Source organism: Heloderma suspectum, chromosome 6, assembly GCF_057233095.1.
Source record: "Heloderma suspectum isolate Gila_16-S chromosome 6, 16-S_ref, whole genome shotgun sequence".
Classification (NCBI taxonomy): Eukaryota; Metazoa; Chordata; class Lepidosauria; order Squamata; family Helodermatidae; genus Heloderma; species Heloderma suspectum.
Window position 1 is genome coordinate 87546990 of NC_139463.1, and position 72089 is coordinate 87619078.

Genomic DNA, 72089 nt, shown 5'->3' on the forward strand with positions numbered 1-72089 from the left:
AGATTTGAGACCCCTTGCTCAATCTGTAACCTGACCGATTGACATTTGTGCTGCACCTCCCTCAGATGGTATTGACTGGCTCCCCTCCCATCACAGGCCCACCCACCCTGATGCAAAGCCCGAGTTAGCTTGGCACCCTTCTGTTCAACCTGTTGTGATGTGTGCCTATTTACATAGATGCATGCAGATTACACACACATCAACTGAACCTAGAGATGCAGAATCTTTTGACATGGAACTCTGGGTGCAAAGGAAAACCTGATACACCAAAAGCCAAGGAAGTCGGAGACCACAAACAAAGTTCTTGAAAGCCATTATTTGAAAGAAGAACTGAAGTGAATCACTGGATGAAGTTCATTCACCAGGGGAATTGGAATCATAAATTCAAAAGACATTAAAATGGAGACAGCGAGGGCATCATCTTATCAAGAGAGGCACCAGCCTCTGACCTCAGAGGCTACTGACGAGCCTACGCAGGACAGCCGCAGCACAGGATAGAGAGTCTAGCGTCTAGCTGCAGCTTCAGGGAGGAGAACAGAGGGGGACTGGAGACCCAATAGGAAACTGTTCAAAATAGCTTCTGCGGTCTCCTCCCCTCCCTGTGTCCAGAAATTTTCCTATTTTCACCCTCAACGTGCTCCATTTACAAGCATAGTGAGGGCAGCGGGTTGGAAAGAACTGTGCTGGCTATGAGGGGGCAAGGAAGGGGGCAGGGAGTGCCATTTCTGGGAACTGAGGTTGGACATCCTTATTTCTCAGAAACAAACAAACAAATTGTGCCGGCTATGGGGGGGCAGGGTAAGGGGTGGGGAGTGCAGTTGCTGGGGTTGGGCGACCTTGTTTCCCAGGAACCAAAAAAAAAAATCCTATGGCTGCCTAGATAATGTCTAGTGGCATGGGACTGCCACTTTTAAAAGAAGACAAGAATTTAAATTTCAGTGATATACCTAGATACATCAATATACAGAAAGTGAGTGAGTGAGTGAGTGAGTGTATGTGTGTGTGTGCGTGTGTGTGTGTGTGTGTGTGTGTGTGAGAGAGAGAGAGAGAGAGAGAGAGAAGGTCAACTCTACCATTACCCAGAGTCATGCACTTGCCTCAGGCATCAGATTTTGGGAATCAGGGAGGACACCAACATGGTAGTTGTTTAGTTTGTCATTCTTGTATTTTTAAGGTCCACGATGAGGAGGGGGGATAGCAGGATTTTCTGCCTTGTGTGCCAGAGTAGCCTGGCTTTACTTGCGTGGGTGAGGAGTGCGAGTTGTTGATCCTCCCAAGGCAACCAATTTTCTGGGGCCAGCCCTGATGTCTGACTGAGAAGAGGAGTAGTGTTGGGAGTGGGACCTTGAAGATAATTTCATATTGACATATTAAATTTAAGCACTGAGCATTAAACAGCATTGAGTATATGAATTGTATCCTCAGCTCCTGTCCATCTTGATTTGTTACACAGAATGAGGAGGGGGGTGGTTGGCTGGGTCCAGGAGGATGTAAATTACTCTTTGAGAGAGGGCTGGTGGTACCAGCCTTCTTAAAAACGGCACTAATCAGGCTGTTCCTGCAAAATACCCTAAGCTTGACCCAGAAGTGGAGAACTAGGAATTTCCCTGTCCCTGGCCACCCTCTGGGATGACCTTTGCTGAGAGAAAGATGGGAGTGCAACCGTGTTGGTTCTGTTGGACCCCACAGTGGCTTCTGATACCATTGACCATGGTATCCTTCTGGATCAGCTCTCTGGGTTGGGGAACTGGGGCACTGATTTACAGTAGTTCCATTGCTACTTGGATGGTCAGTTACAGAAAATGAAATCAGAAGACAAAAGTGAAATCTTGCACATCCAGAACACAGTTCCACAGCTAGGGCTCATTGTGCCAAAGTCCCCATTAGAACAAACCATTGCTGAACCATCCAGCAACATCAGAGCAGACCTTCAGCTTCACAGCGAGGCACATAGGTTCCTGCCAGAAAGGCATTCCAGTCTAGGAAAAATAATAATAGTTTTTCGTATGTGTTGTTGTCTATTTTGTCCATATGGTTTTATGTAAATGTTTTTTTAAACTTTGACTATTGTATTTTAATGTTTTAACTTTTGTACACCACCAAGAGAGCTTTGGCTATGGGGCAGTATAGAAATATAATAAATAATTATTTGTAATTCCACGTCTCTAACCCTTTGAAAAATATTACCGGGCAGTTTTCTCAGCCTGTTCCTCAAAGAAAGGATCTTAAACATGTTTTACGGCATATGAAATTAGGAGATGTTCCTAGATGTAAAGCTGCTTAGTCTGGCCCTCCAAAGAAAACATGCTACACATGTTTACATAGGTCCCACAAAGTCTGAGGGGATTTCCTAGTAAATATGCTTAGGATTTCAATCCAGGTCTAACAGTCTGTCACATGCTTATGAGATTTGATCTTTCATATCACACAGTCCCCTTTCCGCACAGATATGCAGAGCTTCTGTTTTGAAAGGGAGATAATGGCCTAAATCCAATTGCTACTCTCAGCTAGAGTAGACACACTGAACCAGTGGGAACTTGGTAAGTCCACACTTCTCTAAGTTGCATTGCTTCAACGGGTCTCCTCTGGTGGGGACTGGGAATTGGATCAGTGATCTGAACTGCTTGCTATGGACTCATCTCAGTATCGTGCTGGTACCGCTGTGTAGATGTCAGCAGAAGAGTAGCCATTCATATGACCAGGTGTGTTTTGACAATGGCGGGAACAGTGTAAAAATCCCACTGCTCTAGGATGTAGTGTGTGGGAAAATATCCAACAATTTCTGTTGTCATTGCTACATATGCGTAAGAAATGCAGTCCTGCCGTGTTTCCATACTGTTACAGTTGAATGCAATGTTGGAGAGTAGCTAGCTAGATAACAGTCTGAACTGAGGTAACTTGCAAACAGAAGAGTCGGATTTCTTTGAACAGAGAATGATCAACACAAGAAGCTTCAATGGGCTATGGATAATGTTGAGAGGGACCCCCACTAGTCAAGGCTTACCAGCAACAGCAGAATCCTAGCCATATCTACTCAGAAGTCCCATTAAGTTCTATGGGGTTTGTTGTTGTTGTTCAGTCATTAAGTCATGTCCAACTCTTCATGACCCCATGGACCATAGCCCGCCAGGCCTTCCTGTCTTCCGCTCTCTCCCGGAGTGTGCTCAAGTTCATATTCATTGCATCGGTGATGCAATCTAGCCATCTCATCCTCTGCCATCGCCTTCTCCTTTTGCCTTCAATCTTTCCAGCATCAGAGTCTTTTCCAGGAAGTTTTCTTTTCGCATTAGGTGGCCAAAATATTTGAGCTTCAGCTTCAGTATCTGTCCTTCCAATGAGCACTCAGGGTTGATTTCCCTTAGGATGGACTGATTTGACCTCCTTGCAGTCCAGGGGAGTCGTAACAGTCTTCTCCAGCACCACAGTTCGAAAGCATCAATTCTTCAGGGCTCAGCCTTTCTTATAGTCCAGCTCTCACAGCCATACATTACTACTAGGGAAACCATAGATTTGATTATACGAACCTTGTTGGCAAGGTGATGTCTCTGCTTCTTACTATGCTGTCTAGCTGTGCTATAGCTTTCCTCCCAAGGAGCAAGCGTCTTTTAATTTCATGGCTACAGTCACCGTCTGCGGTAGGGATATACGAAAGTTCTGCCATGGATCTCGGGGAGGCCGAATGCCAGCGCATTCGGCCGCTGAACTCGGTGGCGGAACGGCCCGCCACCCCCCCCGCCACCCCCCCGGGTCGGGACTTACCTGGGGCAGATCTTTGTGGCGGCGGCGGCTCCAGTGGCAGCTGCGGCGGTGGTTCGGCGGCGGCTGCGGCGGCCAGTCTTCTGACCGGCTGCCGCCGCCACCATTTCCAAGTTTAAAAAAAAAAAAAAAAAAATGTGATAGGCTACGTAAAGATTTACATTGCCAATCATGGCTAAATTTTAAAAAAACACCATGATAGGGTACATAAATGTTTAAGTAGCCCATCACGGCTGATTAAAACACACACACACACACACACACACATGCATAAGCAAATGGTGGCGCCCATGAGCACCGCCATTTGCGTTCCTTATTTTGGCACATCTTAGTCTACGTAAACATTCACGTAGACTAAGACGGCAAAAATAAGGGGAACACAAATAGCGTAGATGCTACGCTATTTGCGTTCCCCTTATTTTCGCCGTCTTAGTCTACGTACATGTTTACGTAGACTAAGACATGCCAAAATAAGGAATGCAAAATAAGGAACGCATTTGCGTATGCGCATTTGTTTTTTTTTAATCGGCTGTGATAGGCTATGTAAACATTTACGCACTATGTAAACATTTATGCACTTTTTTTTTCCCCCCAAAGTCACCCGTGATAGGCTACGTGACGATTAATGTAGCCTATCACGGCTGACTTTGGAAATCTAGCCATGATAGGCTATGTTAATCGTTACGTAGCCTATCACGGGGTTTTGTGTTTTTTTAACTTTATTTTGTAATGGTGGCGGCGGCAGCCGGTCGGAAGACCGGCCGCTGCCCCTGCCCCCGCCGAATCGCTGCCGAACCACCACCGGGACCCACCCGCCGAGAGGGACATTCGCAGGAGGTAAGTCCCATCCCGGGGGGGGGGTGGCAGGGGGGTGGCGGAGAATTTCACCGCCAATTTCAGGGGGCCGAATGCGTTGGGATTCGGCCTCACCGAGATTCGTAGAGAAATTCTCAGAAATTCTCCGCCATCCCTACAGTGACCAGGGGCTCCCCGGGGCTGAGATTAAGGGGGCCCGGTCTGTCCTATTCAAGACTTTCGGCCTCAGCCATTCTAAGAAAGGGGGCTTCTTCGTACATTCTTGTAGACCCCTGCATTTGCCAGTTCGGTTGCTAACCAACCTGTCTTCTCCCTTGCCCGTTCTGGCAGCTTTGGTTCTCTCCTTTGTTCCATTTGGGCATTCATGCTACCAATGTCTATCTTGTCTACACTGGGTGCACTGGTTCCTTTCTAAGACTCCTCTTTTTCTGCCAGATCCTCTCTCATTCCCTCGTCTACGTCCTTTTGGTCCTCTGTCTCTTCCTCGTCTTTCACCACGTTGCTCCACTAATGCTGCAGCGAGCAATTTTGCCTTTTTGGCCATTCTTCTCTCTTTCTTTTTCTTTTTTTCCTGATCCCTATTCACATATACCTTCTGAGTCACTTTCAATAATTTCGTCAAATTCTTCTCTGCAGAGCCGTCGAGCTTCTGTAGTTTTTTCTGAATATCTGAATAGCTTTGAGCTACAAAGGTCTGATCTGCCTGTATTGCAGATCATGTTTTAAACTTTCTATATAAAACTCTCCACTCCATGCACCAGCCTTGTCTCTTCACATGTCTTCTCTGCAAGTTAAACTCACTTACTTAAACCTTTCTGCCCTACACTAGTCTCAATGACGCACATTTGGGATATCTTTTTCTCTTTCTCTATCTGTCTGCTACTTTCTCTATTTTTCTGTCTTTTTCTATTTGTCTCTGTCTTTCTCTACTTGTCTCTGTCTTTGCCCCTGTCAACTATTGGGAACCACACTCAGTATCATTTGGAGTTGCAGCTAACAGTAAAAACATCTGCAAATATCACATATATTTTATGATATTTAAGAAATCATAAAATACACACAACAACCTTTTTTTGCAATTTAACACAATGAATGGAAAACACTTTTTGCATGGTAAGGCATGATGGAGCAGATCCAGCAATCATACTGCTCTTCTGGCTGCATGCTCAGGGCCCATCAAAATCAAGGGACGGGCATACCCACACACGCAAAGAGTTCTAGGTCATCATTTTTGCATCGGCAACTCTATGCTGCATGAGTTCTGGCAGAAGGAAATCCAAAAGTTATAGATCAAACTCAGCCTGCTGTACACTGAGCTGACTACAAATACAGACACACAGTCTACAGCAATGAGAGTTCAAGTTTATGAAAAGCCTCACAGCACTGTCTATGGCAAGTCTTTGACAATTCAAAATTATAGTCCATGTGCACAGTGTCTCTAAAAAGCCCAGACGATGATGAAGCCAAACAGAGAAGGCTTTGGGCAATGAAGACGAGATGTTTCCAGCAAAGGCTCCCCACCTCTGCATTAGTTCAAAAAGGGGAAAATGTGGCCTTACACAATATAGCATATTGGATTCATAGAATCATAGAATAGTAGGGATGGAAGGGACCTATAAGACCATCGAATCCAAGTCAAAGCATCCCTGACAAATGGCTGTCCAGCCTCATCTTGAAGGCCTCCAGTATGGGAGAGCCCACCACCTCCCCTAGTAATTGGTTCCATTGTCATATTGCTCTTACAGTCAGGTAGGGGTGGACGAAAGTCACTTACCTGTCGTCGAAGCTTGTTCGCGGTGGGGGGGGCGCTTCGCTGCTCCCCCCGCGAAGTTCAGGCCAGGGGGGGAGGCTTCCCGCCTCGCCCGGCCGAAATTCAAGCCGGGGGGGAGGCTTCCCGCCTCGCCCGGCCGAAATTCAGGCCAGGGAGGAGGCTTCCCGCCTCGCCCGGCCGCGAACTCCAAAGTTTTTTTTTTTTAAAAAAAAACGTCCCCGTGATAGGCTACATGACGATTAATGTAGCCTATCACGGCTAGATCTGCAAAGTCAGCCGTGATAGGCTACGTTAATCGTCACGTAGCCTATCATGGCTGACTTAAAAAAAAAAAAAAAGCGCGTACGCTAATAGCGGCCCCCATAGGGAGCCGCCATTCGCGTTCCTTATTTGGTCGCTGTAGTCTACGTAAAGATTTATGTAGACTACGGCGAAAATAAGGGCAATGCAAATAGTGTAAAAAAATTTTTTTTTTTAAGTCACCCGTGATAGGCTATGTGATGATTTACGTAGCCTATCACGGCTGACTTTGCAAATCTAGCCATGATAGGCTACGTTAATCATCACGTAGCCTATCACGGGGGCGTTTTTGTTTTTTTTTCTTTCATTGGAATGGCGGCGGCGGCAGCCGGTCGAAAGACCGGCTGCCGCTCCCGCCCCGCACGAACACCCGCCGAACCGCCGGCCGGACCCGCCGCCGGAAGGGACATTCGGCAAAGGTAAGTCCCGTCCTGGGGGGGGGGGTGCGGGGTGCGGGGGGGGTGCGGAGAATTTCTCCCCGAAACGTGTTCGGTGGGCCGAACACGTTGGCGCTCGGCCCCCCGAAGTTTCGGGGAGAAATTCTCCGCCATCCCTACAGTCAGGAAGTTTTTCCTGATGTTCAGCCGGAATCTGGCTTCCTGTAACTTGAGCCCATTATTCCGTGTACTGTACTCTGAGATGATCAAGAAGAGATCCTGGCCTTCCTCTCTGTGACAACCTTTCAAGTACTTGAAGAGAGCTATCCTATCTCCCCTCATTCTTCTCTTCTCAAGGCTAAATGTGCCCAGTTCTTTCAGTCTCTCTTCATAGGGCTTTGTTTCCAGTCCCCTGATCATCTTCGTTGCCCTCCTCTGAACCCTCTCCAGTTTGTCTGCTGCATCCCTCTTAAAGTGTGGTGCCCAGAACTGGACACAGTACACCAGGTGAGGCCTAACCAGTGCTGAGTAGAGGGGAACTAGTACTTCATGGGATTTGGAGGCGATACTTCTATTAATGCAGACCAAAATAGGATTTGCCTTTTTTGCATCCACATCACATTGTTGGCTCATATACACCTTGTGATCTTCATCAATTCCAAGATCCTTCTCACTTGTAGTATTGTTGAGCCCAGTATCCCCCATTCTTGGTAGTAATGCACCAAACAATAACCAGAAATGGAGCAATCCTTTGGAAAAGCAATAGCAGTAGTAGTTGTGGATTTCTCAGGTTACTTGGAATGGTTTATCTCTTGCAGAAATCCCAATACAGCCCTGCAGTGTAGACATTCCTTAAAATTATCAGCATATGTCATATACAAGGTTTTCCATGGTTATTCTTCTTTTAGAGGCATCAAGATAACCCTTGGGGATTAGTGAGGAGGACAGTTAGAGACATGCTGATAATTACGGAGGAGAAAACCCGCTTTCCACATGCCACCATCATTGCAGCACCAAAGATAACAAAACACAGAAGCATCAGCAAGTGGCAGGTGACCAGGTCCGTCCAGCCTTTCTTTGCTCAGAGTGAGAGGCACCAGCTTCCTGCTCAGATTAGTTTGATGTTCCAGACACAGATAAAATTGCACGTATCATTTTGTATACCCACTTGTTTGACTACAGGCTCACATCTTGGTGAATTGTGTATGCTACTGTGAAATAGTCTACAGTTTTATTAACCTCATCCCATCTTAAACAACTCTTTAAACCATTCTAGGCCAGTGAGGAGAGAGCCAGATCATGGATTCCCTCTGCCTGGGTAGATTAGCCTGGATGTCCCCCTGTAAAATGGCCCCAAGGCTCTGTAATGGCCCCAGGCTTGTAACCAAGTCACCAGGAGCTTTGAGGGGCCTAGAGATCCATAATGCCTTCTTCCTTGGTTCATTATTAGTGCAGTTCTCTTGCTAGTGGGCCTCTTGGCTGATAAGATGAATCAGTGGTCGATATTGTCACCGCAACACATTCCATGCTAATGAACTCCAAACTGTTGCTCTTACCAGGGCCTAGGATGCATCTGAGAAGAGAGGCTGTGTTTGTGCTAAGCTACAGGTGTCTGTAGAAGAAGAAGAAGAAATGTAGAAAAAGAAGAAGAAATTGGAGAAGGAAATGGCAACCCACTCCAGTATTCTTGACAAGAAAACCCCATGGAACGTATCACAAGGTTAAAAGAGATGATGCTGGAAGATGAGCCCCTCAGGTCGGAAGGTGTCCAATATACTACTGGGGAAGAGCAGAGGGTATTTCCAAGTAGCGCCAGAAAGAGTGAAGCAGCTGGGCTGAAGCCGAAAGGACACTCAGCTGTGGATGTGTCTGGTGGTGAAAAGAAAATCTGATGCTGTAAAGAACAATATTGTTTAGGAACCTGGAATGTCAGATCAATGAATCAAGGTAAGCTGGAGGTGGTCAAACATGAGATGGCAAGACTGAACATCGACATCTTGGGAATCAGCAAACTCAAATGGACAGGCATGGGCGAATTTAATTCAGGTGACCATCATATCTACTATTGTGGGCAAGAATCCCTTAGAAGGAATGGGGTGGCACTCATAGTCAAGAAAAGGGTGGGAAAAGCAGTACTGGGGTACAATCTCAAAAACGATAGAATGACCTCAGTACGAATCCAAAGCAAACCATTCAACATCACAGTAATTCAAGTCTATGCCCCAACCACTGATGCCGAAGAAGCTGAGGTTGATCGGTTCTATGAAGACCTACAACACCTTCTAGAACTAACACCAAAAAAGCTGTATTCTTCATCATAGGGGATTGGAATGCTAAAGTAGGAAGTCAAGAAATCACTGGGATAACAGGCAAGCATGGCCTTGGTGTACAAAATGAAGCAGGACAAAAGCTAATAGAGTTTTGCCAACAGAACATGCTGATCATAGCAAACACTCTTTTCCAACAGCACAAGAGATGACTCTACACATGGACATTACCAGATGGTCAATATCGAAATCAGATTGATTATGTCCTTTGCAGCCAAAGATGGAGAAGCTCTATACAGTCAGTCAAAACAAGGCCTGGACCTGACTGTGGCTCAGATCATGAGCTGCTTCTTGCAAAATTTCAGCTTAAATTGAAAAATGTAGGGAAAACCACTAAACAATTCAGGTATGACCTAAATCATATCCCTTATGAATATACAGTGGAGGTGAGGAATAGATTCAAGGGATTAGACCTGATAGACAGAATGCCTGAGGAACTATGGATGGAGGTCTGTAACATTGTTCAGGAGGCAGCAACAAAATCCATCCCAAAGAAAAAGAAATGCAAGAAACCCACGTGGCTGTCTGATGAGGCTTTACAACTAGCTGACGAAAGAAGAGAAGCAAAAAGCAAGGGAGAAAGGGGAAGATATATCCAACTGAATGCAGAGTTCCAGAGAATAGCAAGAAGTAACAAGAAGGCCTTCTTAAATGAACAATGCAAAGAAATCGAGGAAAACAACAGAATGGGAAAGACTAGAGATCTCTTCAAGAAAATTGGAGATCTCAAGGGAATGTTTTGTGCAAAGACAGGCATGATAAAGGACAATGAAGGGAGGGACCTAACAGAAGCAGATGAGATTAAGAAGAGGTGGAAAGAATACACAGAAGAACTATACAGGAAAGATCTGAATGTCCCTGATAGCCATGATAGTGCGGTCACTGAACTTGAGCCGGACATCCTCGAGAGTGGAGTCAAGTGGGCCTTAGGAAGCATTAGTAACAACAAAGCTAGCGGAGATGACAGTATTCCAGCAGAGCTATTAATAATCCTAAAAGATGATGCTGTTAAAGTGCTGCACTCAATATGCCAACAAATTTGGAACACTCTACAGTGGCCACAAGACTGGAAAAGGTCAGTTCACATTCCAATTCCAAAGAAGGGCAATGCCAAAGAGTGTTCAAACTACTGCACAATTGCGCTCATTTCACATGCCAGCAAGGTGATGCTCAAAATCCTACCAGCTTGGCTTCAGCAGTATGTGAACTGAACTTTTCACCGGCCTCTCTTCAAATGTATGAGACAGTCCTGACAGAGATCTCTGAAGGCCTTTTAAAGAATTGTAAGTATACATGTACCATTTTATTTATTTATTTATTTATTTATTTATTTTATTTATTTCATTTCTATACCACCCAATAGCCGAAGCTCTCTGGGCGGTTCACAAAAACTAAAACCAAACAACACACAATAAAACAATTTAAAATATATAGAACATTAAAACCACAATATAACAATACAACCACAATAAAACCTAGCAGCAGTACAGGAGTTTAAACTACAGATTTAAAACAGCAAAGATAAAAATTTAGAAAGCTAAAATGCCTGGGAAAATAAAAAGGTCTTCACCTGGTGCCGAAAGGAGTACAATGTAGGCGCCAGGCGAACCTCACTAGGGAGCTCATTCCAGAGCCGGGGAGCCACAACAGAAAAAGCCCTCCTCCTAGTAGCCACCCACCTCACTTCCTTTGGCAGGGGCTCACGGAGAAGGGCCTCTAATGATGACCTTAAGGTCCGGGCTGGCACATATGGGAGGAGGCGATCCTTCAGGTAACCTGGCCCCAAGCCGTTAAGGGCTATGAATGTTAACACCAGCACTTTGAATCGGGCCCGGAAATGGACTCGCAGCCAGTGCAGCTGGAAAAGTACTGGCGTAATATGAGCTCGCAGGCCAGTCCCTGTTAACAATCTTGCTGCCCTATTTTGGACCAGCTGAAGTTTCCGGACCGTTTTCAAAGGCAGCCCCACGTATAATGCATTGCAGTAATCCAGATGAGAAGTTATCAGAGCATGGATAACTGCAGCTAGGCTATCTCTGTCCAGATAAGGGCGTAGTTGGTATACCAGCCTAAGCTGATAAAAAGTGCTCCGTGCCACTGAGTTCACCTGTGCCTCAAGTGACAGTTCTGAATCCAAGAACACCCCCAAACTACGAACCTGATGCTTTCGGGGGAGTGCAACCCCCTTCAGAACAGGTTGAATATCACCTAGCCGGGCAGACGAACCACCCTCTAACAGTACCTCCATCTTGTCTGGATTGAGTTTCAGTTTATTAGCCCTCATCCATTCCATTACCATGCCCAGGCACTGATTCAGAACAGCCACTGCCTCACCTGGTTTTGATGAAAAAGAGTGGTAGAGCTGGGTGTCATCCGTATATTGATGGCACCTCAGCCCACACCTCCGGATAACCTCCCCCAGTGGTTTCATGTAGATGTTAAACAGGATGGGGGATAAAATAGAGCCCTATGGAACCCCATGGCACAATTGCCATGACACAGAGCAATAATCCCCCAGCACCACCTTCTGGAATCGGCCATCCAAGTAGGAGCGGAACCACTGTAGTGCAGTGCCTCCAACTCCCAACCCAGACAACCTATCCAGAAGGATACCACGGTCGATGGTATCGAAAGCCGCTGAGAGGTCCAGGAGAATCAACAGGGTCGCACTGCCGCTGTCCCTCTCCCGGCAGAGGTCATCCCACAGGGCAACCAAGGCAGTTTCCATTCCAAAACCAGGCCTGAAGCCCGATTGAAATGGATCTAGATAATCCGTTTCATTCAAGAGTGCCTGGAGCTGTCCTACAACCACCCGCTCAAGCACCTTGCCTAGGAAGGGGATGTTGGCCACTGGCCTATAATTGTTAACATCCTCTGGGTCCAGGTTAGGCTTTTTCAGGAGTGGTCTACTTACTGCCTCTTTTAAAGCAGCAGGCACCGCTCCCTCTCTCAAGGAGGAATTTACAACCTCCTGGACCCAGCCAGACATCCCCTCCTTGTTTGATTTAATAAGCCATGAAGGGCAAGGGTCAAGCACACAAGTGGTCGATCGGACTTGGCCAAGCACCTTGTCCGCATCCTCAGGCCTCAGTAACTGAAACTCATCCAATAAAACTGGACCAGACGGTGCTCTGAACGCCTCTACCAATGGAACTGCATTAATGGTGGTGTCCAATTCATGATGAATCTGAGCGACTTTATCCTCAAAGTGCCACGCAAACTTGTCACAGCGTGCTACCGAGGGTTCCACCATCTCTCTCCCTGGCCCAGAATGTAACAGGCCGCGAACCACTCGGAAAAGCTCCGCTGGCCGACACTGAGAAGATGCAATGCTGGTGGAAAAGAACTGTCTCTTTGCCACCCTCACCGCCACAGACTAGGCTCGATAGTGGGCTCTTACCTGTGTTCGGTCAGACTCAGCATGACTTTTCCTCCACTTGCGTTCTAGCCATCTCCCCTCTTGCTTCATTGCCCTCAGCTCAGGTGTATACCAAGGAGCTGGCCGGGCTCTGCTCAGAGGGAGAGGGCGCTTGGGTGCGATCGTGTCAACCGCCCGAGTCATCTCTGCATTCCACAGAGCGACCTGGGCTTCGACAGGAGCACCAGCCATACCAGCAGGAAAATCCCCCAGAGCCCTCTGGAATCCATCGGAATCCATTAATCTCCGGGGGGGGGGACCATTTTAATAGGTCCCCCACCCTTGCAGAGGGGAAAGGCCGCCAGAAGTCTAAACCTCAGCAGGAAGTGATCTGACCATGACAAAGGAACATATGTTAATTCCTCCACTTTCAGATCACCATCCACCTGCCCAGTCGAGAAAACCAGATCAACCTTGTGTCCTTTTATATGCGTTGGGCCGATGACATGTTGGGACAGCCCCATGGTTGTCATGGCGGCCATGAAGTCCTGAGCCACCCCGGATACAGCAGCCTCGGCATGGAAGTTGAGATTCCCCAGGACCATCATCCTGGGTGTCCTCAACTCCAAGTCCGAGACCACCTCCGTCAGCTCAGGCAGGGAGTCTGATGGGCAGCGGGGTGGGCGGTACACCAACAGAATCCCTAATCTGTCCTGGGTACCCAACACAAGGTACAAACACTCAAGATCTGCACTCGAATCAGCAGGAAGCCTGGAGAGGGAGATTGAATTCCTATAGACCACGGCAACCCCCCCTCCCTGACCCTCAAGTCGGTGTTGGTGCTGCACCGAGTACCCAGGAGGGCACAGCTGGGAGAGAGTGACCCCTCCCAGTTCCCCCACCCAGGTCTCATTAATACATGCCAGGTCAGCCCCCTCATCCACAATCAAATCATGGATGAGGGAGGTCTTATTTTGGGCTGACCTGGCATTCAGCAGCAGCACCACCAGACCCGAGGGCAGACTGGTAAGGCTGCCAGGAACCATCAGGTTGGGGAAAGAACCAAAAGAGGGGACAGCTGTAAGGTGTCTAGCCCCTCTTCTCCTCAGCTGGCCTGTTAATCCCGCAACGCCATACCTCCCCCTGCCCGTGACCACAGTTATGGTGGCACCTCCCCCACCCCCTGAGTTGCCCAATAGTCCTCCCAGGCACATATTAAAATATTAAGATATAAAATACACAACAGTTTAAAAGAATATAAAAGAGATAAAAGAGAACAGCAGCTAAGAAGGAGCAGATAGTCCACGTTTGCCCCTTCCCCTGGTCTTTAAAGCTGCTGCCCTCTGCTGCTGCTGCTATTTGCTGCTGGTATTGTGGCTGCTGGTGTCTCTGGAGAGGCAGGTGGGTAGATCTTCAGGTCCGACACGACTCCAAGTGCGATGCTAAGTGCGCACTTAGCGTCGCACTTGGAGCGACGCCAAGGTGCTGCCTCTGGCAGCCCCGCCTTAAGTACCTGTGGCGGGGGCAGAAGCAGGCTCAGGCTCAGGATCCACCTGGTGCAGCTGCTGGCTGGTCCTCCTTCCCCAGGCTCCTTCCGAGCAGCCTCTGGCAGCCCCGCCTTAAGTACCTGTGGGTGGGGGCAGAAGCACGCTCAGGCTCAGGATCCACCTGGTGCAGCTGCTGGCTGGTCCTCCTTCCCCAGGCTCCTTCCCCAGGCTTCCAAAGCGTTAATTCTACGTTATTCTGAAGAATGCACTTGCAAGGCTAGAACTTCAAATTTGGGAAGTATGAGAAACTGGTTTCAGCTCGTTTTTGATCAGGATTTGCCCAGTTTGCAACTTCGGGTCAAACATGGACTCAGATGCAATCTGTGGTCAAAGTCCACACACTTGCGATCTTACAAAGTGATTCACAGAAGAAGAAAGAAGTGCTTGACAGCATGTGTACATTTGAAAATTCCACATGAAAAAATGTATACTGTTGAAAAATGCACACATATACACTTTAATCAGTGGGAGAAGAAGTCATACATTTCAAAGACACACAGAACTGATGCACACATTTGGAAAAATATGCAGAAAAATAAGCATGGATTTTCACATGAAAAACAAACAAAAACAAAGCTTACAATCTGATATTGTCTCGAGTCAGAACAAGCTTCGAGGTGGAATTCAGACTTCAGAGAACTTCAGCAAGATGAAGTTTTTTCCGATTTACACATCCCTATTTCAAACACAACATTCTCCCTTAGGTATAGAAAAAGGCAAGCCTGGAGTCCATGGCGGAATTCTCTGACATCCCTATGAGAGACAGATGTATTCTAGGGAGACAGTGAAGGCCTTGAAACATCACAATAACATGGTTCAAAGATCTGACCCTTATTAGACAGCTCTGCCCACATATATCTTCTGTATATATTATTTATTATATTCATGTCCTGGTTTTCTTCTATGGAGCTCAAGGTGGCCTACAGGGTTCTCCCATCCCCATCTTACCTTCACAATGGCCCTGTGAGGTAGGTTAGGCCAAGAAAGCTGACCAACCTAGGCATGGACAAATCAGTCAAATTTGATACTTCTTGGGTTTTTTTCAGTTTTTCTACATTAAGCCTGTTTCATCACATTTCCACACAAAATTTCATATGTACTTCCATGCACATTTATCTCTATGTGTTCATCCTTATATCTTTTCCAAATACATGAAAGTTTGTATACACTTTTCTTAGTATACACACTTTTTACAAAGTGATTTCCCCTAATATAATGTATATTTGGGCGCACTTTCCCCTGCTGTACTCATTTTGCTCTCTTTCCCCATATTATACACAGTCTTGCATGCATCTTTCCTTTGGCGATTGTACCACAAAATTCGGAAAAGTGTGAATATCACTATATTGACGTGTTCTGGTTCCTGAATAGGTATGGGAAGTGCAAATTTGGGAGATGCTCATTTAAATGCAAAACCAACAAATTTCTCACCTATCCCTTGACCAGCACAAGGTCATCCAGTAAGCAAAATTGCTGAGGGGGGACTCCCCAGACCTAGTCTGACACTCCAATCCAGGAGTGGGTAGGGATGTACGAAAGTCACTTACCATTTCACGGATCTGTCTTGTGGTGGGGGGGAGGCGCTCCGTCCCTCCCCCCAGAATCCTCGATGGGGGGGAGGCACTCTGTCCCTCCCCCCAGAGTCCTGCCCGGCCGGCTCTGCTCCGCGGAATCCGCAGAGCTGCCGGCTGGCTCCGCCCGCAGCCGGACATCTGGCTGCTGTGCAGCAGGGACGCAAATGGCGGTGGCCGTAGCCACAGCCGTTTGCATCCCTGTACTTAACCATGATAGGCTATGTAAATATTTATGTAGCCTATCATGGCAAAGTAAAAAAAAATGCATACGCAAATGGCGGCGGCTACGGTGCCATTTGCGTTTGCTATTTTTTGCCATTCTAGCCTACATAAATATTTACCTAGGCTAGAATGGCGAAAAATAGCAAACGCAAATAGTGGCCGCCATAGCCCCTGCCATTTGCGTATGCTGCGCCCTGCCGTGGCCAGCAAGGAGACCAGGCGCTGCCGCTGCCGCACCTGCCGCCGCCCCACTGCACCCACCGCCCTGCCGCAGCACCTGCTGCACCCATCGCCCCGCCGCTGCCCCGCCGCCGCCCAGCTGCCCCCGCCGCTGCACCTGCTGCCGCCCCTGCCACCCTGCCGCCGCTGCCCTGCCACCCCCGCCGCCCTGCTGCAGCACCCGCTGCTGCACCCATCACCCCCGCCGCCCCACCCCTGCCACCCCTCCACCACCCCTGCTGCTGCTGCCCCACTGCCCCCACTGCACCAACCACTGCCCCACCGCCGAATCTGCTGCCCCACCGCTCCCGCCCCTGCTGCTGCCACCTCCGCTGCCCCCACCGCTGCACCCGCCGTACCTGCTGCCCCGCCCCAGCTGCCCCCGCAGCCGCACCTGCCACCACTGCCCCGCCACCCCCGCTGTCAAATCCGCCACCGCCACCGCCCCGTCGCCCCACTGCTGCCCCTACTGCCCCTGCTGCACCTGCTGCCACCACACCCGCTGCCGTCCCAGGATTCTGCAGGGGGGCGGGGGCAGGAGGCTGTTCGGCCATGGATTCCGGGGGGGGCGGATTCTACAGAATCCGGCCTCACTGGAATTTGTGGCGGAATTCTCCGCCATCCCTAGGAGTGGGCAACTTTGGGTAGCCTGGGGGCCAATTTCCAGCCCTTGGGCACTGCCCACACCAGGGGGCCACAGTCCTGCCACCACTGCCTCTGCAAATTGCAATACACATTACCTGGAAAAGTCACACTGACTGAACTCAGTGGGGCTTCTTTATTAATTGCACTGCTGCACTTTCTCTACTCCAGGTAGGGGTGGACGAAAGTCACTTACCTTTCCTCGCAGCTTGTTCGTGGTGGGGGGGAGCGCTTCGCTGCTCCCCCCACAAAGTTCAGGCCGGGGGGGAGGCTTCCCGCCTCGCCTGGCCGAAATTCAGGCCGGGGAGGAGGCGCCTCACCTCGCCCGGCCGCGAACGCGGAAGTAAAAAAAAAAACGCCCCCTGATAGGCTACGTGACGATTCACGTAGTCTATCACGGCTAGATCTGCAAAGTCAGCCGTGATAGGCTACGTGAATCGTCACGTAGCCTATCACGGGTGACTTAAAAAAAAAAAAGTGCGTACGCGAATGGCGGCCCCCATAGGGAGCTGCCATTCGCGTTCCTTATTTAGTTGCTGTAGTCTACGTAAATGTTTACGTAGACTACGGCGAAAATAAGGGCAACGCAAATAGCGTTGCCCTTATTTTCGCCGTAGTCTACGTAAACATTTACGTAGACTACAGCCACCAAATAAGGAACAGGAATGGCGGCTCCCTATGGGGGCCACCATTATCCGTACACACTTTTTTTTTTTAAGTCACCCGTGATAGGCTACGTGATGATTGACGTAGCCTATCTCGGCTGACTTTGCAAATCTAGCCATGATAGGCTACGTGAATCGTCACGTAGCCTATCAGGGGACATTTTTTTTTTCTTTTATTGCAATGGCGGGGGCGGCAGCCAGTTGAAAGACCGGCTGCCACTCCTGCCCCGCTCGAACACCTGATGAACCGCCAGCCGGACCCGCCGCCGGGAGGGACATTCAGGGAAGGTAAGTCCCGTCCCGGGGGGGGTGCGGGGGGCGGGTGTGTGTGGAGGATTTCTCCCCGAAACTTGTTCGGGGGGCCGAACACGTTGGCGCTCGGCCCCCCGAAGTTTCGGGGAGAAATTCTCCGCCATCCCTAACTCCAAGTAATTTTATAAACCTCCCCCATTATTTGCCTTTCTTCTAAATTAAATAGCCCAAACATTGAAGCCTTCTATAGGGGAGGTTTTCTAGATCCCTGATAATTTTGGCAGCCCTTTTCCCCAGGAGGATAAGATGAAGCAAACTTTTTTAAAAAATGCAATTAGCCTTGCCTGATCATATTCTGCTTATGGTCATTTGATGTTGTTGTTGTTGTTGTTCAGTCGTTCAGTCGTGTCCGACTCTTCGTGACCCCATGGACCATAGCACGCCAGGCCTTCCTGTCCTGCGCTCTCTCCCGGAGTGTGCTCAAGTTCATATTCATTGCATCCGTGATGCTATCTAGCCATCTCATCCTCTGCCGTCCCCTTCTCCTTTTGCCTTCAGTCTTTCCCAGCATCAGGGTCTTTTCCAGGGAGTTTTCTCAGACAGCCACTTGGCTTTCTTGCATTTCTTTTTCTTTGGGATGGATTGAGTTGCTGCCTTCTGAACAATGTTATGGACCTCCGTCCATAGTTCCTCAGGCACTCTGTCTATCAGGTCTAATCCCTGAAATCTATTCCTTACCTCCACTGTATATGCATGAGGGATATGATTTAGGTCATACCAGAATGGTTTAGTGGTTTTCCCTACGTTCTTCAATTTAAGCTGAAATTTTGTGATAAGAAGCTCATGATCTGAGCCACAGTCAGCTCCAGGTCTTGTTTTGACTGACTGTATAGAGCTTCTCCATCTTTGGCTGCAAAGGACATAATCAATCTGATTTTGATATTGACCATATTTGTAAGATAGGAATGTGTAAATAAACTAGTTATGTGAAACTGAAGTGTCCAGGTTCATGAAAGGGAGGGAGGGAGGGAGGAGATGTGGGGGAGAGAAATGGATGAAAATGTTGACAGGTAAACTGACAATCAAAGAATGAAAAAGCCCCCCATACTGGCACATGTTAAGGAACTTGGCGATATTGCCATGTTGAATGCTGGATACATAAAATTACTGGACAGGGTTAGTGTCCCCACTAAGTGATGTCAGTGTCATACCTCCTCTGGAGGATTTCTCGTTAGAGGATGACCTGGAGTTCCTTGAGCTGAACATCACAGAAGAGCTGCCCATGTTAAGGGTCCTTGAGGCAGATCAGGGGGAACCTGGGCACTTTGGGCACTCATCCCAATATGTAGTTATCCTTCTTTTGGAATGTGAGGCAGATGCCTAGTGGCCACCTAGCTCCAGGGAGTGCAGGTGCTTAAAGGTTCAAGCCTGGCCAACTGCCAGAGGCAGAAGTGCCCACCTGATGATGACGGACTCCTCATGAGTAAAGATATACTTGTGAGCAAGGATCTGTTAATGATTAGGCCATTCCTCAGCCAAATTTTATGGCCTGCAGGCAGCTGTGCTCTAGGTAAGGCTCTGGCTTAAAAGTCTTTAGTTGTAGGCACAGAGAACTGGAACAATAACTGAGCACTGTCTTTCTGCCTGGTATTTTCCTTATAACATAGTGCTTGTCTGGAAATTCCTGTGTTTGAGCTCATGCTATGCTGAATATTTGGATTCTTCCTTTTGGGGCCATTTGGGGTGGGGGTGAAATGAAAACTCTGGGGAAAGAGGCTTAGTAGGTGACAATTTTGAATGACTTTCTCCTTCTCCAGGTGTTCCTAGGCTGCAGAACAAGAGCAATTGAGCTTTTAGAGCAAGCAAGATAGAAGTTTTTCTAAAGCTCCGGAAGTCCTATTTGTTCTTCTTTGCAATAGCCTGGGACTCTTTGCAGAGAAGCTTCTGCAGCCTGGGAGTTTGTCCCGAATGCCTACAGGAGAGGGTGAGGTTATTTGGTCCCAAAGGAGTTCAGGAAGTGCTGCCAGGCTGGAGAAGCCTGTTTCTAAAAGCCTTGTGCTGGAGGCATTTTTCAAGGAAAGAAAGAAAGAAAGAAAGGATCCTTCAGCCATTTCCTGAACTTGAAAAAGGCATGTGGAAACCCAGTCCCCCTCCCCAAGGAGAAAATTCTCACCCTCCTTGTGAAATAGGCAGAAAAAATAATGCCTCTTTTACAGGGAGAGAAAAAAGTCCTGAAAGTAGGGGGCAGGATTCAGCACAGCTCTAGTTTGAACTTGGTACAGCATGCTGATCTGGTCTTTGGTATTGACTGTGACTAATTCCTGGGAGAGGTGTCCTTGCACTGTCCTAAGCAAGACAGTTGACTGGAATATTGAAAATAAACCTGGAGTGATTCCTCTGTAATAAATAAAGATCTCATTCAGGAAGCAGAGCACAGAAAATAACTGAAAAGCCTAAATGCATCCTGCACACAACTTTTCCCATTTTCTGATGCTTAATTGCTGATGCCTGGTTATTTTGGCCTAAGCATACAGATGTAATAAAGGGAGGAGGGAGAGAAATCCTTACATGGCTTCTTTGAGGCTAATCTGAGAGGGTTGTTCTCTGAAAGCAGAAGAAAGATGAAGGAAAAAGACTTGAGAAGCTATCACTCCAATGGAAACATTTCCCAGCTGATAGAATTCATGGGAAATCAGGACAGGATCACTTATGCTGCAGATCATGGATCAGGTCTTAATGTTGTTGCAGATAGAACATGTCTTGCAAGCAATATAATGGAGCAACACCAATGGCACCATCCATTGGAGGATGAAGCTTCCTTTCCACGCACACATTCTTCTGTTTCCTTCAACAGCATTTACTTCTGTTGAATGTCAGCTCATGATGTTGATAAGTTGTTTCTAGCTTGTCTCCTCATCCAGCTGATGTCTGCAACAGAGTCTGTCTTTTCCCTTTTCAGTTGTTTGCACTTATTACGTGTTGCACCTCAAGATTCCTTTGTGGCTGTTTGGGACTTTGCTGAACCTGCACGCTGAGGTTACTTTTCATGGAAGATCCAGAAGTGGAGCACTCTTTGGAGAAATCGGTGGGCTTGAGGTGCTGATTGCTGAAGTTAGTCACAATTCATTCACTTTCATACAAATCACAGGACAATAAATCAGCTGGAGCGAACATGCACTCCATCAGAGTGACAGAACCCTGTCTGCTCCTGCCCTTGTGCAATGTTTCTAGCACTACAGAAGGCACTTATATGACTATTTTTTAGTCTTCATTACTTATTTTTCTCTTTGGATTATTTTTCTAGATATCCCTATGGGACTTGGCTGGCAGAAAAATTACTCAAGGACATGCTGATAATTACAGGGGAGCAAAATAGCTCCCTATGCACTGAAACTGCAAGCACAGCAGAACACCTGGAGAAAGTGGCTGTTTTCACCAGAGACCTTACCAGGAGGACTCAAAACATTTTTCCTTGAAATGAGCAGCATGGCAAACCCACGTTTCCATGGCTAGAGCCAAAGTAGGATCAGCCTGCTATAATTAGTTTGACACAGAGTTCATGTGGGCCAAATGGCTCACAGAGGGGTTGGTGAGAATAACTGAGACCATATTTGAATACAGAAATGGGAACCACATTGGAACCACAGCCTGGAGTCTCAATGTTGATCTCTTTCTTCATGGCAGGGGTGGGCAACTTGTCAGCCAAAATAGCTGGAGGGCCACAACTCCCCTCAGCCCTCACCAGCATAGTCGATGATGAGGGATGGTGGGAGTTGCAGTCCAACAACATCTGGGAGGGGGGCACAAGTTGCCAAGCCAGAACTTATGGAGATTAGGGTTAATACATAACATCCCCCTCTCCTTTCTCCATACATTGGTGCCTACAAGGTAATAATGAAGATCAAGTGCATTTGAGAATCAGAATTATGTGGGGGTTGGAGGTGCATTGGCGGTTGGCATTACGTCTCCCTGACCTCCAGTAGTCTAATTTGGCATTTGGACTGTGTCTTGTTGACATGCCACCAGCTGTTGCATCTCCCACATGGCAAGTTGTTCAGCATTCTTTGTCCCAAAGTGGGTAAATATATGGCCCTATTCTCATCCTTACATCGCAGGATAGGGAATCAGGATCATATCTCTTGGCCCTGCTCTAGACTGCCATAGGCTAAAGAGAAGGTGTGCATATGGCTCTACATTGGTGTAGTCACTGTACATGTAATCAGAAACCTGTGGATGGTTGTTATCACTTAAGGAAACCACATAATTGAAGAATAACCATTTCTCAGAAAGCATTGGTTTTAGTTCATTTTTTGTTATTGTTGTTGGCATTTTAGACATATTATCTTCTTTAGTGGATCCATGAAGAGAGAGTAACTATGCTGGTTAATCCAAGGGATGTTTACTTAGAAATACAAGCTGTTGCACTCACTAGGACTTTGGACTAGATTGACTGTACATCTGTCAAAAGGATGCATCCTGTTCAATCATAGGGTAGGACCATTGTCTTATCTACAAGAAAAGACAATGGTCCTACTCTATGATTGGACAGGATGCATCCTTTTGACAGATGTACAGTCAATCTAGTTATCTTAACTTGGCCTAATTACTTACAAAATCAGAAAAAAGGAAAGTGATTCTCGTAATTTTTAATTCTTGGATTCCTTTAGTTTTTTCTCATTAGTTGCTCCCTGTTGTTCAGATCAGCCCTCTGCATGAGGATGTAGCATTTCGGGAGAAAGATGCAAACCAGTAAGCCAGCACTGGAGGTTAAAATAGAGAAAATTTCCACAGCCACCATGTATTTCCCTTTGGTGCTCAGGTAGGCTGGGACAAAGGAGAGCCAAACACTGCAGAAGACCAACATGCTGAAGGTGATGAACTTGGCCTCGTTGAAACTGTCAGGCAACTTCCTGGCTAAGAAAGCTACTGTGAAGCTGGCAATAGACAGAAAGAACATGTAGCCCAGGACACAGTAGAACATGGTGACAGAACCTTCATCACATCCTGCTACAATTTCCCCAGTCAGTGAATGCCTGTCCATATCTGGGAATGGAGGAAAAGTACTCAGCCAAATCATGCAAAGTCCTGTTTGAATTAAGGAGCAGGAAATGACTATCAAATTGGCCACCTTTTTCCCTACCCATTTCCTCATTGTGGATCCTGGTTTGGTAGCCATGAATGCCAGAACCACCATGATGGTCTTTGCCAAAAGAGAAGAAAGCGCAAGTGAGAAGATGATGCCAAAAGCTGTTTGCTGGAGAAGGCAAGTCAATGCTTTGGGCTTTCCAATGAACAGCAAAGAGCAGAGGAAGCAAAGAAGGAGAGAGATGAGGAGGATGTAGGTGAGACTCCGGTTGTTGGCTTTGACTATGGGAGTGTCGTGGTGCTTCACAAAGGTTCCAAGTACCAAAGCTGTGATCAGGGCAAGACCAAGAGCAGAGAAAGCTAAAGTGATCCCCAAAGGTTCTTCATAGGAGAGGAAGCTTATAACCTTGGGAATACATTGGATCTGCTCTAAGTTTGAATAATGGTCTTCTGAACATTCAGTGCAAAAATCCATATCTGGAAAGAAAAGAGAGATAGAGAGGTTATGAAATCTACAAGAGCAGAGAAAGCTAAAGTGATCCCCAAAGGTTCTTCATAGGAGAGGTAACTTATAACTTTGGGAATACATTGAATCTGCTCTAAGTTTGAATATTGGTCTTCTGAACATTCAATGCAGAAATCCATATCTGGAAAGAAAAGAGAGATAGAGAGGTTATGAAATCTATGATAGCAGAGGCCTTGATGCAACAATGTAGCATGGTTCAAACATCATTTCCTTATTAGTCAGCAATGCCCAAATACATAGGCCTTAGTTCATATGTGCAAAGAAAAAATAAAATAAAGGATGCTTCAGATATGAAAGAGAAGGCAGTGCGTCGTGGTATAGCATGGTAATGCATGAACAGTAAGGCAAGAAATCTGTGTTTTAAAATCTCACTTGAGCAGTACAAAATCACCCAGAAGTCCTTCTCTCTCTCTCTCTCTCTCTCTCTCTCACTCACACACACACACACACACACACACACTCACACGCCCAACCAGTGAGAATTTCCATGGGCGCAATCAACCTCAGCCTAAGCCCTGCCACTCCATGAGGTAGACTAGCAAAGATTGTCTCCTGCTCCAGCCAGGCTGCCGACATCAGTCTATCACCTGTGTGCATGCCTCTTTTGCTTCTGCCCGTCCATGCCCTCTTCACACCCTTACCCTTTTCTGGGAGTAGTAATAGCCACAACTTATTATGTAGACGCTGAGCTCCCACTCAACTCCAGAGTGCCAGATACAGCAGCAAACCACTGTTTAAAATCCTTTGATGACACCAAAATGAGCAGGAATATGGTCACAACCAGGGACTAAGCTGCAAAGTGGCAGTGGCGTCATAAGCTGAGTTGGTCAGCTGTGTGTGTGTGTGTTCATTTTACTACTGCACCCAATCTGCGAACTGAGGCAGGCAGATTACTGAGTCCGATTGTAGGGCTGGCCTTCGGGGCTGTGATTACCTGAGTTTGATTTCTTTTGGAAGGTAGTCCCTTTGAGGCTTATGGCATGTTGTAATATTTGAGTTTATTTACAAGAAGACATGTTGAGCGTAGCTGAAAGAAAACACAGTAATAGCAAACCTGCCTGTCCCTCATCAGATCTCCTGAGAAGCAGGTATAACCCCCAAATGCTTCCAGAGGTTACACCTCAGTCCTTTCTTATTCTCATTCTGTCTCCCCCAAAATATTGTAATGTTTCCCACTGACATCTTGTCCCCGCCCTCTGTCTGGAGAGGATAAATAATAATAAATCACCTTTGCCAACTGGCTCCTAGCCTCCCAGGGGCATTTTTTAAAAAACTTTCCATAACAGAAGGGTGTGCTTGGAAGCTTGCCGCTGAGTATTAAGGAAGATTTGTAGTCATTCTGGCCTGAACTTTTCCCTGTCCAATCCCCCACATATCTATCCTCTCTCTCTCTCTCTCCAACTATAACTCTATTCAGTTATAAAAAAACACACATGCTGGTTTAAAAGACCGGAGTTAAGGCTATGTCATTTTGGGCCAAACTCAAAAAGGCCAGGAAATTGGAGGCTGAGGCTGATGCCTTAACTGACATGCCCTGTGATCAGTAAGGATGTTGTGCAATGTCAGAAATTCTGCTCGCTTACAATTTTCCCTCCAAGCACCCACACTTTTCCTTCTTTTTGTGTTATTGGTGTTGCCAAGTGTTATTGTGAATGGATACACTTTTTCTTTTGCTGATGCCCCCCCTCATTTTTTGTTTCTGTTATTAGTTGAAATAATAAAGGACACACAAACTGGGAGGTGAGGGAAGACACATGCAGATTCAGACTGAGGAGTGGGGGTGGGGATACACAGACACACACACCTTGTGGGCAGGGAGCAGACATACATACACACATGCTGGGGCCTGGGGAGAGAGACAGACACATGCACACACTGGGGACTGGGGAGACACAGGTCGAGACACACTAGGGGGTGGGGATACACAGACCAGAGCATGCACACACACTGGAGAATGGGAAGAAAGACAGGCATACGGATGCGCACTGGGGCTGGGGAGAGATCCAAACATATACAGAAGGGTGGGGAGAGACACAGACCAACAAACTCACACACTGGGTGGGTGGAGATACACACCACACACATACTGTAGGGTGGGGAGACACAGAACACACAAACACACAAACTTAACGGTGGGACAACCCATGCTGTATCAGCATTGGGGGATTCCAGGCTGCCAGGGTGTGGGGAGAGAGCAATCTGGGTTGTTCTTGGAGGGGGTGTGTGATCCATGGGAGGAGGGAAAATTCAGGTTTTTGCAAGGGGTGGGCAATTCAGGTTGTCATTTTGGAGGTCAGAATTAGAATTTCTCTTCTAAAAACAGAAATTTGATTGAAATAGTTTTCCACCAACACCAGTACAAGAGGAATATCTTTTATGTGAGAACACTTTCACTTCTTCAGAAATCTTGACTAAAAAAAGTTGCGTAGAACAGCACCTGAAGACCCACCCACCTGCCTCTCCAGAGACACCAGCAGCCACAGATACCAGCAGCAAATAGCAGCAGCAGAGGGCAGCAGCTTTAAAGACGAGGGAGAAAGGGGCAAATGTGGACTTTATCTGCTCCTTCTTAGCTGCTGTTCTCTTTTATCTCTTTTAACTTTTATATTCTTTTATACTGTTGAACATTTTATACCCTAACATTTTAATATGTGCCTGGGAGGACTATTGGGAAACTCAGGGGGTCGGGGAGGTGCCAGTATATCTGTGGTCACGGGCCGGGGGGGTATGGCGCTGGGGGATTAACAGGCCAGCCGAGGAGAAGAGGGGCTAGATACCTTACAGCTGTCTCCTCTTCTGGTTCTTCCCCCAACCTGATGGTTCCTGGCAGCCTTACCAGTCTGCCCTCGGGTCTGGTGGTGCTGCTGCTGAATGCCAGGTCGGCCCAAAATAAAATCTCCCTCATCCATGACTTGATTGTGGATGAGGGGTCTGACCTGGTATGTATTACTGAGACCTGGGTGGGGGAACAGGGAGGGGTCACTCTCTCCCAGCTGTGCCCTCCTGGGTACTCAGTACAGCACCAACACCGACTCAAGGGTTGGGGAGGGGGGGTTGCCCTAGTCTATAGGAATTCAGTCTCTCTTTCCAGGCTTCCTGCTCATTCGAGTGCAGATCTTGAGTGTTTGTACCTTGTGTTGGGTACCCGGGACAGATTAGGGATTCTGTTGGTGTACCGCCCACCCCGCTGCCCATCAGACTCCCTGCCTGAGCTGATGGAGGTGGTCTTGGATTTGGTGTTGAGGACCCCTAGGATGATGGTCCTGGGGGGTCTCAACTTCCATGCTGAGGCCGCTGTATCCGGGGAGGCTCAGGACTTCATGGCCGCCATGACAACCATGGGGCTGTCCCAACATGTTATCGGCCCAACGCATATAAAAGGACACACACTTGATCTGGTTTTCTCGACTGGGCAGGAGGATGGTGATCTGAAAGTGGAGGAATTAACATCTGTCCCTTTGTCATGGACAGATCACTTCCTGCTGAGGTTTAGACTCATGGCAGCTTTCCCCCTCTGCAAGGGTGGGGGACCTATTAAAATGGTCCGCCCCCAGAGATTAATGGATTCTGATGGATTCCAGAGGGCTCTGGGGGATTTTTCTGCTGGTATGGCTGGTGCTCCTGTCGAAGCCCGGGTCACTCTGTGGAATGCAGAGATGACTCGGGCACGATTGCACCCAAGCGCGCTCTCCCTCTGAGCAGAGCCCGGTCAGCTCCTCGGTATACACCTGAGCTGAGGGCAATGAAGCAAGAGGGGAGACAGCTAGAACACAGGTGGAGGAAAAGTCATGCTGAGTCTGACCGAACACAGGTAAGAGCCCACTATCAAGCCTACTCTGTGGTGGTGAAGGTGGAAAAGAAACAGTTCTTTTCCACCAGCATTGCATCTTCTCAGTGTCATCCAGTGGAGATTTTCTGAGTGGTTTGCAGCCTGTTACATTCTGGGCTGGGGAGAGAGACGGTGGAACCCTCGGTAGCACGCTGTGATGAGTTTGCATGGCACTTTGAAGATAAAAGTCGCTCAGATTCGTCATGAATTGGACACTACGATTAATGCATTTCCATTGGTAGAGGCGTTGAGAGCACCATCTGGTCCAGTTTTATTGGATGAGTTTCAGTTACTGAGGCCTGAGGATGCGGACAAGGTGCTTGGCCAAGTCCGATCGACCACTTGTGTGCTTGACCCTTGCCCTTCATGGCTTATTAAATCAAACAAAGAGGGGATGTCTGGCTGGGTCCAGGAGGTTGTAAATTCCTCCTTGAGAGAGGGGGTGGTGCCTGCCACTTTAAAAGAGGCGGTAATTAGACCACTCCTGAAAAAGCCTAACCTGGACTCAGAGGATGTTAACGATTGTAGGCCAGTGGCCAACATCCCCTTCCTGGGCAAGGTGCTTCAGCAGGTAGTTGTAGGACAGCTCCAGGCAAGGTGCTTGAGCAGGTAGGTGCTTGAATGAAATGGATTATCTAGATCCATTTCAATCGGGCTTCAGGCCTGGGTTTGGAATGGAAACTGCCTTGGTTGCCCTGTGGGATGACCTCTCCCAGGAGAGGGACAGGGGGAGTGCGACCCTGTTGATTCTCCTGGACCTCTCAGCGGCTTTCGATACCATCGACCATGGTATCCTTCTGGATAGGTTGCCTGGGTTGGGAGTTGGAGGCACTGCACTACAGTGGTTCCGCTCCTACTTGGATGGCCGATTCCAGAAGGTGGTGCTGGGGGATTATTGCTCTGTGCCATGGCAATTGTGCCATGGGGTTCCACAGGGCTCTATTTTATCCCCCATGCTGTTGAACATCTACATGAAACCGCTGGGGGAGGTTATCCGGAGGTGTGGGCTGAGGTGCCATCAATATGTGGATGACACCCAGCTCTACCTCTCTTTCTCATCAAATCCAGGTGAGGCAGTGGCTGTTCTGAATCAGTGCCTGGGCACGGCAATGGACTGGATGAGGTCCAATAAACTGAAACTCAATCCAGACAAGACGGAGGTACTGTTAGTGGGTGGTTCATCTGCATGGCTAGGTGATATTCAACCTGTTCTGGAGGGGGTTGCACTCCCCCGAAAGGATCACATTTGTCTTTTCGGGGTGCTCTTGGATCCAGAACTGTCACTTGAGGCACAGGTGAACTCAGTGGCACGGAGCACTTTTTGTCAGCTTAGGCTGGTATACCAACTACGCCCTTACCTGGACAAAGATAGCCTAGCTACAGTGATCCATGCTCTGATAACATCTTGTCTGGATTACTGCAATGCATTATACGTGGGGCTGCCTTTGAAAACGGTCCAGAAACTTCAGCTGGTCCAAAATAGGACAGCAAGATTGTTAAGAGGGACTGGCCTGTGAGCTCATATTACGCCAGTACTTTTCCAGCTGCACTGGCTGCCAGTCCATTTCTGGGCCCGATTCAAAGTTAGGGATGGAGGAAAGGGACTTACCTCGTCCCGCAGCTTGCTTCGGGGTGGGGGGGAGGCGCTTTGGTTCTCCCCCCGAAGTTCAGGCAAGGGGGGGAGGTGCTCCGCCTCGACCGGCTGAAATTCAGGCCGGGGGGGAGGCGCCCCATCCGTCGCCGGTGAAATTCAGGCCGGGTAGGAGCGCCCCGTCTACCCGGCCGCGAAAAAAAAAGTAAAAACAAAACAAAACACACACACACACACACACGTGATAGGCTACGTAACGATTTATGTAGCCTATCACGGCTAGATTTCCAAAGTCAGCCGTGATAGGCTATGTAAATCGTCACGTAGCCTATCACGGGTGACTTTGGGGGAAAAAAAAAGCGCGTACGCAAATGGCGGCTCCCATGGGGACCACCATTTGCGTTCCTTATTTTGGCACATCTAGTCTACGTAAAGATTTACGTAGACTACGGCGAAAATAAGGGCAACGCAAATAGTGTTCCCTTATTTCTGCCATAGTCTACCTAAATCTTTACGTACACTAGACATGCCAAAACAAGGAACGCAAATGGCAGTGACCCATGGGCGCCGCCATTTGCGTACGTGCTTTTTTTTTTCCAAAGTCACCCGTGATAGGCTACATGACGATTTACGATTTACAATTTAAAAATCTGTATTTTTAAACTCCTGCACTGCTGCTAGGTTTTAATTTGGTTGTATTATTATATTGTGGTTTTAATGTTCTATATATTTTAAATTGTTTTATTGTGTGTTGTTTGGTTTTAATTTTTGTGAACTGCCCAGAGAGCTTTGGCTATTGGGCGGTATAAAAATAAATAAATACATAAATAAATAAATATGGTCACCAATCTGTTCCTAAAGGCACTCTTACACTAAAGAAAACCCCGGCAGCCCTCCCATTCTGGAGCCTTTCCGCATTTATCGTGTGCCCCCAGATGGTGACCACATGACTGCTGAAAAGGGAAGCAATTTATTTTCAAGGTTCCATCCAACACAATGAAACAGCGCCATCTAGCAGCTGGTTTATTCTTTCTGGATCTTTTTGGAATGAAATAACCAGGAAATTCCTCTGGATGTGCCCTCAAAGTTAACAACAGCATGAAAAGGACCCACAAACCTCCATGACTGAGCAATCTCAATAGAATAAAAGCTTGATGTGAAGGAGCCCTAAAAGCCACTTTTGACAAATGGAGGACCTTTTTCACTTTTTGTCTTTAAACTAGGGGTGGACGAAAGTCACTTACCTGTCGTCGAAGGCCGTTCGCGGTGGGGGGGAGGCGCTTCGCTGCTCCCCCCACGAAGTTCAGGCCGGGGGGGAGGCTTCCCGCCTCACCCAGCCGAAATTCAGGCTGGGGAGGAGGCGCCTCGCCTCACCCGGCCGCGAACGTGAAAGTAAAAAAAAAAAAAAAATGCCCCCTGATAGGCTACCTGATGATTCACGTAGCCTATCACGGCTAGATCTGCAAAGTCAGCCGTGACAGGCTACGTGAATCGTAACGGAGCCTATCATGGGTGACTTTAAAAAAAAAAAAAAAGCGCGTACACGAATGGCGGCCCCCATCGGGAGCCGCCATTCGCGTTCCTTATTTAGTCGCTGTAGTCTACGTAAATGTTTACGTAGACTACGGCAAAAATAAGGGCAACGCAAATTCCAGCCGAGCTATTTAAAATCCTAAAAGATGATGCTGTTAAAGTGCTGCATTCAATATGCCAACAAATCTGGAACACTCAACAGTGGCCACAAGACTGGAAAAAGTCAGTTTACATTCCAATTCCAAAGAAGGGCAACGCCAAAGAGTGTTCAAACTACCGCACAATTGCGCTCATTTCACATGCCAGCAAGGTGATGCTCAAAATCCTACAAGCTAGGCTTCAGCAGTATGCGAACCGAGAACTACCGGAAGTACAAGCTGGGTTTAGAAGAGGCAGAGGAACTAGAGATCAAATCGCCAACATTCGCTGCATCATGGAGAAAGCAAGAGAATTCCAGAAAAACGTCTATTTCTGCTTCATTGACTACGCTAAAGCCTTTGATTGTGTGGATCACAACAAACTCTGGCAAATTCTTAAAGAGACTGCAGCACCAGACCACCTTACCTGTCTCCTGAGAAACCTGTACGAGGGTCAAGAAGCAACAGTAAGAACCACACATGGAACAACCGATTGGTTCAAAATTGGGAAAGGAGTACGACAAGGCTGCATATTGTCACCCTGCTTATTTAACTTATATGCAGAGTACATCATAAGAAATGCCGGGTTGGATGAATCAGAGGTCGGAATTAAGATTGCTGGGAGAATTATCAACAACCTCCGATATGCAGACGATACCACCCTAATGGCAGAAAGCGAAGAGGATCTCAAGAGCCTCTTGTTGAGGGTGAAAGAGGAGAGTGCAAAAGCTGGTTTGAAACTCAACATTAAAAAAACGAAGATCATGGCATCTGGCCCTATCACTTCCTGGCATATAGAAGGGGAAGAAATGGAAGCAGTGACAGATTTTACTTTCTTGGGCTCCAAGATCACCGCAGACGGTGACTGTAGCCATGAAATTAAAAGACGCTTGCTCCTTGGGAGGAAAGCTATGGCCAACCTAGACAGCATAGTAAGAAGCAGAGACATCACCTTGCCGACAAAGGTCCGTCTAATCAAAGCTATGGTTTTCCCAGTAGTAATGTATGGCTGTGAGAGCTGGACTATAAGGAAGGCTGAGCGCCGAAGAATTGATGCTTTCGAACTGTGGTGCTGGAGAAGACTCTTACGAGTGCCCTGGACTGCAAGGAGGTCCAATCAGTCCATCCTAAAGGAAATCAACCCTGAGTGCTCATTGGAAGGACAGATACTGAAGCTGAAGCTGAAATATTTTGGCCACCTAATGCGAAGAGAAAACTCCCTGGAAAAGACCCTGATGCTGGGAAAGACTGAAGGCAAAAGGAGAAGGGGACGGCAGAGGATGAGATGGCTAGATAGCATCACGGATGCAATGAATATGAACTTGAGCACGCTCCGGGAGAGAGCGCAGGACAGGAAGGCCTGGCGTGCTATGGTCCATGGGGTCACGAAGAGTCGGACACGACTGAACGACTGAACAACAATTAGCGTTGCCCTTATTTTCGCCGTAGTCTACGTAAACATTTACGTAGACTACAGCGACCAAATAAGGAAGGGGAATGGCAGCTCCCTATTGGGGCCGCCATTATCCGTACACTCTTTTTTTTTTTTTTTAAAGTCACCCGTGATAGGCTACGTGACGATTCACGTAGCCTATCACGGCTGACTTTGCAAATCTAGCCATGATAGGCTACGTGAATCGTCACGTAGCCTATCAGGGGGCGATTTTTTTTTTCTTTCATTGCAATGGCGGCGGCGGCAGCCGGTCGAAAGACCGGCTGCCGCTCCCGCCTCGCTCGAACACCTGCCAAACCGCCGGCTGGACCAGCCACCGGGAGGGACATTCAGTGAAGGTAAGTCCCGTCCCGGGGGGGGTGCAGGGGGCGGGGCGGGTGCGGAGGATTTCTCCCCGAAACTTGTTCAGGGGGCCGAACACGTTGGCGCTCGGCCCCCTGAAGTTTCGGGGAGAAATTCTCCGCCATCCCTACTTTATACTGCTCTTTCTCCCTCAAACTTTTACCAATATTTCTGATATTTTCAGGATTTGTAAAATGAATACCTCTTTCTGGCACCTCAAAGTTTTAGAGAAATTGGTGAAATTATTCCAATCTTATAAAAGTTAGAACAACCCAAGCCCTGATCACCATTTTACATGGTGGAATGCTTAAACACCCCCCCACGGGACTTAAGAATATAATAAAATGTGCATAAACTCCATAATTCTTCTCCATGGCATATAACAAGGGCTCTGTCTATAGCCTGATATTCAAGGATCACTAATATATTCCTACTCCCTCCAGATCAGGGCCATGCTAATTTTGATTACATTAGTTTTGCTTGATATAGTATGATACGTAGTGCACTTGACATCTGTGAAGACTAAGCCTCCTACCTTTTTGATAAGAAACCTTCCCTCGTGGACATGGAACACAACCGTAACAGCAAAATGCCTCCCCTTCCTTCTTTTTCCTGCTGTAACCAGGATGGCAGTTGTCATTACACAGGGAACGGGGCAGCACCTAATCAGAAATATCAGTGCAGAAGGGTTAGGACTGAGAAAGATATTGTCTGATAGTTAAGGATTCATTTGCAGGTATAAAAAACCATGGTGTTCTAAATGGGGTGGATTTCCTGTGAGCCTGTTTGTTAATAATACTTATATGACACTTCATATAACAAAGTCTCTAAGCAGTTCACATACTAACGTATTAAAATTGCTGTTAGAAATATACTGTTAGTAAAAACAATTACATCTAGTATGACAAAAATATAATAAAAAGAATAAAATGGACCAGCATGACAACTATTAAGTACAAGCCAGGGGAAGCTTGAGTAAACAGGTACATTTTCAGGAGGCTCTTAAATACATCCTATTTTCTGCCTCCTGAACAACATGGGGGAAGTTGTTCCAGAGGGTGGGCATCATTACTGAGAAGGCTCTCAGATCAGCCCATTGAGAAATTTTTTCAGTATAAGATATAGAATGTAATCCGCACTGATTTCTGGTTATATTGAATGAATGAGATTCTCCCAACTCAGCCTTAACATAGGGCCCTATAATATTTAGATACCGTTTTTATTGTTGTCTACCACCTGGATATGTTGTATATGACAGATGGCATTAAGTTATTTTTAAACAAACTAACAAAAAATAGGTTGTGCTAAATCAGACTCATATGAATTAGCCATCTACAATTTTTCATCTAAAAAACTTTAGCTTCTTTCTGTCTCACCTGGTTAAACATCCTAGGCCACACAATGCGTTTATCTTCGATTGTTAACTGCTTTCCATGAGGAGCCTGTGGACTGAACCTTCCCACTTGAACTCTCAGAAAAGACTGATTTGGGAAAATTACCCAGTTGGTAACATCAAATCCTGTGACTACTTCTCTATTTTCATCAAACTGTATTGTCTCTCCCACACTGTTGTTGAAGGAGATGCCCCTTAGAAAAGGATGGAGCTAAATGCAAAGAGGAAAAGATATAACGGGACAGTAAAGTATTTTCATGATCACACTGACAAGTACCTATCCTAGATTTGTTGACAGTATTTTACATTTGTCTGGGTCTAGCCCCCTAAAGGCTTTTCCTGAGAGTTCTGTGGCTGGAGGGATGCAAAGTCTGTCTCCCAAGAAGAGCTGTCTGTCTCCTATTGCTAACCAGGTGGAAACAGAAATTTGTGACAGAATGTTTTGGTGAATTAGGTATTGAGTCATCACCCCCTCCCCCATCCTGTCTTAATGTGACCCTTGAGAAAACTAACTTACTGATCAGGGGTCTATGGAAAAGGAGATGGAGACAACGAGCAAATTGATAGTACTTAACCCTAATTTAACCCAAACCGAAACCCTAACAACTCATGTATCATGGTCCCATTCAGGCATTCTTGTTACCATGTTTACTCAACACATGAGGGGAGAGTGTGCTCCAGCCCCACCCTGCTCTGTTGCCACATCCATCGCCCTGTGCATGTGGAGAGTGACAGTTGGAAGAGAAGAGCTTCCTGGATCCATTGAGGCCCCATTAAGAACCCTGTTTAAGAACCCACAGATACAGGGGTTGTTCCTCTTCAGACTGTCACCCTCCATGTGCACAGAGTGACAGATTTGACAGCAGAGAGGGGTGGGGCTGGAGCGTTCCCTCTCCTTGTGTGTTGATTGAACATGAATAGGGCTCATGCCTTCAAGCTAGGGATGGTGGAGAATTCTGCCATGGATTTCAGTGAGGCCGAATGCACTGGCATTCGGCCCCCTGAAATCCGTAGCGGAATGGCCTGCCACCCCCCGCCCCCACGTGGATCCTCCCCGGACGAGACTTACCTGGGGCAGATGTTCCGGATGGCAGCCGTGGCTCCAGCGGTGGCTTCGGCGGCTGCGGCTGGTCTTCCGACCGGCTGCCAGCGCCGCCATTTGCAGTCTGGTCTTTTTTGTATTTTTTACCCAGACATGATTGCCTATGAAGACTTATGTAGCCTATCATGTCTGGGGGAAAAAAAAAAGTGTACGCAAATGGTGGCGTTCCCCTTTTTTTCTCCGTAATACTTATGTAAATATTGACGTAGGCTAAAATGGCGAATCAAAAAGCAACGCAAATAGCACCCACTACGCTATTTGCATTTCCCTTTATTTTTGCCGTAATAGTCTACATAAATATTTACGTAGACTGAAACGTCAAAAAATAAGGAATGCAAATGGTGGCTGCCATAGTAAATATTTGCGTACGCAGTTTTTTTATTTTTTTACCCAGAAGTGATAGGCTACGTAAGTTTTTATGGTTAAATACATGGATGCAAATAGCAGTGGCTACGGCAGTTGCCATTTGCGTCCCTGCTTCCCAGCGGCCGGATGTCCGGCTGTAGGCAGAGCCGGCCGGTGGCTCTGTAGAATCCCCATGGAGCGGAGCCCGCCTGGCAGAACTCTGGGGGGAGGGACGGAGCTCCTCCCCCCCCACTGTGAAGCAGATCCGCAAAACAGGAAGTGACTTTCGTACATCCCTACTTCAAGCAATGCTCCATTGAGAAGCTGGGAAACAATTTGTTGTAACTACACCCTTCTCTGGACAGCGAAAGCCTATCCATGCTCTGATAACCTCTCATCAGGATTACTGCAATGCAGTAATGTGGCTGCCTTTGAAAATGGCCCAGAAACTTCAGCTAGTCCAAAATAGGGCAGCAAGACTGTTAGCAGGGACTGGCCAATGAGATCACATTATACCAGTACTTTTCCAGCTGCACTGGCTGCCAGTCCATTTCCGGGCCCAATTCAAAGTGCTGGTATTAACATTCAAAGCCTTTAATGGCTTGGGGCCAGGTTATGTGAAGGATTCCCTCCTTCCATATGTGCCTGCCTGGACCCTAAGATCATCCTCAGTGGTCACCTTCTGGCACCAGGTGAAGACCCTTTTATTCTCCCAGTATTTTAGCATTTAAGCCTCCTAGTCTTTTATCTTTGGCGTTTTAGATCTATATTTTCAATCTCTGCATTGCTGCTAGGTTTTATTCTGGTTGTACTGTTCTATGGTGGTTTCAAGTGTTCATATTTTATATGGTTTTTTTATGCTGTGTTTTGTGGTTTTAATTTTTGTGAACTGCCCAGAGAGCTTTGGCTATTGCTTGGTATAGAAATGAAAGAAATAAAATAAATGCAATTAATTAATGAATGTAGAGTGGACCTCATAAAGCTGAAAAGGTTCTACATGGATTTCGATGGCACTGGTATCAGCTTACATTTCCCACATCCACCACCCAATCCAAACAAAGAAGAGATGAGCTTTTGCGTGAAAATACCTGCCATGCCAGCAGATTCAAGGGCTCCAGCTTTCTTCCAGCCACCCATGACCTGTGTCTGGATCTGGATTCATGCATCGACTGTAGAGCATGTGCCACAGCATGGACAGCACTGTAAACACTGTAGCTGTGACCAGCCATACTCATCTCAAAGAAAGTTCCAGGGAGGCTCTCTAGTTCCTCCTCCCCACTGCAGCCTTGATTTATCACCTCACCCTCATTTGATTTTTTCAATGAACAGTTGAAAACCTTCTCCCAAAAATCATGGATGAATCCATCTTGTTTTGCCCAGGAAGGATTTATGCTCTGAAGAAATTGCTTGAATCCTAGCGGTTCCTTTGAGTGGACTGCAAAGGATAGCATGCCATGGAAGGACTGTATATCATGGCCCCTTAGACTGGTGCTTGATGTGAAATCCCAGTATGTTGACGTAATCCATACCTTACTTATTGGGGAATCCAGCACTGCCCTCTGAAGAAATGAGCTTATTTCAATTATCAATGGATGTGCAACATCAGCAAGAAATACATTGGCTTTCGTTTCCATGAAGGAAGTGTATTCCAATTCCCCATGCAAATACCCTGCCTTTCCAGCATGTTTTCGAAAAATTGCTGGCATTTTTTCTATGAAGGCGACACAGATGCCTCCCTGTGACAGCATTGGCAGTAATTTTTGCAAACGCCCTTCTCCATGAATGTTATCCACACTGAAGAGCCCAATCCATGTCCATTTGAAATGCACAAGCAACTGGACAATCCCAGTGTACTGCTGAGCTTCGTTTGGGACCATCTGGTATAAAGGACGGGAGACTGATTTGTCACCCCAAGCTGGGAGAAATGATCCACAAGTGAGCTGAAATAGAAGGTAAAGATATTTTATGAAGAGAATGCATTTTTTGTGTGCAATAAGTGACACATCATTTCTACCAAATACCTGATTGAGTAAAAATAATACATAGATAAATGAGGTCTAGATATCATAATATATCTCTTGTATCACTTTATGCTTCAGTTGAAGTCTCAGTTGATGGAACCCTCTCTCAATGATGCCTCCACCCTACAGAAAAGCAGGATGTCACAGGCTTATCTAAAGCCTCATCCCTGACATGCAAGTTGTATGTTCAGGGATTAAAAATGTATCATACAAAATATGTATAGAATCATATTTTCATAGCATCAGTTACCTATAAGGGCCCATCGAGTCTAACCCCCTGGTCACTGCAGGAATCCTGTTTAAAGTACCCCTGACAGATGGCTGTCCAGTCTCTGCTTGAATACCTCCAGTGACAGAGAACTGACCACCTCTCTCGGCATTTGGACCCATTGTCTGACTGCTCTGATATTTAACCAAAATCCTCCTTCATGTACCATAAGCCTGTTTGTTTGTTTAAAACATTGGTATATCATTAAGATCACAGGGCGCCTTCCAAAGAAAATCAATTTAAACAGTAAAACAATAAATAATTTAAACAGCTAAAAGCACATTAAACCATTCAACAAGCTATGTTCTTTCATGTCCTCGAGTCCTGGATGATAGAGACCAGGTTGTGGCCCTCTCATTCAGGTCCTCGAAAAGTGCTATGATATCTCCTCTTGGTCTGCTATTCTAAAGGCTAAACATACCTTGATCATCTCTGTTGCTCAACTCATTACAATTTATCAAACTCCTTAAAGTGTGGTGTCCAGAAATGAACTTAGTATTCGAGGAGAGGTCTGACCAGCACAGTGTTGGGTGCAATGATTACTTCCCATGATTTTGAATCTGTACTTCTTCTGATGCCACCTGAAAATGCATTTGCCTTCTTTACAGCCGCATCGCACTGCTGACTCATATTCAGCTGGTGGTAGACTACAAGCCCAAGATTCTTGTCATATGTACCAGCCAGGCATTCCCCATCTTATACCTGTGCATTTGATCTCCCCCACCCCCTGTAAATGAAGAACTTTGCCCTTGCCTCTGTGAAATTTCATTCTGTTCCTTTCTGCCCCGTTTTCTAACCTATCAAGATAATTTTGAATTTTGTTGCTGTCTTGAAGGTAATAGCTACCACACCAATGTTGGGTCATCTTCACATTTGATAAGCATTTCCCCAAATCTTCCTCCAAGTCATTAATAAAAATGTTGGTGAGTACAGGGCCCAGGACCAAGCTCTGCAGTACCCAGCGCAGTATCTCCAACCAGTTTGATTAGGAACCACTGACGATGGTTCATTGAGCATGCCTCTTTGGCAATGAGCCGCATCATAGGCGCTCTCTCTCGCTCTCCCTGCAACGCAGCACGGGGTGTGTGTGGCTTTGTTGCTGCCAGCTGTTTACATGGGGGGTCTCTCCTAACCCAGCCAAGATGATTCTTCTCCCACCCCAGGTCGACAGGCAGGCATGTTGGGGGGGGGGGGATTGTGATTTCCTATTAGACCAATGGCTTCTTTTTCCCAGGCTGTGGTTATAGCAGAACTGCACGCACTTACACACAGCATTAAAAGGGGTTTACTTCTCAGTGTTGGATTATCTCCTTCTTTAATTTATTTAGCAGGAAAAAGATAAGGAAAACCTGGATGTGCCCTGGAGGTTGATGGCATTATGTAAATGACCCGTAAACTTCCATGACTGACCAATCCGATAAATGCCTTGTGTAAAGACAGCCTATGGTTCTCCACCCAGCTGTGGAACCACAGACTCAGAGATGCTGCATTTTGTACTAACTGACGTTCCCAAGAAGTCTTCAAAGGCAGCCCCAAATATAATGCATTGCCAGCTGCACTCCAATCTACAGGGTAATAGTGCATGGATAAAATGATGGGCAGGCAATCACTGTCTCGGAGATGCTGTAGCTTGCTCACTAGCCTAAGCTGGTGAACATCATTGTATACCAGAAAACAGACGTGTGCATTCCTTTAAAAAAGGAATGAAACATAAAATCAATGTGTTCACATTTGTTCTACATTTGTTTATGTAAATGTAGACGTAGCCTATCACGTCACGTAGCCTATCACGGGTGACTTTGAAAAAAAAAAAAGCGCGTACGCAAATGGCGGCCCCCATAGGGAGCCGCCATTCGCGTTCCTTATTTAGTCCCTGTAGTCTACGTAAAGATTTACGTAGAATACGGCGAAAATAAGGGCAACACTATTTGCGTTGTCCTTACTTTCACCGTAGTCTACGTAAATCTTTACGTAGACTACAGCGACCAAATAAGGAACGTGAATGGCGGCTCCCTATGGGGGCCGCCATTAGCCGTACGTGCTTTTTTTTTTTTAAGTCACCCGTGATAGGCTACGTGACGATTAACGTAGCCTATCACGGCTGACTTTGCAAATCTAGCCATGATAGGCTACGTTAATCGTTATGTAGCCTATCACAGGGGCGTTGTTTTTTTTACTTTTCTTGTAATGGCGGCGGCAGCAGCCAGTCGAAAGACCAGCTGCTGCCCCCGCCCCTGACGAAGACCTGCCGAACCGCCGCCGGGACCCGCCGCCGGGAGGGACATTCGTGAAAGGTAAGTCCCATCCTGGGGGGGGGGGGTCAGAGAATTTCTCCCCAAACAACCTTCGGAGGACCGAATGCATTGGCACTCGGCCCCCCGAAGTTTCGGGGAGAAATTCTCCCCCATCCCTAGGTGTGTGCGGCTGGTGAGCCAGGGTGGGACAGACTGTATAGGCAGTGATCTGGGGTGAGAGAAGAGATGGGGCAATGACTGACAGACAGAAGGATTAGAGAAAGAGACTTTGCTCTCGGAGAAATAGGGTTCTGTTGGCACGGAAAGCTGTGGATGCCAAGGAGCTGTTTTGTGTGTCGGGGCTCAGATCCCGCCTTGTTTATTTTTCCTTTGCAACTCGCCATGGCAGCCACTAGTTTGTGGTGGTGCTCAAGACAGTTTCTCAAGTTACCAAACATACCGTGGGCCCAAAAAAGTTGCAGACCTTTTGCTGAGATGCTGTAGCAGACAGTCAATGGGGGAAGGGCAAGTATCAAGACTCCTTTCTGGATCTTTCACATATGGGGGTGATGGGGAATTGCCAAATGGCTCCCAAATTATGCCTGCCTTAGGTCTTTCTCCAGCTCTAAGATCTGGAGTCAATTGCCAGCTAAGCAGTCAGTCTCTCTCTCTCTTCCCCTGCAACTCAGTGCGATGCAGCTGAAACAGCCTCAGCCTCTCCCTCTCTCTTCCCTATCATTCCAAATAGATAAGAGAGTCTTCCCCAGCTAGATTTCCCTTCAGTCCAGATTTCCCTGAACTCTGCCCCAACCAATTCCTCACACACAGGAACAGATGCTGTACAGCAGTCGTCCTCTGCCTCCAGCTCTTCCTACTTCTGTTTTGTAGGATAGTCCAGATGTTTTAGGAAGTACTTGCTGAAGTTCCTAAAATATAGAATGTATAACTCGGTTTGCTCATAAAACTATAATGTTTGGTATATTAAATTTATTCAGACAATAATTACAAATTTACTGCATTTACTTTTAAACGTTTTTTTCATTTTACTGATAAGTACATGAGAAAACCAAGTTATATGTAATGTATTTTATTAACAAAGTGACAGTAAATCTTTAAAGATTTGTAAAAATATAGGAATTGCATAGTTTTCAATTATCCACTACACTTATTTTACTAAACTTATTTTTCCAGAAGAGGAAAACAAATGCCCAAACACACACATTTATACCATCGATAATTTCCAGGTATTTTATGTAGGAATTGGTGAGGATTTAATTTCATTCCAGTTTTGACAGGAATTTAACAAAATTGGTGAATATCTCCATATCTGGGACAAAAAAAACCTTGCAGGGTTTTTTTAAAAAAAAATACATGCAGGAAAAACTGAAACTGACATATTCGCCCACTCCGAATCCATGTCTCTAGGTGCTGGTAGGTGCTGGTGGTGTGGAATGGCAAATATTAAGCCCACCTTCTGATCATGCATATATGGGGTGTGATGGGGGAACTGCCAGAACTGAATGTCTGCTCAACTCTGTCTGCCTGCCTGGTTATAACTAGGGATGTCAGAGAATTCCGCCATGGATCTCGGTGAGGCCGAATGCCAGTGCATTCAGCCCCCAGAACTCCGTGGCGGAACAGTCTGCCAACCCCCTGCCCCCCGCGGATCCCCCCCGGGATGAGATTTACCTAGGGCGGATGTTCCGGGTGGTGGTGGCTCTGGCGGCTGGTCTTCCGACCGGCTGCCACCGCCGCCATTTACAGCCTTGTCTTGTTAAAAAAAAAAAAAATGATGTGATAGGCTATGTAAAAATTTATGTAGCCTATCATGGCTGGGTTTAAAAACAAAAACAAAAAACGACATGATAGGCTATGTAAAGATTTACGTAGCCTATCATGGCTGGGTTTAAAAAAAAACAAAAAAAAACCGCGTACGCAAAAGGCGGCGGCCATTTGCATTCCTTATTTTTGGCCGTCTTAGTCTATTTACGTAGAGTATGACGACAGAAATAAAAGGGAACGCAAATAGCGTAGCGGGTGCTATTTGCATCCCTTTTTGATTCTCCGTTTTAGCCTACATAAATATTTACGTAGGCTAAAATGGCAAATCAAAAAGGGATGCAAATAGCACCCTTACGCTATTTCTGTTCCCCTTTATTTTCACCATCATAGTCTATGTAGGGATGGACAAAAGGGACTTACCTTGTCCCGCAGCTTGCTTCGCAGTCGGGGTGAGGCGCTTCGCTTCTCCCCCCGAAGTTCAGGCGAGGGGGGGGAGGCGCCCCATCTCTCGCTGCCAAAATTCAGGCCGGGGAGGAGCGCCCCGTCTACCTGTCCGCGAAAAAAAAGTAAAGAAAAAAACAAACAAACCACACCCGTGATAGTCTATGTAACGATTTGCGTAGCCTATCACGACTAGATTTCCAAAGTCAGCCATGATAGGCTATGTAAATCATCACGTAGCCTATCACAGGTGACTTTGAAAAAAAAAAGCGCGTACGAAAATGGCGGTGCCCATGGGGTGTGCCCTTTGCGTTCCTTAGTTTGGCACGTCTAGTCTACATAAAGATTTACGTAGACTACGGCGAAAATAAGGGAACGCTATTTGTGTTGCCCTTATTTTCGCCGTAGTCTATGTAAACCTTTACGTAGACTAGACGTGCCAAACTAAGGAACACAAATGGTGGCGCCCCATGGGCGCCGCCATTTGCGTACGCACTTTTTTTTCCAAAGTCACCCATGATAGGCTACGTGACAATTTACGTAGCCTATCATGGCTGACTTTGGAAATCTAGCCGTGATAGGCTACATAAATCGTTAAGTAGCCTATCACGGGTGTTTTTTTTTTTTACTTTACTTTTTTATTTTGCAATGGTGGCAGCGGCGGCAGCCGGTCAGAAGACCGGCCGCCGCCCCTGCCGAACCGCCGCCGAACCGCCGCCGGGACCCGCCGCCGAGAGGGACATTCGCACGAGGTAAGTCCCATCCCGGGGGGGGGGGTGGGGGACCGGCGGAAAATTTCACCACCAATTTCAGGGTGCCGAATGCATTGGCATTCAGCCTCCCGGAGATTCGTGGAGAAATTCTCCGCCATCCCTAAGTCTACGTAAATATTTACGTAGATTAAGATGGCCAAAAATAAGGAACGCAAATGGCGGCAGCCGTAGCCACCGCCATTTGCGTATGCGGTTTTTTTTTCTTTTCTTTCCCAGAGTCCTCCGCAGCCGGAAATCCAGCTGCGGATGGCTCTTGCCTGTGCTGGGCCTGGCCAGCTGCTCCACGGAGCTGCCATGGAGCACAGCCGGCCATGGAGGATTCCAGAGGGGGAGGAACAGATCGCCTCCCCCCCCATCAACATAATCCACAGAAAGGTAAGTGACTTTCATACATCCCTAGTTATAACTTCGCTGAATACATAATTTTATTCCTTCAGAAACCCAAAGGTTTTCAGCCAAATTATCAGTAATGTCCTTCCTTGGGACTGTAAAAACAGAAAATATCTTAGTTTAGTATATCATTAATAACTAATAAGACAAAATAATACACATGGCAAAAATGGTACATGTATACTTACAATTCTTTAAAAGGCCTTCAGAGACCTCTGTCAGGACTGTCTTATACATTTGAAGAGAGGCAGGTGAAAAGATGATGGAAAGTGATACAATTTAGACCATACAACCGAAGTTATCAATCTGCTACACAGGCGTTAGACATAAGTAGTGATTAAATGTCAGGGACAAACTGGTTGTATTAGTACTCCAAGGAGAAGTGTCTCTAGCTGTAAGGTCTGAATTACATGAGAGGAAAGCAAATCCACCTCTTCCTTGAGGTCATGTGGAACTAAGGTTTTAAGTCTCAAAAGCCACTTCATTGCCTTTCTGCGCAAGATCTTCTCATTGCGAGCGGAGATGGGTCAAAGAAGACACAGACAACAAGCTTGGGTTGAAAATTGGGCCACATTTATTGAAATACTTGCAAAGGGGTAACTAGGACGGGCATCTAACTGTGTCAGCGTCTAGCTGGCACTTCTTGGGCGAAAACACACCGAGCCTGAGTGGTGGCAGTGATCTCGCCAACCCTCAAGACTGCCCCTTCTGGGGGAGGTAGACCTTCCGGTGTCGCCCCCAACCCAGTGCCGCACAACACCTTGGTGGGTGAGTAGGGTTGATCTCCCAGGCAACCCTTACCCCCCCGCTGAGCCGCACAACCCGTTTGGAGGGCCTCAGGCATCACCTGTCACCATAAGGTGCCTCTGCATGCACACCATCCCTACTCCCTTTCCTGTTTTGTCCATCCTAGCCTCCAAGTGGAATGTGACCGATGATATAGACCGTATTCCCCTACAGGACACACCCAACCCGCCTAACAGTGTGATGTAGGCAAAAAAGACCCACAGTCCTAGGGCCAATCGAACTGTGAACCAAAAAATTCCTTCATGGCTCCTGAAGGGGCACCTGGCAAGAACCCACACTGCTTAGGGTTCTTGCCAGTTAGGGAGTTTAGGGAGGGAGCTGCATCGAGCCAGAGAGCTGAGATAGGGAGGTGGTCGAGTTTAAGTCAACTTGGCCTGCCCCTCCCCGACTGGTGGTGCGACTGGGGTGCACCAATCAGAGGCCCTTGCGTCTTGTCACCCCACCTGCCCGCAATGCCCCCCCCTTTCAGCCATACAAGCTGGCGTCAGGTTAGGGCATTTCTCCGGATTTATCGTTGTTCTGATGGCCTTTTTTAAGAATTGTAAGTATACTTGGGCAATTTTGGCAATGTGTTTTATTTTGCAAGGTGTAAACACCAGATGAAACTTGCATGTATGGGACTCACAATGGATAAATGCCAGCACCTTCCTGCTTGCTTTTCTTTGCCTGGGGTTCCCTCTCACCTTTGGAACAAAATACCAATCAAAGCACCACCTTGCAGAAACACTGACTGCCCACTCTGTCTGCATGTGCCTCTTAACTGATGTCAGGAAGGAGCCAGAATTCAAATGGGAAAGCCTGCTCATTCTGCTATTATGGGGGAAGAAGCCAACTCATGTCTACAAACCTACCTGTGGAATCTTGTAAGGCTGTGAGATTATGGCAATCTGAAGAGAGATGACAGGGTACATTCCTCCGATGATGGCTATCAAATTGTTCTGCAGATCACACTTGTAGTTGGGGTGCAATCTATGCAGTGTAGAAAGCAGACCAAGGGTGGCCATATAAGTAATCTGTGGATTGTAGTAGCTCTCATAGATGCGAAACCCCAAAGTGACATTAGGTAGGAGTGAGGGATTTTCATTGATCTCCTTGACAGCAAATACTAAGGCTAGGATATGCTGGTAATGCTTTGGTATCAAACTGCAATAGAAGATGCATACTGTGTACTGAAACAATAACAATAGCTGAAGCATTTTAGAGAAATAGAATTTCTTATGGACTTGATTTTCTCTGATGGGACATTGGTTGCTCTTCTGCATTATGTGTAGCATCAGGTGTCTACACTGCATGAAATTACTTACTCCAGCTCTGTGTTGCTCCTGGAATGCTGTCTGTAATAATATTGTCCCAGGCATAATGCCACAAAACAAAGTCAAAAAAGGATCTAGTTTCCACTTGCACCATAGAGATGTCATGTGAAAGAACAGGGAAAAAAAAGTCTTTTGCCTTTATTTCTTTAAGTTTCATTTCCTGTTAGAATTAAGTGATGGAAAAATAAATTAATTCTTACCAATTACAATCACTTGCCAATAACAAACAAAACCACTGAAAAACCAAAAGTGGCCCATATACATTTATCCTTCTGAATGGAAAACATTTTTTAAGTTTTCAGTTGGATAATAATCTGCTCCAAGATATTATGTGCTAAGCAAAGAGATGCTCTGGGTGTGGATGAGAAGTCCTTACATGGGTTCCTTCATGAACACTGGAGACGGCTTTGCACTGAACTTTGTAGATGGGTGCAGGAAAGAGAACATAGAAGCAATCTCTCCGATGACAAGGTCTTCCGGTTGATAAAACTCATGCCCACTCATGATGTGGTCAGTGACTTTGCATATACTGGAAGGAGTCTTCATGCTGGGATGAAGAGAATCTCTCTTGCACACAACATGTGGCAGCAGCACAAGCAACCACACCAAGAAAACCACCATTTGGAGGAGAAAAGTTCCCATCTAGACCAGTCTCAGCACTGGGCTGTTTACAACCTGCTTTGAATGGGAACTGACCCTACTGAAAAACCGATCAGTTTATATCAGATATGACTTCACCAATTCCCCAGTCTTTGGTTTCAAAATGTTTAGGAGGGCTTGGTACTGCTTCATGAACATCTATATCCCCACGGAGACTTAGACCTTTCCTGTACTAGTGCAACAAATAAGATGCAGAAATGGAGCAATCCTTTGCCACAGAGATGGCGCTACCAGTTGCTGACTTCTCAAGCTACTCATATTAGTTTTTCCCTGAGAGAAATCCTGGGACAGTCCTGCAGTGCAGACATCCCTGAAAACAACCTCACGGACAGAGCCTCTGGCCCTTCTGCACTGCTCTGTGCATTGTGGGTGTCTTTTATGGGATTTTCCAGTATTATTGTTACTTTTTCTTGAGGCCTCTAGATCTCCCTTGGGGCTTAGTGAGGAGCACAGTTAATCAGAGACGTGCCGATAATTGCAGGGGAGAAAACTCCCTTTCCCTGTGCTGCCATTACTGTGGCACGAAAAGGAGCCAAACAACAGCTGCAGCGGCAGGTGGAAAGTGATCTGGTGCGTCCAGCCTCCGTTAGCCCAAGCAAGTGGAGTGCCAGCCGGCTTCCTGCTCAGGCTGTTTAGGTTTGAGAGACACAGAAGTAATCCTCATCTCATTTAGCATCTGCACCCACTTCACCACAGCCCCACAACTTTCAGAACTTTGTGTGCTGCTCTGAAACAGTCTGCAGCTTTGTTAATCTCAACCTATATTAAACACACACACCTCTTTAAACCACTATAAGCCACTGAGGAGGAGAGCCAGCTCATGGATTCCCCATGCCTGGGCCGACTGGCATAGATGCCGTGCCACAAAATGGTCCCCAGGATCTCAGCTAAGTCCTTAGTGGCTATTGTGGGCAGCTCTGCCCTCTCAAGGCATGCAGGCAGTGTGATATCCTGGCAGTTCCAGCCCAGATCACTACCACCTGTGCACCAACCAGGTTCACCGGGAGGAGATCTGAGACCCCTTGCTCAATCTGTAACCTGACCGATTGACATTTGTGCTGCATCTAGGGATGGACGAAAGTCACTTACCTGATCCCGAAGCTTGCTTCGCGGTGGGGGGAGGCGCTCCATCCCTCCCCCCAAAATTCTGGGCGGGGGGGAGGCGCCCCGTCCCTCCCCGCTGAAATTCTGGGTGGGGGGGAGGCGCCCCATCCCTCCTCGCCGAAATTCTGGCCGGGGGGGAGTGCCTCACCTCTCCAGCCACAAAAGTTCTTCTCAAGCTGGGACGCAAATGGCGGTGGCCATAGCCGCCGCCATTTGTGTCCCTGGCCTGCAGTCAGCCGGGATAGGCTACGGAAATGTTTACGTAGCCTATCATGGCTGACTTTGAAAAAAAAAAGTGCGTATGCAAATGGCGGTGCCCATGGGCGCCGCCATTTGCATTCTTTATTTTGGCATGGGTAGTCTATGTAAATATTTACGTAGACTACGGCGAAAATAAGGGCAATGCTTTTTGCGTTGCCCTTATTTTTGCCGTAGTCTACGTAAATATTTACGTAGACTACCCGTGCCAAAATAAGGAATGCAAATGGCAGCGCCCATGGGCGCCGCCATTTGCGTATGCACTTTTTTTTTTTGCAAAGTCAGCCGTGATAGGTTACATAAACGTTTACGTAGCCTATCACGGTGTTTTTTGAAAATCTAGCCATGATAGGCTACGTAAATCTTTACGTAGCCTATCACGTTTGTTGTTGTTTTTTATTTTTTACTTGGAAATGGCAGCGGCAGCAGCCGGTCGGTAGAGCGTCTGCCGCCACCCCCACACTGCCGCCACACCGCTACTGGTAGCCGCTGCCACGAGGGACATTCACCAAAGGTAAGTCCCATCCCGGGGGGTGGCGAGAGGGTGGCGGACCGTTTCTCCACCAATTTCGGGGGGCCGAATGCATTGGCATTCGGCCTCCCCGAGATTCGTGGAGAAATTCTCCGACATCCCTAGCTGCACCTCCCTCAGATGGTACTGACTGTCTGGCTCCCCTCCCATCACAGGCCCACTCACCCTGATGCAAAGCCCGAGTTAGCTTGGCACCCTTCTGTTCAACCTGTTGTGACGTGTGCCTATTTACATAGATGCATGCAGATTACACACACGGCAACTGTACATAGAGACGCTGAATCTTTTGACATGGAACTCTGGTGCAACGGAAAACCTGATACACCAAAAGCTAAGGAAGTCAGAGACCACAGACAAAGTCCTTGAAAGCAGTTATTTGGAAGAAGAACTGTAGTGAATCACTGGATGAAGTTCACTTGCCAGGGGAACTGGAATCATAAATTCAAAAGACATTGAAACAGAGACAGTGAGGGCACCACCCTATCGAGAGAGGCACCAGACTCTGACCTTGGAGGCTCCTGATGATCCTACGCAGGACAGCCGCAGCACAGGATAGAGGGTCTAGCATCTAGCTGCAGCTTCAGGGAGGAGGACAGAGGGGGACTGGTGTCAGGGAGGAAACTGAGCCCATAGAGCCCCAGAGCAGTTATGATTCTGAGGAAGTACAGCAATCCATGGGAGAGGAGCCAGCTCATCTCTCACAAGCACAGCAGCTGGCAGAGATTCCTCCTGCCAGCATTCCTGAGAGAGATAGTGACCATGGCAGTGAGAGAGCACTGGAGAGGGGCTTGCTGGATGCTCGGAGGGAGTGGCGACAGATGGAGGGTGCCGAAAGGAGGCGCTCTGCTCATTTGGCGCTAAATTTGGGTTGCGTCCCGAGGACCCAAGGGTAAGAGGGAGGATCTCTCCATAGCCCATAAGTTTAGAGCCTTCCCGCGCTTCTCCTTCAAACGGAGACCAACTGCCTTACCTGGCTACTCTGCTATGTACCCCAGTGCAGTTCTTTGCTTAGTCGCTAGTGATTAGTATCTGTAAGAGTCATAAAGTAATAAGGGAATAAAGCCTTGGAAAGAATCCTTGTCGTCTGTGTCCTGAATTGTCTATTGGAGGGGACTGTAAGAGGCAGCTAGGGTGCTTCTGACAACTGGAGACAGGATAGGAAACTGCCCAAAATAGCTTCTGCGGTCTCCTCGTGCCCAGAAATCCCCCCATTTTCACCTTCACCATGCTCCATTTACAAGCATAGTGAGGGCAGCGGGTTGGAGAGAGCTTTGCTGGCTGGGGGGGGTAGGTTAGGGGGCGGGGATTGCAGTTTCTGGGAACTGAGGTTAAGCGACCTTGTTTCCCAGGAACCAAAAAAAATTCCTATGCCTGCCTAGATAATGTCTAGTGGCATGGGACTGGTCTCTTAAAAGAGGACAAGAATTTAAATTTCAGTGATATACCTAGATACAGCAAAATATATAGAAAGTGAGTGAGTGAGTGAGTGAGTGTATGTGTGTGTGTGCGTGTGTGTGCGTGTGCGTGTGTGTGTGAGAGAGAGAGAGAGAGAGAGAGAGAGAGAGAAGGTCAACCCTACCATTATGCAGAGTTATGTACCTGCCTCAGGCATCAGATTTTGGGAATCAGGGAAGGACACCAAAACATTAGTTGTTTAGTTTGTCGTTATTGTATTTTTAAGGTCCACAATGAGGAGGGGAGATAGTAGGATTTTCTGCCTCATGTGCCAGAGTAGCCTGGCTTGACTTGGGTGGGTGAGGAGTAGGGATGTACGAAAATCACTTACCTGTTCACGGATTATGCTGATGGTGGAGGGGGGAGGTGCTCTGTCCCTCCCCCCGGAATCCTGGACGGGGGGGAGGTGCTCTGTTCCTCCTGCCTCGGAATCCTCCTTGGCTGGCTGTGCTCCACGGTGGCTCCGCAGAGCAGTCGGCCAGGCCCAGCCAGGCCAGAGCTGTCCGCAGCCAGATTTCCGGCCACGGAGGGCTCTGGGGGGAAAAAAAAAGCGTACGCAAATGGCGGCGGCTACGGCCACCGCCATTTGCGTTAGTTATTTTTGACGTCTTAATCTACGTAAACGTTTACGTAGACTAAGACGGCCCAAAATAAGGAACGCAAATGGTGGCAGCAGTAGCCGCTGCCATTTGCGTATGCTTTTTTTTTTTTTTTACCCAGACGTTTTAGGCTACGTAAAAACTTATGTAGCCTATCACATCGGTATAAAAAAACACACCTGCAAATGGCGGCAGCGGCAGCCGGTCGGAAGACCAGCCGCCACCACCGCCGCAGCCGCCGCTGCCGGAGCTGCTGCCGCCCGGAAGAGCCGCCCCAGGTAAGTCTCGTCCGGGGGGATCCGCGGGGGGGGGGGCCGCGGGCCGGCCATTCTGCCACAGATTTCGGGGGGCCGAATGCACTGGCATTCAGCCTCCCTGAGATCCATGGCAGAATTCTCTGCCATCCCTAGTGAGGAGTGCGAGTTGTCAATCCTCCCAAGGCAACCAATTATCTGGGGCCAGCCCCGATGTCTGACTGAGAAGAGGGGTAGTGGTGGGAGTGGGACTTCGAAGATAATTTCATATTAACATATTAAATTTAAGCACTGAGCATTAAACAGCATTGAGTATATGAACTGTATCCTCAGCTCCTGTCCATCTTGACTTGTTACACTGAATGGGGGGGGAGTGGCTAGTTGGGTCCAAGGAGGATGTAAATTACTCTTTGAGAGAGGGGTGGTAGTACCAGCCTTCTTAAAAACGGCACTAATCAGGCTGTTCCTGCAAAAAACTCTAAGCTTGACCCAGAAGAGGAGGAAAACTAGGAACTTTCCTGCCCCTGGCCACCCTCTGGGATGACCTTTGCTGAGAGAAAGAGTGCAATGTGTTTTATCTGTTGGACCCCACAGTGGCTTTTGATACCATTGACCATGGTATCCTTCTGGATCAGCTCCCTGGCTTGGGAAACTGGGGCACTGTTTTACAGTAGTTCCATTGCTACTTGGATGGTCAGTTCCAGAAGATGAAATCAGAAGACAAAAGGCCAAAATCGCTTGCACATCCAGAACACAGTTCCACAGCTAGGGCTCACCGTGCCAAAGTCCGCATTAGAACAAACCATCACTGAACCATCCAGCAACGTCAGAGCAGAACTTCAGCTTCACAGTGAGGCACATAAGTTCCTGCCAGAAAGGCATTCCAGTCTAGGATAAATCATAATAGTTTTTAGTATATGTTGTTGTATATATTGTCCATATGGTTTTATGTAAATGGTGGTGTAGAGTGGTAGGCGGCAGTATTGCAACCGAAAGTCACCCCATGACCTGAGTTCGATCCCAGTGGAAGTCGGGTCTCGCGTAGCTAGCTCAGGTCGTCTCAGCCTTTCATCCTTCCGAGGTTGGTGAAATGAGTACCCAGCTTGCTGGGGGAAAGATAGTTACGACTGGGGAAGGCAATGGCAAACCACCCCGCTATAATCTGCCATGAAAATGCCAGCATAAGTGGCGTCCCTGTAGGGGTTAGTAATGACTTGGTGCTTGGACAGGAGGATCCTTTCTTTCTTTTTCTTTTAAACTTTGTTTATTGTATTGTAACGTTTTAACTTTTGTACATTGCCCAGAGAGCTTTGGCTATGGAGTGGTATAGAAATATAATAAATTATAAAAATAGGATTCCCAAAAGGCATCCTAAATAGAGGGATCCTCCCTAATTTCACAGATCACCTTACTGAATGCTGTAGAGCCATTTCCTGTTTCTGTGGCCTGATAGATTATAGAATGGAAGGCACAATTGGTAGGGATGGCAGAGAATTCCGCCACGGATCATGGTGAGGCCGAATGCCAGTGCATTCAGCCCCCCGAACTCTGTGGCGGAACGGCCTGCCACCCCCCTTCTCCCCGCCCCCCCGCGGATCCCCCCCGGGACGAGACTCACCTGGGGCGGATGTTCTGGGCGGTGGCGGCTCCGGTGGTGGCTCCGGCAGCAGCTGCGGTGGCGGCAGCGGCGGCGGCTGGTCTTCTGACCGGCTGCCACTGCCGCCATTTCCACTCTGGTAAAAAAAAAAAAAAAGATGTGATAGGCTACGTAAATATTTATGTAGCCTATCATGACTAGGTTTTTTTTTTTTAAAAAATGACGTGATAGGCTACATAAATCTTTATGTAGCCTATCATGGCTGGGTGGGTTAAAAAACAACAACAACCGCATTTGCAAATGGTGGCTATGGCTGCCGCCATTTGTGTTCCTTATTTTTGCCCTCTTAATCTACGTAAATATTTATGTAGACTATGATGGCGAAAAGCAAGGGGAACGCAAATAGTGTAGCGGGCGCTATTTGGGTCCCTTTTTGATTTACCATTTTAGCCTACGTAAATATTTACATAGGCTAAAATGGGGAATGAAAAAGGGATGCAAATATCGCCCACTACGCTATTTGCGTTCACCCTGATTTTGGCCATCACAGTCGCATATATTTGCATATGCGGATTTTTATTTATTTTTTTACCCAGAGCCCTCCGCAGCCAGATTCCGGGGGGGGGGGGAGGAACGGAGCACCTCCCCCCCTGGCGAGGATTCCGGGGGGAAGGACAGAGCGCCTCCCCCCCACCATCAACATAATCCGCGAACAGGTAAGTGACTTTCATACATCCGTAACAACTGGGGACCCACCCATCTAAATGTAAAGTTGTGGTGCCTGGCCAGTACCTGAAATTCTCTCAAGGTGGCCTTCCTGTGTTTGCTAAGGCAGGGCTGGGTCAATGGTTGATCAGGATCTGCTCGTAGATCTCCTGATGATTTGCAGCAGCTCCGTATGGGTTTTTGATTCCCAATGGTTTCAAAATAGCATCAATCAAAAGACTTTGCCCCATCCTCAAGTAGGTAAGAAAACCTATGGAAAAGCAGGAGTAGATTGGTGTGTGAGCTCAGGTTTGGAATTAAAAACAAATTCCTGGGCTGAGCATGCGTTCTGACACACCTTGTTCTGCAAATCTGTGTCAATCTTCTTCAGCGTCTATACTGTAACTGACTCTGCTTAGGATCGTAGTGAAAAGCTTAGGATCATAGTGAAAAATGAAGTAGATCCCACAAGCCTAAATCCTGCCCATCACTTCCTTAAGGCATCTCTGTGTCCCTCATTAAATCCAATTTCTCTTGGGGCAGTTTAGAGTTGTGGTAATCTAGAGATACCCACTCTAGAATCTAATTCCACACCCAGAAATACCAGCCTAGAATCAGGGCCCTCTATTTTCTTTGTGTCAAATTGGACCCTGACCTGCCATGTCACATATTAAAGGGTACCCAGTAAGGCCTATGGATATCAGATTATGCCAGACTTGGAGATAAAAAAAACCCTTGCAAATACTGAACTAGTGAATCTTAACTTGACCTGCTTCTCCAATGGGATTCCAAATGGTTATTACAATGCTGAAAAGCTGCACATAAAATAGGAGAGCCTACAAAGCAAAGCTTTATCAACAAGGAAACCCAACACGTTCAGGTCAGCTGTGTGCACTGAATGATAAAAGCCTAAAAGTGTACTCAGTGCCACACTTTGCCATGAGTGAAGCTCTAGGACAGTATAGACATTTTTGGAGGATATGATAAGTGATACTTGACCTAATTCTCTAGGGTGGCTTCTTTGGCAACACATTGTGAATTATATCAGATATTTGATGAGAGTGCAATCCTCTGCATGTTTAGACAGGCAACAGTCCTACAACTCCCAGCATGCCCAGCCAGCATGCCCCAGCCAGCATGCAGAGGATTGCCCTTTAAGAGAGGGAGATTTTAAAATCCTTTAATTTACTCACATGGTATAACACTAGGTGTGTACTGATATGAACACATATGGATTGATGACTAAGTCAGAGTAGGTATACCTGACTCCCCATTCAGCCTGAAAGAAGAATGTGCAACAGGTTTTTAGCCAAGATTTATGTGAGATTTGTTGTATTCAATTTTTTCTTCCATTTTTTGCTGTTCACCTCATGAAGCTTGAAAATGTGAGGTATTATCTCATTGAATTCAAATTGATGAGAACACGATTTGTGATAGCAAACATTTTAAAAACACACACACACAAACCTTATATGGGCATGCTTTTACTTTGAACTGCACATCGGGGAAACACTGATCACAATCCTGATTTTTCTTTTCTTTTTTAATCTGGCATACTTAAAAAACAATTGTGTGGTTTTGCTTTGAACACCCATGAGAACAAGGTGCAGTGAGAAACGACTAAATAGAAGATACTTCTTGCAAAAAGCTTTATTTCAATTATCAAATGGCTTATGATTTCTTAATTACCATATGAAAATGAAGTTGTTTAATTTATAGAAACATGAGGACAAATTCAGAGATCAGAACTTAGTTAATGGATGTAGCAATGTAGCTTGTAAAGAAAAAATAATACTGGAAGGGAGGCTGATGGGATTGGTTTGGGTGTGGATTCGGGTGGGGAGGTCGGGGTTCAGAATTTTGGTGATGGATTGTATATGAAAAGTTATTTAAGCCAAAGTATTTCCAATTATAATAAATCTGAGTTATCTCCAAAGTATTTAGAGGCCCCTCATAATATGAGGCCCTAAACCATGGCTCACATGGCTTGTTCCTAAATCTGGCACTGAGTGACAGGAGTATCAGGCCCACCACAGCATGGACCGTTCATTTGGACTCCTCACACTACCTGGCGTGTGGCAGGCACGCCAGCTAGGGATGTTCAAAAGTCACTTACCTTTTCGAAGGGTGACATTTGTGGTGGTGGGGAGACGCTCCGTCCCTCCCCCCAAAATTCTGTCCGGCTGGCTCCGCTCTGCAGAGATTCTGTGGAGCTACCAGCCGGGGCCACCTGCAGCCAGACAACCAGCCACTGGGCAGCCTGCAGGGAGGCAAATGGTGGCTGCCATACCCGCCGCCGTTTGTGTCCCTGTATTTTGCTGTGATAGGTGTTGCAAATATTTATGTAGCCTATCACATCAAGCAAAACAACAACAGCAGATGCAAATGGCAGCGCTACAGCGGCCGCCATTTGCATTCCCTTTTTTTTCAATATAAAAAAAAATATTAAAAAAAAAATATTTTTTTAAATATTTACGTAGGCTACTACGGTGGAAAAAAAAGGGAATGCAAATAGCGCCCACTATGCCATTTGCGTTCCCCTTTTTTTCCCACCATAATAGCCTATGTAAATATTTACGTAGGCTAAAATGGGGGGAAAAAGGGAACGCAAATGGCGGCCGCCATAGTCGCCGCCATTTGCGTCCGCTGTTTTTTTTTGCTTGCTGTGATAGGCTACGTAAATAATTATGTAGCCTATCACGGCTATGATGAGGAAGCGAAAGGTGGCCGCAGACATGGCCGCCATTCGCAAGTCAGCGCAGATGGCAGTAGGTAAGTGCTCCGTTTCTCGAGCCTTTCGTGGGGTGGGGGGCAGGGACTTCATTCTGCCACGGATTTTGGGAGGCCGAATGAACTGGCATTTGGCCTCACCTAGATCTGTGGCAGAATTCTCCGCCATCCCTAATGCTGGCCCCTGAGCTAGACTGATGCCTTGTAGCACCTTCACAGCATGCCTTCTGGGGATTCCCATTGGAGGAGTGGGGTTCCAAGTTCAGGTCAGGGAAATCAAGAAGGCAAAAGAAATCAGGCTGTTAACTAGTTATAAGTGAGGAAACCTGACTGAAACACTGTACAAGGGGTCACCGAGTGTCAACTGATGTGCCCAGGCTGATTCTTGTTCAGAAGCTTCCTTCTGATTCTGGGAGAGATTTCTGCAGATCATTCCTTTGTCCAGAGAGGGGTGCACAGATAGGGATGGCAGAGAATTCCGCCACGGATTCCAGTGAGGCCGGATTCTAAAGAATTCAGATTCCACGGATTCCACGGATTCCAGGAGGCCGGAATGGCCTCCTGCCCCACTGCCCCCTGCGGAATCCCCCTGGGATGGCACTTACCTGGGGCAGATGCGGCGGATGCGGCAGATGCGGCGGTGGATTCGCCGTTGGCAGCAGCAGCTCCAGCAGCGGCGGCTCCGGCAGCTGTTCTCCTGGCCGGCCGCGGCTGGGCTGCTGTGGCCGCCATTGTCATCCTTGCAGCTGTGATAGGCTACGTAAGTATTTAATCCCTCCCGAAACCCAGTGTATGCAAATGGCAGCGTAGCCGCCATTTGCGTTCCCTATTTTTCGCCGTTCTAGCCTATGTAAATATTTACGTAGGCTAGAATGGCGAAAAGTAGGGAACGCAAATGGCGGCTGCCGTAGCCGCCGCCATTTCCGAACACTTTTTTTGGGGGGGGGGGGTTAGCCATGATAGGCTACGTAAATACTTACGTAGCCTATCACGGCGGCCTAGCTGGATGCAAAAGTGTCCGTACCAGTCCGCATTTGTGTCCGCACCAGTCCGTCCGCGGCCAGAAATCCGTCTGCTGACGGCCCTGGCCAGCTGCTCCGCGGAGCTGCTGCAGAGCGCAGCTGGCAGGGCAGGATTCCCGGGGGGGGAGGACCGGATCGCCTCCCCCCCCCATCAAGGATTCCGGGGGGAGGAATGGATCGCCTCCCCTCCACCGCCAATCATTCCGCGAAAGGGTAAGTGAGGTTTGTACATCCCTATGCACAGATGGTACACAGAGTGAATCCTTGTCTGACAAGCCTCAGGTTCAAGACCTGCTGTGTGTGTGAATCTTGCTAAAATATTTGAACATAAATGTTAGCGATGCAGGACAAAATAAGATTAGAAAACCTTGGTTTCTCCATGTCAGTTTACCTCACTATTCAGGTCTTAACACAGCATGATATTATATAGAGCTGCCTTCCCCAACCAGGTGCCCCTCCTGATGGTTTAGAATTCCTTCCTGACCATTGGCTGTATTGCCTGGGCTGTTGGAAGATGTCCAAAACATCTGAAGGGATCCATATAATACCATGTTGCGTTACTTCTTGAATATTGGAGGGCAAGAGTTGTCCTTGAGGATATCATGAATTTGGCACATGTTGGCTTGTTTTCCAAGTTATATAATGTCTGAAGGTAAATGTTACTGATGAAAATCAAAATAAGCTTAGGAAGTCCTGGTTTCTCTGTGTCAGGCTTCCCCAACCAGCTGCCCTCCAGATGTTTTGAACTGCAACTCTCATCAGCCCAAGCAAGCATGGCCAATGGTCACGACTGCTGGGTATTGTAGTCCAAAATATCTGATGGGCACCAGGTTGGGATAAACTACATTAAAGGATTTCCAATGGAGGGCACAATCCTATGTCACATAGACAGCACCTGGGGGACATAGGATTCTTTGGTTTCCTGGCTCTGAGCTCATAGTCAGGGCTCCAACCTTGGAGCCAGGAAACTGCTCCCTGCCCCTCCCCCTTGTAGCCGAGACAGAGAGAATTGCACCTCTCCGTGCTCACAAAACAGAGCACAGAGAAGGGGAAAATGAGGTGTTCCATGGGGCAGGGAGGGAGGAGACTGGGGATGTGGGGCTATGAGGTATCCCTCATTCCTTCTCCCTCCCCTGCTTGAAGAAAGGAGCAGGAAATGACTATTGAATTTGCCACCCTTTTCCCGACCCATTTCCTCATGCTGGATCCTGGTTTGGTGAAAGCCAAAACCACATGTGATGGTTTTTGCCAAAAGAGAAGAAAGAGCAACTGAGAAGACGATGCCAAAAGCTGTCTGCCGGAGAAGGCAGGTGATCTTCTTTGGCTGTCCAATGAACAACAAGGTACAGAGGAAGCAAAGAAGGAGGGAGATGAGGAGGATGTAGGTGAGGCTCCGGTTGTTGGCTTTAACAATGGGAGTCTCTTGGTGACTCCAAGTTCCAAAGCTGTGACCAGAGCAAAAGCAGCAGTGAGGGATGGGAGAGAAATCCTCCATGGACCCCAGTGAGGCCAGATTCAAAAGAAGTCTGTGGAGGACTGGAAGACTTACCTCCTCCTCCAGGAGGAATCGTCACCAGCCGGATCCTCCCCACTGGCTGGCTCTGGAGTGCCAGCAATATGGCCACCTTTGCCATATCACTGGTTGGTTGGATTGACTGCGGACACAAATGGCGTCCACGAGGGATGGCAGAGAATTCCTCCATGGATTCCAGTGATGCCGGATTCTAAAGAATCCATGGTGGAATGGCCTCCCCCCCCCCCCGTGGAATCCCTCCTGGACGGAACTTACCTGGGACGGATGCGGCCGTGGCTCTGGACGCTCCGGCGGTGCCGGCGGCTGGTCTCCCGGCCAGCCGCAGCTAGGGATGTACGAAAATTTCTCCACGAATCTCGGGGAGGCCGAATGCCAGCGCACCTCCGCGCCACTTCCGGGTAGGGACTTACCTTGGGCGGATCTCCCTGGCGGCGGCAGCTCTGGCGGCGGCTCTGGTGGTGGTTCGGCGGCAGCGGCGGAGGCTGGTCTTCTGACCAACTGCCGCCGCTGCCATTTCCAGTTAAAAAGAAAACACACAAAAATTGATAGGCTATGTAAAGATTTACCCGGTGGCTCCGCAGAATCCCTGCGGATTGGAGCCGGCCAGCCAGGATTCCGGGGGTGGAGGAACGGAGTGCTTCTCCCCCCGTTGAGGATTCTGGGAGGCGGGACGGAACGCCTCCCCCCCACCATCAACATAATCCACGGAAAGGTAAGTGACTTTTGTACATCCCTAGCTGCGGCTGGGTTGCGACCTTGCAGCTGTGATAGGCTATGTAAGTATTTACATAGCCTCTCACGCCAAAGAGCAGGGATGCAAATGGTGGCTGCTACGCCATTTGCACCCTGCTCTTCACCATGATAGGCTACGTAAGTATTTACATAGCCTATCATGGTAAAGGCAGCTATGCAAATGGCATAGCGGCCGCCATTTGTGCCCCTCCTCTTTGCCGTGATAGGCTATGTAAATACTTACATAGCCTATCATGGCTGCTAGCAAGGATGCAAATGGTGGCCGCTACGATGGCCACCATTTGCGGCTGCAGCAGCCTGGCTGCGGCTGGAAGTCTGGCTGCGGCCAGCCCCGGCCTGCAGTTCTGCGGAGCCGCCGTGGAGCGGAGTTGGCAGGGAGGATTCTGGGGGGAGGGACGGAATTCCTCCCTCCCACTGTGGATGCCCCTGCACCGAGCCAGGTAAGGGATTTGTACATCCCTAGCCTCCACTACGCAATTTGCGGCCGTAAAGGTCTTAGTTTAAGCTAAATCCAGCCATTTATAGCTAGGATTCCGGGACGGAGGGACACATCGCCTTTCCCCCCCGTGGACACCCCCCCCGGACCCAGAGGTAAGCCTTCCACCCATCCCTAGCAGCAGCAGACAAAGCCAACATGATCCCCAAAGGTTCCTCATATGAGAGATAGTGTATAACGTTGCGAATGCATTGATTCTGTTCTAAGTTTGAATAATGATCTTCTGAACATTCATTGCAGGAATCCAGATCCGGAAAGAAAAAGTAGTGCTTTGTATATGTGAGATAGAGAGCTAATGCAATGTAGAAAGATAGTTGAGGCCTTGAAGCAGCAGTGTAGCATGGTTTAAATAGTTTATAATCTGACAGCACTGCTCTAATCCATGTCTGGAAAAACAAAGAAACAAAAATAATAGAATAAAAGATAACTCAAATATGAGAGAGAACATGGTGCTTAGCATGATAATGCATGAACTGTGAACCAAGACATCTGGATCTAAATCTCACCTGAGCACCGCAAGCTCACCGAGAAGCCTCTCTCTCTCTGTCTCTCTCTGTCTCTCTCTGTCTCTCTCTCTCTCTCGGAGGATTTCCAGGGGCACTGTCAGCCTCGGCCCACACCATGCCACTGCCTAAGGTTGGCAAACAACGGTTCCTCCTGCCACAACAAAACTGACCCCCATCAGGCTGCTCCCTGTGCACCTGCCCCTGTGGCTGGTGCCAGCCACTCATGACTAGTGTTGCCAAACCCCCGGGCCCTGCCCAGAGTTTCTGGGCCCCACCTTTGACCTTAGGGCAGGAGGTGAGGGAAAGATCCTCCAATTTGGCAAGAGCTCTCTGCCCTCTCTCTCCCTCCCTTCCTCCCTTGCCCGCTGCCCCATTCTCCCACAAGCTTCTAGAAGTGTGCCAGCTCCTCCAGTTTACCCTGTGAGTGCCGCCAACTTCGCAGACAACTTTGCAGCTCCCCACATTTCTCTCTTTGGCACAAAGAAGATCCACCAAGATTGCCTCCACTGGAAGAGATCCTGCTGCCTTATAAAAGTCCCATGCGCCCCAGGACGTTAACATGCGAAAAAGTATTTAGAGTTAGGGTGATGTCTTCCTACCGCTATTTCTGGAGGTGTGTAGCTTGGCCCCAGGGCGCCACCCTCTCACACAATGTAACAGAAGCAAGCAAGCACTGGAATCCATGGCAGAACTCTCCGCCATCCCTAGGAGTGGGCAACTTTGGGTAGCCTGGGGGCCAATTTCCAGCCCTTGGGCACTGCCCCCACCAGGGGGGCCACAGTCCTGCCACCGCTGCCACTGCAAATTGCAATACACATTGCCTGGAAAAGTCACACTGACTGAACTCAGTGGGGCTTCTTTATTAATTGCACTGCTGCACTTCCTCTACTCCATGTAATTTTATACACCTCCCCTGTTATTTGCCTTTCTTTTAAATTAAATAGCCCAAACATTGAAGCCTTCTATAGGGGAGGTTTTCTAGATCCCTGATAATTCTGGCAGCCCTTTTCCCCAGGATGAGAAGAGGAAGCAAACTTTTTTAAAAAAATGCAATTAGCCTTGCCTGATCATATTCTGCTTATGGTCATTTGATGTGCCCAAGGGAAAACAAGTGGCAGGTGAAGTGTCTTGGATAGTCAGCAAAAGCGATGATGCTTTATATTATGTGTTTTATGTAGTGCTTTGCCCCATAGTGTATATTGGACTGTGAACTACAGTACTGCGTTGGCCACACACTGTTTGCTCGTGTGCACTCAGACAGCACACGCGCGAAACACACACACACTCACGACCAAAAGAAAAGCAGATACAGCAACAAAAAACTACGTACAAGCTATGGGGTGAGGGGAAGGGAAATAACACTAAAGCCTAACAGAAAAGAAATTGGGCGGGGGGGTGCTGCATTCTTTGGTTTTTTGTAAGAATATAGAGAGTTGAAAACTGGGAAGGGAAAGAAGAAGAATTGAGAAGTGGGGGGGGGGATCCAAAGAATAAGAAGTACAATGTGAGGAAACAAAGTGCTAGCTTAAAAGTTCAGTCTTATTGGCACGTACAGATGTCACTCTCCAATAGGGATGGGGGAGAATTTCTCCCCGAAACTTGGGAGGGCCGAGTGCCAACGCATTCAGCCCCCTGAAATCGGTGGTGAAACTCTCCGCCACTTCCCCGCCCCCCCCCCGGGATGGGATTTACCTCCTCCGAATGTCCCTCCCGGCGGCGGGTCCCGGCGGAGGTTCGGCGGGCTTTCGTCTGGGAGTGGGGGCGGCAGCCGGTCTTTCGACTGGCTGCCCTGCCGCCATTACAGCTGAATTAAAAAACCCAAAACCCCGGGATAGGCTACGTAACGATTAACGTAGCCTATCACGGCTAGATCTCCAAAGTCAGCCATGATAGGCTATGTAAATCGTCACGTAGCCTATCACGGGTGACTTTGAAAAAAAAAAAGCGTATACGCAAATGGCGGCGGCCCATGGGCGCCGCCATTAGCGTTCCTTATTTGGCACATCTAGTCTACATAAAGATTTACGTAGACTATGGCGAAAATAAGGGCAACGCTGTGTTGCCCTTATTTTCACCGTAGTCTACGTAAATCTTTACGTAGACTAGATGTGTCAAACTAAGCAAGGCTAATGGCGGCGCCCATGGGCTGCCGCCATTTGCGTACGTGCTTTTTTTTTTTTTCCAAAGTCACCCGTGATAGGCTACGTGACGATTTACGGAGCCTATCACGGCTGACTTTGCAGATCTAGCCATGATAGGCTGCGTAAATCATTACGTAGCCTATCACGGGGCTTTTTTTTGCTCTCTTTTGAAGTTCGCGGCCGGGGAGACGGGGCGCTTCTCCCCGGCCTGAATTTCGGCCGGGCGAGGCGGGAAGCCTCCCCACCGGCCTGAATTTTGGCCGGCCGAGGCGGGAAGCCTCCCCCCCCGGCCTGAATTTCGGGGGGAGAAGCGAAGCGCCTCCCCCCCACCGCGAAGCAAGCTGCAAGACCAGGTAAGTGACTTTCATACATCCCTACTCTCCAAGGTTCACTTCCCCCTCCCAAATCCTCCTCTCCCTCTCTCTTTTCTAGCATGTTGTTACATTTGTTCATACAGGCTGTCTGGGGTTCAGAATAATCCAAAGCAATCTGAATCCCTTTGGACCGCTCCGACCCACTTCGGACCGCTTTGAACTGCTCTGGACTGGCTTCAGTTTTGGACCAAAGTGGTCTGAATCACCCTGATCCACTTCAGAATTCAAGATTCAGACTGAAGTGGTGCACAGCCCTATCAAAAACTACTGAAAGGTTGAGGAGAATCAACAGAGCTGCACCCACTAGGGATGTACGAAAGTCACTTACCTGTGATGAAATTTCATTCATGGTGGGGGGGTGGCACTCCGTCCCTCCCCCCCGAAATTCTGGCCAGGGGAGAGGCGCCCCGTCCTTCCCGCCGCGAATCCTGCCGGCCGGGTCTGCCAATGGCGGTGGCCATAGCCGCTGCCGTTTGCATCCCTGCAGTCAGCCGTAATAGGCTACATAAATGTTTACGTAGCCTATCACGGCTGAGTCAAAAAAAAAGAAAAAAGAACCTCGCGTACGCAAATGGCGGCGCCCATGGGCGCCGCCATTAGCATCCCTTATTTTGGCACATGTAGTATACGTACATCATGAGAAACATAATGAGTACATCATGAGAAACGCCGGGTTGGATGAATCACAGGTCGGAATTAAGATTGCCGGGAGAATTATCAACAACCTCCGATATGCAGACGATACCACCCTAATGGCAGAAAGCGAAGAGGATCTCAAGAGACTCTTGTTGAGGGTGAAAGAGGAGAGTGCAAAAGCTGGTTTGAAACTCAACATTAAAAAAAGAAGATCATGGCATCTGGACCCATCACTTCCTGGCATATAGAAGGGGAAGAAATGGAAGCGGTGACAGATTTTACTTTCTTGGGCTCCAAGATCACCGCAGACGGTGACTGTAGCCATGAAATTAAAAGATGCTTGCTCCTTGGGAGAAAAGCTATGGCAAACCTAAACAGCATAGTAAGAAGCAGAGACATCACCTTGCCGACAAAGGTCCGTCTAATCAAAGCTATGGTTTTCCCAGTAGTAATGTATGGCTGTGAGAGCTGGACTTTAAGGAAGGCTGAGCACCGAAGAATTGATGCTTTTGAACTGTGGTGCTGGAGAAGACTCTTACGAGTCCCCTGGACTGCAAGGAGGTCACATCAGTCCATCCTAAAGGAACTCAACCCTGAGTGCTCATTGGAAGGACAGATACTGAAGCTGAAGCTGAAATATTTTGGCCACCTAATGTGAAGAGAAAACTCCCTGGAAAAGACCCTGATGCTGGGAAAGACTGAAGGCAAAAGGAGAAGGGGATGGCAGAGGATGCGATGGCTAGATAGCATCACCGATGCAATGAATATGAATTTGAGCACGCTCCAGGAGAGAGCACGAGACAGGAAGGCCTGGCGTGCTATGGTCCATGGGGTCACGAAGAGTCAGACACGACTGAACAACAACAAAGTCTACGAAAATCTATACGTAGCCTATCACATTTTTTTTTTTTTACTTGGAAATGGTGGCGGTGGCAGCCGGTCGGAAGACCGGCCGCCGCCGCCGCACCACCGAACCGCTGCCGGATCTACACTGCCAGGGACATTTGCACAAGGTAAGACCCGTCCCGGGGGGAGGGGGGATGTCAGAGAATTTCTCCACTAATTTCAGGGGGCCGAATGCGCTGGCATTCGGCCTCCCTGAGGTTCGTGGAGAAATTCTCTGACATCCCTAGCACCCACCCCTCCCATCCCTTGTGCAGCGTAAGGCATCCACAGGTGACCAAGGCTGTTTCAGCCCCAACACCAGGCCTGAAGCTGCATTGTAATGGATCCAAATAATTAACCTTCTCTAAGACTAGCTGGATTTGAGAGGCCCTCATGTGTAATCGGCAGTCAGACCTAGACTGCCTGTCAACATGTACGTCTCTACTAGGTAATAGTTGCTCATAGAGCTGTCCTTCATTTGTATGTTTAACTCCCTTTTAAAAGCCACCTGAGTCAATAGTTTAAAAGCCACCTGAGTCACCAGATCTTATGGCAGTAAGTTCCATATTCTAATTATGCCTTGGGCAAACCTAGACAGCATAGTAAGAAGCAGAGACATCACCTTGCCGACAAAGATTTGTATAATCAAATCTATGGTTTTCCCAGTAGCAATTTACGGCTGTGAGAGCTGGACTATAAGGAAGGCTGAGCGCCGAAGAATTGATGCCTTCAAACTGTGGTGCTGGAGAAGACTCTTACGAGTCCCCTGGACTGCAAGGAGGTCAAATGAGTCCATCCTAAGGGAAATCAACCCTGACTGCTCTTTGGAAGGACAGATATTGAAGCTGAAGCTCAAATATTTTGGCCACCTAATGCGAAGAGAAAACTCCATGGAAAAGACCCTGATGCTGGGAAAGACGGAAGGCAAAAGGAGAAGGGGACAGCAGAGGATGAGATGGCTAGATAGCATCACCGATGCAATGAATATGAACTTGAGCACACTCTGGGAGAGAGCGGAGGACAGGAAGGCCTGGGGTGCTATGGTCCATGGGGTCACGAAGAGTCGGACACGACTTTATGACTGAACAACAAGAAAAAATAACTCCTTCCTTATATCTATCCTGAATCTACTGCTACAATTTTATTGGGCAGCCAAAAGATCTAGTATTATGAGAGAGAGATGGAAAATCATCTCTCATACCATGTCTCATGCCATCATTGTATACACTTGTATCAGGTCCCCCTTTAATCATCCTTTTCTTAGACTAAACGATTCCTCAAAGTTTTAGCCTCTTTGGGGGAAGGTACTCTTCATACATTTCTGTTCCCTGTTCTGCCTCCTTTTCCAACTCTTCTATAAATGTTTCATGCTGGAATGACCAAAATTGTACACAGTTTTTCCAATGCAGCCACACCAGCGATTTGTATAAATGCATTTTGCCTTGTCTAATAACCCCCAAAACAGAATTTGCATTTTTGCCATTGCTGCTGCCCTCTAAGGACCCAACTACATGTGATGTTAACTCTGCAGCCCTGCTCCTGAGTACAGCTCCCCCCACCAACAAATTGCCATTGCCCCCCCCACCGCCAATCCAGATCAGAGCCTTAGTATGGGGGGAAAGGTCACCAAGGGGCGGGTCAAGCCAGCCACTATTTAGGCCATGCTGCCCCTCTGCCTCCTCATTCCGGCTATTCCAGCTAGAATTTTCATGCCCTTTTCAAGCGGCAGCACATCGGCAGTGTCCTCTGTCCATCCTTGATCTCGGCAGCGGCAGCAGCGTGGTGGCGGCGGCAACCCTAGGGATGAGGCGGTGGCGCAGTGGCGGTGTGCTCAATAGCGTTGCCCTTATTTTCGCCATAGTCTACGTAAACATTTACGTAGACTACAGCCACCAAATAAGGAACGGGAATGGCGGCTCCCTATGGGGGCCGCCATTCGCGTACGCGCTTTTTTTTTTTTTTTAAGTCACCCGTGATAGGCTACGTGATGATTGACGTAGCCTATCTCGGCTGACTTTGCAGATCTAGCGGTGATAGGCTATGTGAATCGTCACGTAGCCTATCAGGGGAAGTTTTTTTTTTTTCTTTCATTACAATGGCGGCGGCGGCAGCCAGTCGAAAGACCGGCTGCCGCTCCCGCCTCGCTCGAAAACCCGCCGAACCGCCGGCCGGACCAGCCACCGGGAGGGACATTCGCAAAAGGTAAGTCCCGTCCCGGGGGGGGGGTGCGGGGGCGGGGGGGTGCGGAGGATTTCTCCCCGAAACTTGTTCGGGGGGCCGAACACGTTGGTGCTCGGCCCCCTGAAGTTTCGGGGAGAAATTCTCCGCCATCCGTAGAACTGGGTATGTCTGATTGGTGGGCAAGGGTGGAAGCATCCCTGAGATTCATGGGGAAATTCTCTGAGATCCCTACCCATCATCTTCCAGCCACTTTGGCTGGTTAAAGGGATGCTGGGAACTGCATTGCTTTTTCCTGTACAACCACATGCATAGGATTATGTGGGCCTGGCTACAACTCATATTACACACTGACACGCTGTCCATTTCCAGGGAAATGCTGCTGCCGGTCTCTGCACAGTGCACACAGGGGGACTGGCACCAGCCCAGCAGCAACAGGACCAGCCTCTCAGTGTGTGCACGTCATCCTTCTTCATGTAGTGATTGCTGAATTTTTGCACCCCACCCACCCCACCTTTCTACCAAGACATTGGCACTCAAGTCAACTCACGGGCAAGTGTTCATCTGAGAGCTTGGAGATCTGGGTATAGTCCACTCAGCCATGGAAGCTCGCTGGGGGACTTTGGCCCAGTCAGAAAGCCCCAGCCTACCTGAGTGTTGTTGTTGTGAGCGTTAAATGGAGAGGAAGAGGATAATGTGAGCCGCCTTGGGTTCCTTGCGCTAGGAAAAAAAGGTGGCATTTATGCAATGCATCAATAGAATAAAGAAATACCATGGCATTGCAAATGTAGAAATGGGGTGACTAGAAGTGCAATCCTGTGCATGTTTACAGAAGTCCAACAGTCCCCATCACACCAAAACGGTCAGTACTGTATTATCTGCCTCCCTAATTATCTCCTCATCATTAGACCTTGTGGTGGGAGGACAGAATCAGTGGTTCTTATGGTAGTGGGGATGGTGATAGACAGATCAATCAATGACTGTGGTTTTGTTTACTCACCACATATATTATAAATGCATTCATTCTGTTACTGTGACATCCCACAGCTGCACATCGTGCCTTGCTGGCGGAGGAGGCACTGAGGGCCGCGGAGAGGGAGAGGAGAGAGGAGGAGGAGGAGGAGGAGGAGGAGGAGATCGAAGAGCCAGCAGCGAGAGGAGCAGCATTTGTGGAGGAAGGCCACCCTTCTTCCACAGATGAAGCCCCTCCTCTTGTGCTCCTGAGGCGTCTCTTGACAGATGTCCAGAGGCTCAGCAAGACCTGTAAGTAGTACTACAGAATGGCACCTGAGCTAACAACTCTGCCTGCAAGATGCATATTACCATTGTGCTTTATTCTTCTCTTTCTACACACAGGTGATGACCTTCAAAGAAGGGTGGAGGCCATAGAGCGGGAACTGCATCCTCCTACGAACTGAGGCCTACAGCCAGCCAGTGACCAGCCCAATGTTACAATTGTTTCTGTGTTTTGTTTTGATCTGTTCTGTTTGTATATAAAGTTATTTCTAAAAAAAGTTAACAATTCCTTGGTTCAAGTCCACAGATATAATTTTTTAAATCTAGATCATTGTACACAATGATCTCTGTGTTTGCTTACTGTTAACCGCCACAAGAATGCTTTCCCAGCCAAACAAGCCCAGCTGCTGTAAGCTTCCCTCATAGGGAGATGGTCAGTCAGCATCCCTGATGTTATGAATGAATGCATTCAAGACGAGGCTGGACAGCCATCTGTCAGGGATGCTCTGACTTGGATTCCTGCATTGAGCAGGGGGTTGGACTCGATGGCTTTGTAGGCCCCTTCCAACCCTACGATTCTATGATTCTATGAAGTATGCTTTATTTTACGTGGAGCTGCATATCACATACATGTAAACTGGACGCATACCAGAGGGATCTTTTCACATAGAACTCTTGGTGCTTAGGAAAACCCAAAAGCTGAGGGAGTCCAGAGAGAGACCACAACAAGGTCTTTGAAAGCAATTCCTTGATTTATGAAAGAAGAATTTAAAATGAATTAAAAGCACACATCAAGAGAATTAGAAGTATACATACATTTGGGGAATCAGAATCATGCTAACATTCAGAGGGGTAAAGATACACATATACAGTCGATAGCGAAGTACACTGGGAAGCATAGAAAGCTCTGTGTGTGTGTACTAGGGATGTACACTGTTGCATAGTCCACCATACATAGTTGGGAAGCGCAACTGGACTCTGCATGTGAGATATTATAAAGCTCCGCCACATATCGCCAGTGCTTTGGGCTCTGCCCAGGCCAGACAGGGACTGCTTGTTTGGACAAAGTTCTGAGGGACACCTCAGTGTGACCACAATCACAATGATATCATTGCCTCATTGTCCCTCAGAACTTTGGCTCACATTAGCAGCAGTATCATCATCCCAGGGGTCCTCCTCGTCACTTGATGACTGCTCTACTCTGCTGACAGCTGGTGGTGGTGGAGAGAGGTGCTGCTCGGGAATCCATTCACTGTTGGAGCATATGAAGGCAAGGGTGGAGACATGTTCTGGTGTGAGTCTGCTTCGGCGGGTGGTGACAATGTTGCCAGTGGTGGAGAAAAGCCTTTCAGGGGACACGCTTATGGGAGGGCAAGATATATGCCAAATGGCGACTTTGGTCAGATTTGGCCAAACGCCACATTTTGTCTCCCAGTATAGGAGCGGATCACTCTCTGGGCTGCTCTGCATTCCCGAGAAACTCTCTCTGGCATAAGCTTCCAGTTCCTGGATAGCCACATCATAAGCTGATCCTTTCCTGGCTGCTTTGGCACATTCCCCCTGCATGCTCCCGCTTACACCGAGATCCACTGCCATTGAGGAGTACAAGTAGAACTTTCGACAAGATGCCCCTGTGTCTGTATGTTGTGTTGGTGGTGCAGCTGCTGTGGCATCATCATCGCCCCTCCTGCTGGTGATGGTGCTACTGCTGCAGATAGTATCTTCAGGGGAGGTAGTAGTCCTACTAGCCTCACTCTTCCCCAGCTCTTTCTCATCCAGCACATATCTCTGGCAGCACTCCATGACTTTCTCTGTCAAATAGGTTTTTAGACTTTGGAAGTCAGGGTTCTGGTTTGGCAGCACCGCCCTTGTTGTGCTATCCCGGAACCGTGGTTCAAGGAATGCGGCAGCAATGTATTTCATGTCCCCTCTCATCGAAGTGATGTGTTTGTTGGTGCCCAGCTCCTGCAGAAGGAATTCAGCAAGCCTAACTGCAGGATTGGGGACTTGTCTGCCTACAGCACTGGTGCGCTCACAAAGCTCAGCGTGGCATTTTCTCAGCACTGCCTCTATAATCTTCAGCACAGGTAGAACTTGGCCCAGTGTGGCATTAGGGATGTACGAAAGTCACTTACCTTTTCGCAGGGGTGATTTGCGGTGGGGGGAAGGCGCTTCGCTTCTCCCCCCGAAGTTCAGGCGAGGGGGGGAAGGCGCCGTGCCTCGCCAGGCCGAAATTCAGGCTGGGGGAGGAGGCGCCCCGCCTCGCCCGGCCGAAATTCAGGGTGGGGGGGGAGGCGCCCCGCCTCGCCCGGCTGAAATTCAGGCCGGGGAGAAGCGCCCTGTCTCCCCGGCCGCGAAAGAAAAAGTGAAAAAAAACACAAAACCCCGTGATAGGCTACGTAACGATTAACGTAGCCTATCACAGCTAGATTTCCAAAGTCAGCCGTGATAGGCTACTTTAATCGTCATGTAGCCTATCACGGGTGACTTTGGAAAAAAAAAAAAGCACGTACGCAAATGGCCGCCCATGGGTGCCGCCATTTGCCTTCCTTATTTTGGCACGTCTAGTCTACATAAAGATTTACGTAGACTACGGCGAAAATAAGGGGAACGCAAATAGCGCGGTTTTGTTTTTTTTTACTCAGCAGTGATAGGCTACATAAACATTTACGTAGCCTGTCATGGTATTTTTTTAAAAATCTAGCCGTGATAGGCTACGTAAATCTTTATGTAGCCTATCACGGTTGTTGTTTTGTTTTACTGGAAAAGGTGGCGGCGGCAGCTGGTCAGAAGACTGGTCGCCGCAGCTGCTGCCGTCAAACTGCCGGTGAACCGCCGCTGGAGCCGCCGCCGCCGCCAGGGAGATTCGCCCAAGGTAAGTCCCATCCCGGCGGGGGGGCAAGGGGGGCAGACCATTTCGCCACTGATTTCGGTGATTCATGGCAAAATTCTCTGACATCCCTACATGAGCTGCTGCTCATGTGATTATCAGCAGGCAGCTGTGGACCTGGTTCACCTGTCCCACTTCCGCTGTCTGATGCAGGGAGGATGGATGTGGGCATCTCTGTAAAGATTCAAAATAGATAGAAGCAGAGTTTCATGAGAAATGCACCTTTTACACATGAGTAATAGCCAAGAGAATAAAACTGTGTAGTTGTAGAAATCTATGAAACATAGCTTGGAATTACGATCAATCAACATGACACAAGGTGCAGATGTAAGCTACTACTGCAGTAGCTAGCACTGAGAAAGCACATGACACAAGGTGCAAAAAAAATGTACTGTACAGACTTCAAAACTCCACGAGAGTTATCTAAACGTGTCCTCACTGGTAAAAGTCTGAAAAGCATGGGGGAGGAGATATCCGGCTCCCTTGCAAGGTCCACTCCTTTGCATCAGCTCTATTATACCACTGCGTGAGACTCAGCACCTACAGGGCTGGCTCAAAGCATTTTGCTTCCTGAGGCAAAGGTTAAAATGGCACTCCTCCATCCTACATAGAGCGATAGCTGAATCTTACTTGAACAGTGACTATGGGAGAGCTTCTTCCACCACACCAGAGGACAACAAGCTGGCTGAGGAGGTACAAGGCAGTCTGAGGAGCACCCACAGTTCTGTGCCCCAACACCTCGCTGCTACCTAATGATAGGGCTGGTCCTGAGCACATACTTGACAAATCCCACCGCCTTTTTCCGGGGTGCATTTGTGGTCCCCCGGGAGCAGTGCCTGATTACTCAGGTCCTGTTTTAAAAACCATCCTCAGAAATGTAATTGCTTAATCAATTCACATTGCAGCTCTAGTTAAAAGAGCTCAAGGCCAAACAAGACAGCAAACTATGATGAATGGCTTTGGAAACAAAGCAAGAACAAAACACTGAAGTGTTTTCCCACTGAAAAGGTGTATCGTCTGAGAAATTATTGCAGTTCTTTTAAAGAGTTGGGGTTTTCTTTAGTACTGGAGTACCATATAACATTTTAATAATATGAAATATGTTCACAGCAATGAATATGAATGAATGTAAAACAGTCGTGTATGTTTTGTGGTGTTGAAGAAGAAGATCCCTTCCCCAAATGGTTCCCTCCAAAGGTTTTGGACTTCAACTCCTATCAGGCCCAGCTGGCATGACCAATGGTCAATGCTTCTGGGAGTTGTAGCCCAAAACATCTGGAAGGCTGCAGGTTGCAGAAGGCTAATGTAGGGACTATTCAAATATTCGAAGATATTTATTTGTATCCAGATATTTACAAGCACCTGTGATGACAGAGTCTTACCGGATTCATCCTTTGGAATGACGTAGATATCTTGACTTTCATTCCACTGCTGTAGAGTCTCCTTGGGAACATTTTCATCCACTCTGGAGACACTGCCCTTCCGCTCACCATCCATGAACTTTCTTCCTCTTCCTCTGGAGTTGTGGCCGGCTGTGCCTGTGCCACTTTCTGTAGCAGAAATTGGTGGTGTGTGCTGCTTATGGGTGCGGGATGGACCGGTGCTGGGGCTGCTGTCGCTGCTGGTCACACCTTGGGCTTCCTCCTCTTCCATCTCATTCTTAAAATACCGCTGAAATGCAACCTCAGTAGTGTATGTTCTCACCGGGTGTCCACGCCTCTTTTGAGTGCTGGATTGACCACGGGTTCCTCTTTTCTCCATGTTCATGTCTCTGGGCAGAAGGAGACATAAATGCATGTGGCAAAGCTGAAATCATGTGAATAGCCTACAATTGCAGATATAGTGCAGTGTAGAAGCAGTTACCCACCAATCCAGCCATCCAATGCTAACTAAATAGGGGAATATTGTAGAACAGATTAGGCTGAAAAGCCCAGGATGGAGGATGTAGTCCATCCATGTGGCCTGAAAAACACAAGCCTACAGTGCACACAGGATGCTGGAGGATGGAGTCCTTCCCAGCAGGCCTAACAAAGGCTGCTGGAGGATGCCTTCCCAGTTCCCCCTGCCCCAACCCACTCAGAAACACTAAGTACATAGGGGCACATGGAGTTGAAAAGCATATGGATTATTTCTGGGAAGCCCAGGAGGATGAAGGATGGAGTCCTTCCCAGCAGGCCTAACAAAGGCTGCTGGAGGATGCCTTCCCAGTTCCCCCCGCCCCAACCCACTCAGAAACACTAAGTACATAGGGGCACATGGAGTTGAAAAGCACATGGATTAATCCTGGAAAGCCCAGGAGGATGGAGGATGGAGTCCTTCCCGGCAGGCCTAAACAAAGGCTGCTGGAGGATGC

General features: G+C 47.8%; 1 protein-coding gene across 1 annotated transcript; it reads right to left on the bottom strand.

The window, feature by feature from the left end:
* Positions 1–22489: 22489 nt before the first annotated feature.
* Positions 22490–45737, bottom strand: LOC146341733 (vomeronasal type-2 receptor 26-like). The gene is made up of 5 exons (XM_084807635.1): positions 45568–45737; positions 44730–44847; positions 33822–33926; positions 32858–32984; positions 22490–23388 (listed from the first exon to the last, which is right to left on the bottom strand). Exons 1-5 carry the CDS (start codon positions 45735–45737, stop codon positions 22490–22492), a joined length of 1419 nt encoding a protein of 472 aa, XP_084663761.1.
* Positions 45738–72089: the final 26352 nt, after the last annotated feature.

Bases quoted from the DNA above. Each gene is read 5' to 3' on its own strand.
- LOC146341733 (XM_084807635.1), bottom strand. From the start codon at position 45,737: ATGAAGACTCCTTCCAGTATATGCAAAGTCACTGACCACATCATGAGT. The intron at 32,985-33,821 runs GTAATTTTCCCA...ATTTCTGATTAG, and splicing joins GATTTGATGTTACCAACTGG to GTGCTGCCCCGTTCCCTGTG. The intron at 23,389-32,857 runs GTAGGAGGCTTA...TTTTCTTTCCAG, and splicing joins GAAGGTTTCTTATCAAAAAG to ATATGGATTTTTGCACTGAA.